At 44.5% G+C, this 72,089-nt stretch overlaps 1 protein-coding gene across 1 annotated transcript; it reads right to left on the minus strand.

The window, feature by feature from the left end:
- Nucleotides 1-19,025: 19,025 nt before the first annotated feature.
- Nucleotides 19,026-43,613, minus strand: LOC132836685 (leucine-rich repeat and fibronectin type III domain-containing protein 1-like protein). Its single transcript, XM_060856083.1, has 2 exons — nucleotides 42,226-43,613; nucleotides 19,026-19,926 (listed from the first exon to the last, which is right to left on the minus strand). Exons 1-2 carry the CDS (start codon nucleotides 43,611-43,613, stop codon nucleotides 19,026-19,028), a joined length of 2,289 nt encoding a protein of 762 aa, XP_060712066.1.
- Nucleotides 43,614-72,089: the final 28,476 nt, after the last annotated feature.

The following is a 72,089-nucleotide window of genomic DNA, read 5'->3' on the forward strand; positions in this document are numbered from 1 at the left end:
TGATGTGCAGGAGACTATCTCAAAGTTTGCAATTGACACTAAACATTATAAACTGTGGGGAAAGAAATGTCCAACTGCAAAAGGACATTTATAGGTTGGTGGAGTGGGTGGATAGATGGCAAATGAGGTTTAATGCAGGGAAATGTGAGGTGGTGTTCTTTGGTTGCGAGAATATTGAAAAGACAATATAAATTGGGGGTAAAATTCTAAAGGGGATGCTGGAACAGAGACAGCTGAGGTCTATGCGCACAGATCATTGAAGGTGGCAGGACAAGTGGAGAGAGCAGTTAATAAAGCACATAATGTCCTCAGTTTTATGACTGGGGCATAGAGTACAAGAGCAGGGAGGTGATGTTGAACTTGTACAGCGCACTTGTAAGAGTGTACTGGCAAGTACTTTACACAGAGGGTGATAGGTGCCTGGAACGTGTTTCCAGCAGGCATTTAAGATGTGACTGGACAGATGCATGAGTAGGTGGGGAGCAGACTGATATAGATGCTTAGGAATTGGGCAACAGGTTTTGACAGTGGATTTGGATCGGCTCAGGCTAGGAGGCCTGAAGGGCCTGTTCCTGGGCTGTAAATTTTCTTTGTTCTTTGCTCTTTGTATTGCGTACAATTATGAGCACCACATGATAAGGAAGATGGGGCCACCCTGTGGGAAATATTTGGGAAGTGTTGGTTGATGTCTGTGTTTCCCTGAAATTCTGCCTAATCCCTTCCTGACCTGGTTGTGTACTCTGACTGTTGACCGTGATACCAACACCCAGGTATACAGTGGAAGCGAAGCCTGTGAGATAATTGCATAGATGTTGGCATCCCACCTCCCAGGCACCCTTTACTTACACATGCACAGTACATGGGCTCTGACCAGCCAGCTAGGAGTTAGTCCCTCATCTGAGGGGGCTTTCTGAATCTCCTGTTTCTATCTGTCAGCCAGGACTCCCTGATTAGCCCAGATCAACAGCCCCTGTCAAGGATCTCATAGTCAATGAGATCCACCTGGTTCCAATGACTACATTCTGGGAGAGAAATCAAACTGTGGACATGCTAAATTTTGAGGCATCTAAACAATTTTCCCCCTGAATTCCCTTCACCTATCGTACAGGTCGGATCTGTCCTGTGCTCAAGTAAGGACTGAGACAACATGTTGAAGTTACTACCTTCTGACCTTGATTTCATTATCAAATCAAACCAGTCCTGAGGGGCAAAGCTGCAGACGTAGCTGGCATCTGTGCTTCCTCATTACAGCTTATCCATTAGGGCACAGCACGGGCTGGATGTTTCCTGCCCACTCAACAATTTAACAATAAAGGGGAAAAGGCTGTGTCTGTTTTTCATGTTGGCGTTGAGATTATTTTCCTCTCTATCGGAATCCTTGGTTCAAACTGGCAATTTTTTAATTTAATAAAAACTCATTGCAACAACGATTTTGTTTGTTTTCAAAGCTGAAGATCTTGCTGCAAATGAGCAATTAGTTCTTGACTATGCTTTCGGTAAGTTGGAAATGGATGGTTGAGTTCGGTGTCTGATGAATCTATATCAGCAATTTCATTCCGTCTTCATTACTTCCAGATGCTGAATGTGCTCCAACTGCATATATTTCAATGTCACCAGTTTAATCAAATTCATTAATTTTATGTAAAAATACCTTCTCAACGGGATATAAATCACTTCCACAAAGTAATCTAAACAGCACTTTAAAAGCGTCGACTATATTCAGCACGAAGTAGAGCCTGAAAACCTCAAGGCTTCCTTCAGTTATTGAACCTTTGCAATTCACAATTCTGCTCTAATCTGCTGTGAATTATCCGTGACCTGGAGGTAGATTTTCCTGCAATAACTGCACAGAGGTCGGACTCCTGTCACCAAGTCCCCCCTTTGTTTACTTGTGCACAATACACTACCTACGACCAGTCAGCTCGGAGTCAGTCTCCTGAATGGAGGAGGTTTCAAATGCCTTGGTTGTATTTTTTTTTTAGCCCCCATGTCATGTGTGTGTGCAGGTGAATGAACAATGAGTGTATAAACCTTTATTCATATTCCCCCACCAGGAAGAAAGGAAACACCCGAGTGTCCAGTGACCAGCCATGCCCTTCACATCAAAGGGCAATGCTGTGTGATCAAACAGTGAAGGGGAGGGCAAGGACTAACTCAAAATAGAGTTGGAGGGGGAAATAAACCACTTCACACCCCGTGCATCTTCTCCAGGGACACCCAGGCTCGAAAGTATGCCCTGTCTTTACTATTTTTTTGTCTTTTTTGCTTTTTTAAATTAAATTTTCTCCACACTCCCGCCTAACTGCAGTGGTGCTTATTTTTCCCTAGCACCCCTGGTGTGTGTGTGTGTGTGTGTGTGTGTGTGTGTGTGTCACAGTGAAGAACAACAGGTGTGTAAATCTTTATTCATATTACCCCACCAGGAAGAAAGGAAACACCCGAGTGTCCAGTGACAAGCAGTGCCCGTCACATCAAAGGGCAATGCTGTGTGATCAAACAGTGAAGGGGAGGGCAGGGACTAAATCAAAATAGAGTTGGAGGGGGAAATGATGCACTCCACTCCCTGTGGCGCCCACCTCTCCCTGAACAACTCCAGGGTGTTGGTGGACACCGCGTGCTCCTTCTCCAGGGACATCCGGGCTCAAACATATGCCCTGTTTGTATTCATCAGGGCTTTCCTGATTCGCCCACGTTAATAATCCCGATCAAGAACCTCATGATAAATAAGGTCCACCTGGTTCCAGTTGCTGCAGCTCCACCCAAGACGTGCGGGTTGTACAGAAACATGGCTGTGTGGATATTGCAGCCACTTTCTACCCTTCTTCATGGAGAACAACAACAACATTTAATTGATGTAGCACCTTTGACCTTTTTCAAGGCTCCTCAGAGCATTTAGCAAAGAGCATGTGACACCCCAGACACAGGAGCTGTCTAAACAGGTGACCAAAGGTTTGGTCAAGGTGTGAGGGTTTTAAGGAGTGTCTAAAAGGATGATAGGTGGAGGGAGAGTGCTTTCAGAAGAGCATTCAAACCTTTGAGGCCTAAAGAGTTCAAGCCACAAGTTGCACAAGGTGATTGGTTAAAATTGGAGAGGTACTAGAGTCCAGGTGGAGAAGCACAGAGATCTCAGAGGGTCATAGGCTGGTTACAAACTTGCTGATTTTTTTAAAACTTATAATCCATGGTAAGTCCTCCACTTGCTTTGTTCTGCTGTTCTCCAACCGTCCGACCATCCAGTCCTACTATTTGTCATGTCCTCACCCCACCTTCAAAGATAACTTCAAAACTAAACTCTTCCCCAGCCTCTGGGTGAGCCCCTGTATAGACTTCCATCATCGAACTTCCAACTACCCCACTCAGTCCTACTACCATCATGGAGGAGAAAGTGAGGTCTGCAGATGCTGGAGATCAGAGCTGAAAACGTATTGCTGGAAAAGCGCAGCAGGTCAGGCAGCATCCAAGGAACAGGAGATTCGACGTTTTGGGCATAAGCCCTTCTTCAGGAATGAGGAAAGTGTGTCCAGCAGTCTAAGCACACTTTCCTCATTCCTGAAGAAGGGCTCATGCCCGAAACGTCGATTCTCCTGCTCCTTGGATGCTGCCTGACCTGCTGCGCTTTTCCAGCAACACATTTTCAGCTCTTGGTGATGGGATACCAGCCTCTGTGGAGTCATTTAATCACCGGTTCTAATATTTTTGAACCTAACATTTTTCATCTTTTTTTGTTTTCTCCAACATGAGCACTGGACCCTGGTTAATACATTCAGATTATGGAAGTTTATACATTACTGTACTCTGCTTCGCTAAAGTCTTTTGGGAAGGAATCTGCCATCCTTACCTGGTCTGGCCTACATGTGACTCCAGACCCACAGCAATGAGGGTGACTTTTAACTGCCCTCTGAGTAATAAATGCTGGCCCACCCAGCGACACCCTCATCCAGTGAATGAATAACAGAAATCATCCAGCACCATTTTAAATATGTCAACTAATTTCATCTTTAAAACAATAATTTGCACGTCATTTGCAACAACAGTCTCTAATTTCCGTTTCACCATGAAAAGCTTGCCCTCCAGTTTGAGTTATGATGCTATTGAATGATGGGTGTAAGAATCTAACAATTCATGTCGGTCCTCAAAGTTTATGGATCCTAAGGGCAAACTTAATGTGGGCACAATCATCTGAAGACCCAGATATTGCCAACAAATGGAAGGTCTGGCCATGAATTTCCAGGAAGGATATTCCCAGCTCTCACTCAATTTTGCAAAGAATGTGACAGAGACAGGGCACTACAGCAAATGCTGATGTTGCTACAAATAGCTGTCGATTGACCCAGACAGACCATGCTGAAGGAGTCTCTTCAAGTTACCCTAAGGACCATCTGGTATCCCACCACAGGTACATGAAGTAATCGATAATGGAGAATCTGATGAAGAACAGATGATGCAGAGATGAGTGAATGTTTCCTTCTCACAATCAATCTCACAGAAACCATCAATGTCATCAAACTACCTGAAGTGTTACAAACTTCTCTCCACAGAAAGCTGGTGGTTATTTTTATTGGATATGGTTGACATGGGGCAAGTGTTAATCTGTTAACTCCTGTGAATTTGGAAGAACATGTTTTCATTGGAGAAAAGAAGGTTTAGGGGTGACTTGATAGAGGTGTACAAGATGATTAGGGGTTTAGATAGGGTTGACCATGAGAACCTTTTTCCACGTATGGAGTCAGATATTACGAGGGGGCATAGCTTTAAATTAAGGGGTGGTAGGTATAGGACTGATGTTAGGGGTAGATTCTTTACTCAGCGAGCCATGAGTTCATGGAATGCCCTGCCAGTAACAGTGGTGGACTCTCCCTCTTTATGGGCATTGAAACAGGCATTGGATAGGCATATGGAGGAAAGTGGGCTAGTGTAGGTTAGGTGGGCTTGGATCGGCGCAACATCGAGGGCCGAAGGGCCTGTACTGCGTTGTATTTTTCTATGCTCTATGTTCTATATATCCACAGACATGACTTATCTTACCAATGTAAAACTTTCTGTATTCAGTGGTTCCCCAGCTCTACATGCAGGAGCTAGAGTGAAAGTGAACTCTGCCCTAACATCACAAAAGTTCCACATCATAGAGACTGCTGGACCAGCTATCCCAACATGCTCTAACCTTGGCCCAGTCACAATCTATGGGTTGAGGCAGACTACAGAAGTAGAACAGAAACTGCAGTCAAGGAACACTTACAGAACTGAAAAGAAAACGAGAATGCAAGAAAATTTCCATTTGAACTTCAGCTCTCTGTTTTGGAGAGAAAATGAAAGTTTAAGAAGAAAAAAATTGAATAACCAAGTTAGGATAAATCCAAACTTGAGAGTAATACCTCAGAAATGATAAAGCCTTTAGAGGAAAAGACGCAGAAATTGCTGGAGAAACACAGCATAGAGGCTCATAGGGTCATGTAGCATGGAAACAGACCCTTCAGCCCAACCACTCCATGTCGTTCATGTTCACAAACTAAACTAGTCCCACCTGCCTGCGCTTGGCCCATATCCTTCCAAACCTTTCCTATTCATGGATCACCCAAATGTCTTTTAAACATTGTAACTGTCCCCACATCCACCACTTCCTCAGGAAGTTCATTCCACACATGAACCATTCTGTATTAGAACATAAAACATAGAACAATACAGCACAGAACAGGCCCTTCAGCCCTCGATGTTGCGCCGACCTATAAGCCCATCCCCCTACACTATCCCATCATCATCCATGTGCTTATCTAAGGATTGTTTAAATCTTCCTAATGTGGCTGAGTTAACTACATTAGCAGGTAGGGCATTCCACGCCCTTACCACTCTCTGAGTAAAGAACCTGCTTCTGACATCTGCCTTAAATCTATCACCCCTCAATTTGTAGTTATGCCCCCTCGTACAAGCAGATTAGATTAGATTAGACTTACAGTGTGGAAACAGGCCCTTCGGCCCAACAAGTCCACACCGACCCGCCGAAGCGCAACCCACCCATACCCCTACATTTACCCCTTACCTAACACTACGGGCAATTTAGCATGACCAATTCACCTGACCCGCACATCTTTGGACTGTGGGAGGAAACCGGAGCACCCGGAGGAAACCCACGCAGACACAGGGAGAACGTGCAAACTCCACACAGTCAGTCGCCTGAGGCGGGAATTGAACCCAGGTCCCTGGCGCTGTGAGGCAGCAGTGCTAACCACTGTGCCACCGTGCTGCCCTGATGTCATCATCCTCGAAAAAAAACATTCACTGTCCACCCTATCTAATCCTCTGACCATCTTGTATATCTCTATTAAATCCCCCCTTAGCCTTCTTCTCTCCAATGAGAACAGACCCAAGTCTCTCAGCCGTTCCTCATAAGACCTTCCTTCCAGACCAGGCAACATCCTGGTAAATCTCCTCTGCACCTTTTCCAATGCTCCCACATCCTTCCTGTAATGGGGCGACCAGAACTGTACACAATATTCCAAGTGTGGCTGCACCACGGTTTTGTACAGTTGCAGCATGATATTGTGGATCCACAACTCAATCCCTCTACCTCTAAAACCTCACACACCAGATGCCTTTTTAACAGCACTATCAACGTGGGTGGCAACTTTCAGGGATCTATGTACTTGGCCTCCAAGATCCCTCTGCACATCCACACTACCAAGAATCTTTCCATTGACCCAGTATTCTGCCTTCCTGTTATTCTTCCCAAAGTGCATCACCTCACATTTAGCTGCATTGAACTCCATTTGCCATCTCTCAGCCCAATTCTGCAGTTTATCCAAGTCCCCCTGCAACCTGTAACATTCTTCCACACTGTCCACTACTCCACCGACTTTAGTGTCATCTGCAAATTTACTAACCCATCCACCAATGCCTGCATCTAATCATTTCTAAAAATGGAAAACAGAAGTGGTCCCAAAACAGATCCTTGTGGCACACCACTAGTAACCGGACTCCAGGCTGAATATTTTCCATCAACCACCACTCGCTGCCTTCTTACAGAAAGCCAGTTTCTAATCCAAACTGCTAAATCACCCTCAATCCCATGCCTCTGCATTTTCTCCAACAGCCTACCATGTGGAACCTTATCAAATGCTTTACTGAAGTCCATGAATACCACATCAACTGCCCTACCCTCATCTACATGCTTGGTCACCTTCTCAAAAAACTCAATGAGGTTTGTGAGATATGACCTGCCCTTGACGAAACCATGTTGACTATCTGCAATAAAATTGTCACTTGCTAGATGATTATAAATCTTATCTCTTATTATCCTTTCCAAACCTTTTCCTCCAACAGACATAAAGCTCACTGGTCTATAATTACCTAGGTCATCTCTACTGCCCTTCTTGAACAAGGGCACAACACTTACAATCCTTCAGTCCTCTGGTACTAAACCTGTAAACAATGCCAACTCAAGATCAAGGCCAAAGGCTCCACCATCTCCTCCCTAGCTTCCCAGAGAATTCTCAGATAAATCCCATCCGGCCCAGGGGACTTGTCTACTTTCACACCTTCTAGAATTCATGACACCTCTTCCTTACTTACCTTGATCCTTCTTAGTCTAATATCTTGTATTTCCTTCTTCTCCTTTACAATATTCTCCTTTTCCTGAGAGAAAATAGATGAGAAATGTTTGTTTAGCACCTCTCGATCTCCACAGGGTCCACACACAACTTCCCACTTCTGTCTGTAACTGGCCCTATTCCTACCCTAGTCATCCTTTTATTCCTCACATACCTATAGAAAGCTGTAGCATTCTCCTTTATTCTATTTGCTAAAGACTGCTCATGTCCCTACCTCCTTGTTCTTCTTAACTCTCTCTTTAAATCCTTCTGAGCTGATCTGTAACTCTCCATCGCCTCATCTGAACCATCTCATCTCAACGTCACATAAGCCTCTTTCTTCCACTTAACAAGAGATGCAATTTCTGTAGTAAACCACGGTTCCCTTACCTTATCACTTCCTCCCTGCCTGACAGGGACATAACTATCAAGGACACGCAATATCTGTTCCTTAAACCAGCTCCACATTGCGATTGTCCCCATCCCCTGCATTTTGCTACCCCATTCTATGCATCCTAAGTCTTGCCTAATCGCATTATAATTGCCCTTGCCCATCAATAACTCTTGCCCTGTGGCATGTACCTATCCCTATCCATTGTTAAACTAACATAACTAAATTATGGTCACTCTCTCCAAAGCGCTTACCTACAACTAAATCAAACACCTGGCCTGGTTCATTACCAAGCACCAGATCCAGTGTGGCCTCCCATCTTGTCGGCCCTTCGATATACTGTGTCAGGAAACCCTCCTGTACACATTGGACAAAAACTGATCCATCTGACGTACTAGAGTTATTGCATTTCCAGCTGCAAATGTGTTGCTGGTCAAAGCACAGCAGGCCAGGCAGCATCTCAGGAATAGAGAATTCGACGTTTCGAGCATAAGCCCTATGCTGCCTGGCCTGCTGTGCTTTGACCAGCAACACATTTGCAGCTGTGATCTCCAGCATCTGCAGACCTCATTTTTTACTTATTGCATTTCCAGTCAACATTGGGGAAGTTAAAGTTCCCCATAATGACCACCCTGTTCCTTTCACTCCTACACACAATCATTTTGCCAATCCTCTCCTCCACATCCCTGGAACTTTGCAGAGACGATAAAAAACTCCCTGCAGTGTGACCTCTCCTCTTCTGTTTTTAACCTCAGCCCACACTACCTCAGTAGATGAGGCCTCATCAAAAGTTCTCTCAGCCACCGTTATACTATCCTTGACTAACAAACCACACCTCCCCCCCCCCCCTTTTACCACCTTGCCTGTTCTTAATGAAAGATCTAAACACTGGTACCTGCAACATCCATTTTTCACCCTGCTCTATCCATGTCTCAGTAATGGCCACAACATCGAAGTCCCAGGTACCTATCCATGCAGCAGGCTCACCCACCTTACTCTGGATACTCCTGACATTGAAGTAGACACACTTCAAACCACTTTGCTGTCTGCCAGCACATTCCTGTGACCCTGAAATCCTGTCCCTGTCCTCCCCACTCTCATTCTCCTGTGCACTGCAGCTACACCTCTGGTTCCCATCCCCCTGCTGAGCTAGTTTAAACCCACCCGAATAGCACCAGCAAATTTCCCACCCAGGATATTACACCCCCTTGGCTCAAGTGAAGACCAGCCTGTTTGTAGAGGTCCCACCTTCTCCAGAATGAGCCCCAATTATCCAAGTACCTGAAACCCTCCCTCCTGCACCATCCCTGCAGCCACATGTTCAGCTGATATCTCTCCCTGTTCCCCTCCTTGGTATCACGTGGCACGGGTAACAAACCAGAGATAACAACTGGGTTTGTTTTAGCTCACAGCTTCTGTGTTAAAATGTTGCCCGTCATATCCTTTTTAAAACTTTCTTCTATCACCTTAAAAATATGCCAACTCTCCCACCTTAGGTAAAAAAAAGCCTTTGCTGTTCATTTTATCTAAGCCCTGCATAATTTTATAAATCTCTCTAAGATCACCTCTCAACCTCTTACTCTCCAGTGAAAGAAGCTTTAGGTTGTCTAGCCTCTCCTCAAACCCTCCATTCCTGGCAACGTCCAGGTAAACCTTTTCTGAGTCCTCTCCAATGTATAATATCCTTTCTCTCGCAGGGTGACCAGAACTACACACAGTATTCCTGAAGGAGCGTCAATAACACCCTATACAACTTCAACATGACGTCCTAACCCCAACACTCAATGGCCTGAGCAATGAAGGACTGCATGCTAAACACACTCTTGGTCGCACGATAATTCCGCTCTCTCCACAGATGCTGCCAGACCTGCCGTATTCTTCCAATAATTTCTGTTTTTGTTTCTGATTTCCAGCATCTGCAGTTCTTTGGTTTTTTGATAAGTCTTTAAGGAATGTCTCTGCTCAGCTCACAAAGGTGAAGGGAGAGTTGCAAGAGAAACTTTCAGGACGAACTATAAACTCTGTACCAGGAAAGCAAGGAGAAGGTGGTTAGTTTGCAGCAAAATTTGGAGCGAGTCACATGTAGGTCAGATCAATCTCAGCGCGTACAGCTATTGACACATTAGCTTAAGGTAAATCAATGCTGGAAAAAATGACAGAGCTGCAAAACATCACCGTACACAACACAGCTTACACAATGAGGAGCTGCAAACCACTTACAAGACTGTGCTTGTGGAAGTGAATGTTTCAGTAATGATGATGTAATGAAAGAACTCGAAGCAACATATCCAGGAAACCAAACAACCACTGAAGGGGGAAGGGGAAGAAGTTCAGGGTTTCAAGAAAACAAAAAGAAAGAAATTAGCTTAAGAGTAATTAGTGTAGATTGTTATATAGAATCCCTACAGTGTTGACGCAAGCCATTCAGTGCACCAACCCTCCAAAGAGCATCCCCCCCTCTCCCTGCATTTCCACCTAGCCTACACATCCCTGGCCAGTTTAGCGTGGCCACTCCATCTAACTTGCACATCATTGGACTGCAGGAGGTAACTCACACAGACGTGAGGAGAATGTGTAAACTCCACACAGGCAGTCACCCAAGGGTGGAATTGAGCCAGAGTCCCCCAGCAAGGTGAGATGGCAGTGTGAACCATTGAGCCATCCTTGAGGAGATGCTGAGCTGGTCTGGCAACATCAATGGAGAGAGAAATAGAGATAATGTTTCATTGAGAACTGGAATGTTCAAACATTCAGAGTACCTTATATAAATAAGCCAGAAATGGGAAGTGCCCACCAAAACGCATTCTGATTTTCTCATTACATCACTTCAGCATGATGGTCACACAATGGGAATAGCATTCATCTTGGGTCTCTTTCCTAATGTTTGAAATCTATTGCTTGTGGTTATAGCGACGACTATGAACATTGAATTACAGATGTACCATTGGACGAGATAGCAGATGGGAGAGGTCAATAAGGTAATCGGTCTTTTCTTGTTCCATTTCAATTAGTAAATTTTTAGTTCAGTTTCTTGTTCCCTGTTCAAGCTCCAATTAGTCTTGATCGCTGAACAAAGAGTTTCTGTTGCAGCTTTGTTTTCCTTTGCCAGTTGAATTTAAGTCTGAAAGTGCAGTTGTGTCTGCTTGCTATTGTTGGCAAGTGTTCTGAGCTACAGAACCATATACTGTGGCAGTTATACACGGGCAGTCTTGTACTGTCTATTGAGAAAGAGATTCACTCTGTGCCCTGAGTGGATTGAAATTGTAAATAGATATACAATTCTGCTACATGTGGCAGGCAGGAAGACTCGTCGAGTGTAAATGGCACGGCTGATAGATCACAGCTCTGTGCATTTGGTAGAAAACATGACAGATGTTTGAAAAGCTGATTAGAAGACTGAGCTTTTACACCACACCAGCATGAATTCCCTGACATTGGACTGTCCAAATATTAGTGTGTGAATATGCAGTGCATTTATATCAAGCATCTGCTGTTTTAAAAAAGACATTCAAATCTTTTATTTTAAGAGGGTTAGTTCCACCATTACAATGGAATTCTATCCTCATTTGTTAAGAGCTTGTACATAAATGTCAGAGAAACCCAATTTCATGGCCAGCATATGGAATTATTTGCATTCAGTCACATCTTGTCTAGTATTAATAAATCCTGTTAAATAGCACATTGTTATGGGATCTTCCTGTTCACAAATAGCAAGCCATATGTAGACTACAATATGAAAGTAACCACACTTCAGATTCACCTTCTTATTCATTCACAGGATGTGGGTGTCACTGGCTGGGCCAGTATTTATTACCCATCCCCAGTTGCCCCCTTGAGAGGGTGGGGGGTGAGCTGCCTTCTTGAACCCGCTGCAGTCCATGTGCTGTGGGTTGACCCATAATACCCCTCAGGAGGGAATTCCAGGATTCTGACAGTGATGGAACAGTGATATACAGAGGAACCTCGATTATCCAAATATCAATTATCCAAATATCAGATTATCCGAAGGGGATCTCGAGCTCCTGATAGAAACGTTACATCAAAGACGTGTTTCCAACAGGGCTGGCGTCTTTTGTTGACAGTGATTAAACAGGCAGCGTCTCCAAATGTCTGACCTCCCTCCCACCTTCCCCCTCTCACCCCACACTTTCCCTGGGGTTGTACAGAGGGGTGTACCCTAAACTCCCCCACCCCTCCCTCAGATAAACTCTCTAATATTGTCCTGTACAGGGTAAAGGTGGAACCCGTCAAAAAGTTGCAGTAAAAAGTTGTGTGTGTGTCTGTGTCTGTGTCAGTGTGTGTTTGTGTGTGTCTGTGTATGTTTGTATGTGTGTGTGTATATATGGGGGGGGGCTGTGCGTGGTATTTGGAGACTTGCCCCACCCCCCCCATCCCCCCTCCCCCACCCCCCCCACCCCCTCCAGTAGTAGCAGTCTTGTGGTTGATGGCCAGTCCCGCCGCCCCGGAAAGGAGGTAGGGGCGGGTAGGTGAGGGGAGAGTGCACGGGGAAGGCGGGGTTGGTGTTGAACAGTGGGGAGGGGGTGGGCTCGCGCGTGGTGTGCTGCTGCCTCATCTCCTGAAAGAGGAGCAGACTTTAAAAACTCCGAGGAAAGGCATTTAATCGATTAACCAAATAATCAATTATCCGAACAAAGTAGGGCCCGCCCAGCTCGTTCGGATAATCGAGGTTCCTCTGTATTTCCAAGTCAGGATGGTGAGGGGCTCGGAGGGGAACTTGCAGGGGGTGGTGTTCCCATGTATCTGCTGCCCCTTGTCCTTCTAGATGGAAGTTGTTGTGGGTTTGGAAGGTGCTGCCTGAGGATCTTGGTGAGTTTCTGCAGTGCATCTTATACATGGTACACACTGCTGCTACTGAGCATCGGTGATGGAGGGAGGGGGTGTTTGTGGATGTGGGGCCAATCAAATGGGGGCTGCTTTGTCCTGGAAGGTGTCGAGCTTCTTGAGCGTTGTTGGAGCTGTCCCATCCAGGGCAAGTGGGGAGTATTCCATCACACTCCTGACTTGTGCCTTGCAGATATGCAAAACCAAAACAACTTATCAATTGTCAGGCATTTAGGGACATCATAAGGTCATGGAAGGTGCTACACAAATACAAGTCTATCTTTCCCTTCAATGTATTATTTTCATGACAGTATCTCAGGAGAAACGGTGTCTTGGACGTGGTTGTTCAAGTTGAGAATTTGGCCACTTTGGAGGTGGTTAAAGCAACTCCGTGTGAACCTGTAACTTTCTGTAGTTAAATAAGTCAAAACAGTCAGACCAACTGAATGTCTGTGATCGCTGAGGGCTGCATCTTCAGAATGCCCTCAATGATCACCGACAGAGCTCATGTGTGAAGAGTCAGTACAGCTGGGGTAGCTGGCCCAAGTTTCACATAGCAAGCTGACAAATTACCAGCACACCCACAGCAGGAGTAAACTGATGCAATTTACACATACCTGCCAGAAAACACTGAGCAGAACTGGATCGAGGGGTCGAGGAAGTTACAGGGCATAAAACAGAAATTAACCATGACATTCACACATTGATGTTGACATATGATTGATTATTAAAAGCAAAGAAAGGCAAAGTTGCATTTCTTTAGAGCTGCAATTTCAGGATGCTCCACAGAAGTTTACGAACAATAAAATGTTCTTTCTTTACAGGTAAATTGAAATAGGATTGTAATTTCTTGAGTCTCTGTAATGAATGGTATCAGAAAACAGGGTGAGGTGTGGGTTGTGATATAATTATAACTGTTTTCTATATATAATTAGCTTTCTTAAGAAAAATCTTCTTTTGTGTAATAAACCTATGTTCTATTGTTAAAGAAAATCTTCCGCCTCATGTGATTGTTTAGGTGACACACTACAACATTAACAAATTGTGAAAATTACACACACCATCTATTTTATTCTGGGATCTTCCGTATCCAGTACTATAATCAGCTGACCTCGTCAAACCACATAATCCCTTTCTCTGGGATTTTTTTGAGGAAGAAGTATTAGTTTAGCAAATGGCAGAATACTGCTAGCTTCAGAGCTTTGATTTAAAATCTCACACAACAGGTGAAGCTTCCCCTCTGTACTGTCAATCTAGAAAATTGGTTTAAATCCCAGTCCTGAAACCAAACCCCATGGCATCCCTGGCTCACAGCTTTGCATGTCTGCTGATATGGCTCAATAGTCTATAACAAATCACGCACATAAAAGAATCTTCACAGCGTTTGGAACTCAAGAAATTGAACCAATTCCAGCCCAGTCGCCCCTCACAAACACCTGGTAAATTCTGTTGTGATTCCTCGATCAATTTAAAGTTATAGAGTTGTTTAACACTGGAAAAAACCCTTTGGTCCAACCCATCCATGCCGACCAGAAATCCTAAGTTAATCTAGTCCCATCTGCCAGCACACGACCCGTATCTCTCTTAACCCTTCCTATTCATATACTCATCCTGTTAAATGTTGTAATTGTACCAGCCTCCACCACTTCCTCTGGCAGCTCATTCCATACACACACCACCCGCTGCGTGAAAAAGTTACCCCTCAGGTCCCTTTTAAATCTTCCCCCTCCCACCATAAATCTGTACCCTCTAGTTTTGGACTCCCCCACTCTGAGAAAAAGACCCTGACTGTTTATCCTATCCATGCCCTCCTTGATTTTATAGACCTCTATAAGATCACCCCTCGAACTCTGATGCTCCAGGGAAAGTAACCCCAGCCTATTCAGCCTCTCCTTCAACCCTTCAGACCCAGGAACATCCTGTAAATCGTTTCTGAACCCTTTCAAGTTTTGACAACATCTTTCCTACAGCAGGGAGACCTCAGTTGAAAACAGTACTCCAAAAGTGGCCTCACCAATGTCCTGTACAGCCACAACGTGATGTCCCAACCCTTGCACTCAATGCACTGACGAATAAAGGCAGGGCTGGATAGAACCTGTTTTCAATATTTAGCCCGAATGCTTTAAAAGGAATGCTTTGTTATTTCTCATCTCATGCAGGTCTGGAATGAATGACTCAATGTGACAGTCAGGAGGTTTATAAACTGCACTGTACAGAAACTCTAGATGAGGCTCAGAATCTTTTGGCCAACTAACTAAGAATTTATTACACTGTGGAGAGTTCCTGAATGTACCAGCCCTTATAAATGTGCCCATTTATTGTAAATTTATGTTTTAGAAATGAGTTTTATATGTTAATATAAGAATGCTAGTTAATAATGTGACTCAAGTAGCTGTTAAATTATTCGACAAGAAGTAGGAAAGGTAATAAGCGATTATACGGCCAAGGATATGTTCCATCACCACTTGATATTAACGGCTGCTCAACACTTCACTGGGTTTCTCCTGCTTTAACTTTTTCTTCATGATCTCTCCTTTCCTCTCCTAAAGATGTTTTTTTTTTGCTATTATTTCAGTGGAAACCCTTTTGTACATGCACACAGACCCAGAATTCAGCAGAATTCGATGTTTAGGCTCCTTGTAGCTTGGCATTCAACACTGCATGGAATCACACCAGACACCATCCAACACCTGATCTTCTTCACTTTCCACAGTGGTTATTGGGTAATGAACCAGAAGGGAACTGTAGAGGGCTGATGCTCGAAACGTCGAATTCTCTATTCCTCAGATGCTGCCTGGCCTGCTGTGCTTTGACCAGCAACACATTTTCAGCTGTGATCTCCAGCATCTGCAGACCTCATTTTTTTTCTCTCCCAAACCCAAAGATGTGATAACTCATTGTATGGTGATTCCTCACTGGATTCATTAGTGATACTTCACTCCAAACCAGGGATCGACCCTTGAACCCTGTTTCTCACGATAGCTCATCAGGAAGGAGTGTCAATCAGATAATATTTACCAATGTTGCCCCCAGTTCTCAATCTTATGTTTTAACATCTTTGTGGCCTCAAAAGTCTCTAACCATATAACAAAGAGAACAAGGAATAATACAGCACAGGAACAGGCCCTTTGGCCCTTCAAGCCTGTGCTGACATTTTGCTCTTCCATACTAAAACTGTCTTCACTTACAGGATCCATATCCCTCTCTTCATCCAATTTTGGGCCTTGGGACTTTAGTTTAGCATTAAACATGTGATAGAATTGCATGTTGTTGGTTGGCCCTTTTTATTAAAAATTCAGCTCCCTGCCCCAATGTAGTTATTACTTCAAGGTCAATCTGAAAGGGGCAGCTGCCTGACTCAATTTATTCTCTGACCGTCTGTCGGCACTGTGGTTGCAGTGTTGGCTTAATGTCAGCCTCTTCATAATGACCTGAGGTTCCGTTCTCACGAGGACCTCTTTCTAAATTCAACTTCCCCCACCCAGCCCTGCCAACTCTTCCTTTATAGAAATGACAGTAACAGAGAGCCACTGAAGACTACCAAGTATAGCTGGCTGTTCCATACTGACTGTGGCACACTCGGCTAAGCGACAGTCTGTAACCCCACTCTCAGGCATCTATTTATCACGATATGACTGCGACAACGAGCCATCTGGTGTGTGCAAATCAGGGGCTGAAATGCTCTTCACTGGTGTTCAGTTACTATTAATTACTTCTGTATGTGTGTAATATGCTCTCAAATTTAATATGCTTGAAATTCATGAGATAAATTTATACACACCAAACTTTAAAGAAATTAATAATGCAAACACTAATTAATAATTAAAAGGAGTTAAGAAAGAAATTATATTCGCCAAAGCAATGAGCATCTTTACTCAGAATTCCCTTCAGGGCAACATTAGCATTTTCAATGTTAAGGATACAGAACAACTGCAGAGGCTGAAATTTGAGATATCTACAAGGCAGCCACTGTCACCAATAAATGGTCTTTTCAGTAAAATTGGTTGTTGCTAATGTAGAAGATATTGTCTGGTTCTGCTTTGCTGCTGACTTGCTTGTTTTAACACGGTAGTTATAAAATGATTGCGCCAATTAGCACAGGAACATTTAGTTCTGAATATCTTTGCTGACTGAGCTTTATCTCTTTAACATCCTCCCGAATCTTCACTCTGATCTCTACTCCTATTCTCAGTCTCAACCAAGCTGCAGGGGCAGAGGTACACAGGGGCTCATAAAAAGAGGGTGAAAGGGTGAGATTATGCTGGGAAAGGGACTGGGAACAAGAGCAGAGGTTGCAATTCATGGCAAGGAGGTAGGCAGGATGACAGGAGAAAACGGGAGAATGCTGATCAGATCAGGGTTACAGTTCTGATGCTTATTCGGATAATCATGAGAATTCTGTAAAATTATTTACAAGCTAAATTCCCCCATACGCAAATGCCAGACATGAGTAAAACAACTGGGCCTTTATTTCAGTTATATTTATTTTTCTTTCTGAATTATCTCTTTGCAACTTGTGCTATGCCAACCAGGGTGAAACTGAACCACAAATTCCAAACTGACATCTTGTCAGTGATGTTTAACATTTCTGTAGAATTCAGGGACCATATTCCTCTCTTCAACACTGCATGGAATCACACCAGATACCATCCAACACCTGATCAGGGACCATACTACCAAATGCTTTGGAGAGGATACAGAAAAGGTTTACCAAGATGTTGCCTGATATGGGGGATTTTAGTGATGAGGAAAGGTTAGATAGACTGTGTTTGCTTTCACTGGAATGCAGGAGGTTGAGGGGCGACCTGATAGTGTTTGTGAAATTGTGAATGGCATAGACAGAGTGGAAAGCATGAGGCGTTTTCATGGGGTGGAGGGGTCAATTATTAAGGGACACAGGTTCAAGGTGCGGGGGGGGAGGACGTTAAAACGACGTATAAGACAAGTTTTTCATACAAAGGGCAGTGAGTGCCTGGAATGCGCGGCCAGAGGAAGTGGTGGAAGCAGACACAATAGCAGCATTCAAGAAGCACCTAGATAAATACATGAATAGGAAGGGAATAGAGGGATATGGATCCTGTAAGTGAAGAAAGTTTTAGTATGGAAGGGCAAAATGTGTCGGCACAGGCTTGGAAGGCTGAACAGCCTGTGTTCCTCGGCTGTGTTGGTCTTTGTTTTTTTTTGTTCTATGATCAGCACCTCAAGTAAAATTTGAGGTTAAATTGTTTAGTTGGGTTTTCTTTCACTGTATCAGAACAAGGGTAATACTTCCCTCAATCAGCACGCTGTCGCTAGAGGAGCGGGAACTGCACAGAATTAAAATTTGATAAGTTTCCCAACATCCAGTGGGCCGTGAGTGGAAAATCTCTTCCAATTAATTTTCTTTCCATCCATTTCTCTGACAAAGAGTTCGCTGAGAAAAGTGTTCAGCTTATAATAAAAATCACAACCACACTCAGTGTCATACAAAAAGGCTAACACAATGATGGCACAGGTTTTTAATATAAAAACATGTTCATCAACAGCATCTTTAAAAAAATCATGGGTGGTACAACTCTACTAGATATAAATGTAGAATACAGATACATATATCCATATAAATATCTGTATTTGTATATAAAGACAGATATATAGATATATAGTACATTACACTTGCACAGAAATTTATCCAGACCAGCCAGATACAACAAATATCAAACATGAAATAATTTTGAATTTGAAAGCAGTCCAACATATATCAATCATCCCCCCATCTTTCTATGAATTTCTGCTTATATACGTCTTATTTTCTGGTTTCATTAAACATCAAAGCCGTGTCTTAGTCGAAATGAGAGTGATAATGACGATAGTTTCTCCAATGGCGGATCCTGTCTAGTGTGACGTGAAGTCCTCCAAATGCACCCATTATTGAACGCAAATCCCTCTGGATTGCAAAGTGTTGCAACACTGACGGGAGAGACGAAAGAAAACAACAAGCAACTCCTTCTGTGAACATAGCGATGGTCCTGTCCTTGGGCACAGGCATTGGCAGCAATGAACCTTTCCATTCCCGGGTCCCCGTGTTGTGGTAGACTAAGGCACCGCTGCAGATGCATAGCGACACATCTGAGGTTCCCTGCCTGATCTCTCCTTTTGAAAGGTTTACCTCCAAGCTAATGATAGCCCTGCATTAATGAAGGTCTGTTGTTGCAGTCCTGTGAGTGACGTTGAGCTCACACTGTGCTTTCCAACATCCATTCTGTGCTGCTGCACGTGGTTCTCTTGTTCTCCAAGACAGTGTCATCAGAGTTCAAATTCTGCCCACTGCCAGTCAGATTTGCCTTAGTCCGTGCCCTCCTTGGGTAGCTGTGGCTCTGGAACAGAGAATAGTCTCCATCAAACGAATGTCTATGGTGGGTTCTCGAGATTTCGCAGGGCAGAACAGATACATTGCTTAGTTTAGCTTCCTTTTCCCTTCGAGGTAGCGTGACCTTGCGCGGTCTAATCAAGCAAACCGACAAGCTGGAGTCAGTTGTGCTCCCCTCTGTCTGTCCCTCTTCTGAGGACAGATGAGCTTCTTTCTGGGGGTCTACAACTGGCTTTGTCCTCCTGCATTGTGTGTGAGACAAAGTGTCTGCTGTCAGCACAGTAGCTTGAGGAAAATCACCCTTTTCCCGAGACATGTTCAATAACACAGTCACCAAACCTTTGGAGGATTCACCAAAAATCTCTTGAATGGACTCACCTGAACCTTCGGTGAGCTTGGAGCTGGACTGTGTCATTCCTCCATTCTGACCTCCATTGGTCTGTGAGCACATGTTGCTCACCACAGTCTTGTGTTCCCCAGTGTTATTGTAGACCTTGTACCTGATCATAAGGATGATGATGAAAACCAACACAGAGGCCACAATGATGCCACCAATGATGATGATCATGGTCCCACCAAGGAACTGGGTGTGTACTGAATGGCATTGGGTGTATTCTTGTTCGGTTGTGAATTGGACGCAGCCCACCACTCTAGTGCCAGTCATTGAAGTAATCCCATCATCATAGACGGCCAAAATGCACAGGTCATAGTCCCTTCCCGGAGCCAGGTCATTCACCAAGAAAGTTCTGCTTGTAGATGGAATCATTCTAAAAGATACAAAACCTGCTGTTAATAATTATCCATCACATACAGCATCACATTTCCCACACTGATGTCATCTGGACATTTCGGAATCATTTCGAGTTTAGGGTTAATCTCCCTTGGAGCTGTCAGTGGTCATGAAACGGGATTATATCTCCTTCAACGAACTGAGTGAATGAATTAGTTTTATTGTCACATGTACTCAAATGAGTACAGTGAAAAGTTTATAAGTCACCACTTACAGCACCATCTTAGGTATAAAGGTACCCGGGTATACTGCTTAGTTACAGGATGGAGGACTGAAGAAAAAATGCTAGACTACCCCTATACTCAGTAACATCACACCTATATCCAATTACATCACACCTATACCCAGTTACATCACAGATATACCCAGTAACATCACACCTATACCCAGTTACATCACAGATATACCCAGTTACATCACACCTATACCCAGTTACATCACGGCTATACCCAGTTACATCACACCTATACCCAGTTACATCACAGCTGTACCCAGTTACATCACAGCTACACCCAGTTACATCACAGCTGTACCCAGTTACATCACAGCTATACCCAGTTACATCACAGCTATACCTAGTTACATCACAGCTGTACCCAGTTACATCACAGCTGTACCCAGTTACATCACAGCTATACCCAGTTACATCACAGCTACACCCAGTTACATCACAGCTACACCCAGTTACATCACAGCTATACCCAGTTACATCACAGCTACACCCAGTTACATCACAGCTACATCCAGTTACATCACGGCTATACACAGTTACATCACGGCTATACCCAGTTACATCACGGCTACACCCAGTTACATCACACCTATACCCAGTTACATCACAGCTACACCCAGTTACATCACAGCTACACCCAGTTACATCACGGCTATACACAGTTACATCACGGCTGTACACAGTTACATCACGGCTGTACACAGTTACATCCCGGCTATACCCAGTTACATCCCGGCTATACACGGTTACATCACAGCTACACCCAGTTACATCACAGCTACACCCAGTTACATCACACCTATACACAGTTACATCACAGCTACACCCAGTTACATCACACCTATACACAGTTACATCACGGCTATATCCAGTTTAACCATTGGTCAGAGGGACTAGAAGCAAACTCAGAAAGATAAATGTCACAGTTTGTCTCCAAAGGCTCTCCGCAGCAGACTAGTACAGACCAGTGCAGGGGCCTCCATACGATGTGACTATTGGCTCCTGCTGACATTAGTGAGATTGGAAGCACAGGAATTTAGCTAGTGAGAACCTACACTCCACTAGGAAATGGAAAACACATTCAGTCACAAATCCCAACAGCTCGTCCCTATCCAACAATAAATGGATGGTACAGGGTAGGATTGGGGAAGGGAGTAAAAGTGTGGCTTCATCTTTGTTGTGACAATCTCTATTGCAAAGGCATTTGCTGGAAAAGGAGTTACCCCTGACCCTGGAATCTGTCTGGGACTCTGCAGTTAGAAATGGGTCAGTCACCTTGGGACAAAGTTGGGGCATGGAGAAAAATCTCAATGTGATGCAGCAGAGAGGTCAGAATTAGGGCAGGGAGTCTTCCCAATTCCTCCTTTGTACAGGAACAGTTCAAATTGCTGAATTCTTGAAAAACAATGATATCGTCAGAGGAATGGTTTAGGAGAGTTATGAACCTAAAGGTAAATCTTTATAGGAGACGGGAAGCATAGTGTGGTTTCTGTGTTGTATCATTTACAACAATTGGTGGTGATTTTTACATTTCTCAGTCTGGGAAATTCCAGTGTATTGTGGCACATTCTTGATATTTCTTATAGCACTGACTTAAACACTGGACATGTTGAAAATACCGATTCCCTTATAAACGATTTGGAGATGCCAATGTTGGACTGGTTAGTGGGACATTTTGGGACTCCCTATGTCACATTTATGGGGAGTATAATTACAGCATTATTAATGATTTAAAGATAACAGAGACATTGTTACGGAAAACAGGCTCATTTGAGTTCATCAGCTGAGTCTAGACAGCAAGGATTCTTAAGACACTCTATACATTGCAAACCACAACTGAACCAGAGACATAGAAATCTGACCTAACTCCTGATTGAAAAGCGACATCAAGTGCGTGGCCCATATCCCTTACATTGTGCAATCATTGCACATGGAATCAAAGAATTCCTACCGTGTAGAAAGAGGACATTCAGTCCACCAAGTCTGCATTGATCCACCAAAAACAATCACATCCCCTCCCCATAACCTTGCATGCGGTTTTTATCATAGCTAACCCAAATAACCCACACATCCCTGGACACTATTGGTTAATTTAACATGGCCAATCCACCTAACCTTTGTCATCTCACCATTGGAGCTCTGTACATGGTATTTCTCCGTTTCCCTCAACGTTTGAGGTGATTCCTGTGTTTTTTTCCCCTGAACAGGCTACTGGGCAGTTTAACCTGAAGCAGTGTCAGAGAATTCTAGCCAGTAATCTCTTGCTGAATTCGCTTCATTATTGGAATGATCTGACTGTAAAATATCTGAAGATAGATGCCTGATTTGGGTCTTCACTCCACCCTTCATTTTTTCTTCTCCCTCCTTTGTACTTCAGCCTATTAACATCCTCAGTGAATACATGACAGAAACAACAGCTCCAAATTGCAAAGTACCAACATGTCATCCATCTCCCTAAACCCCCAGAGCTTATGTATATTGTCTTGTTATTGAAGACCAGTCTGATTGATGTGTTCGAACAATGTGTAGCAGTAGTTGGTCCTTTTGAGCTAATTGATAATGTGACACTAATTCCTAGTGTCATGGGAAGATGAAGACACCAGCAGCAGCTCAGCACTTTTCCCTGATTGTGAAACAGCGGTTTTCCAATATCACCTCACAATATTCCCTTGCATTCAATCATTCCTCAGATCTAACACAAACGTTTCAGTCAATAAAACCATACGGATCGCAGATGTTAATGGTAAACATTGTTGTCAAAACAAAATGGCTGCCTGGATGTTGGTCAGTTTTATAGATTAATTGGAAAATCACATCACCTGCCTGAATCTGTGAAACAATCATAGAATCCCTACAGTGTGGAAACAGGTCAGTCAGTCCATGCTGACTGTCCAAAGACCATCCTACCTAAACTCATCCCTGTACCCTATCCCTGTAACCCTGCACTCCCCATGGCCAATCCATGTAACCTACACATCCCCAGATACTATGGGCAATTTAGCATGGCCAACCCACCCTAACCTACACACCTTCGGACTGTGGGAGGAAACCAGAGCACCCAGAGGAAACCCACGCAGACAGGAAGAGAATGTGCAAACTCCACACAGACAGTCATCCGAGTGTGGAATCGAACCTGGGTCACTGGTGCAGTGAGGCAGCAGTGCTAACTACTGAGCCATCATGCTAGTTCAAGCATGATTAACATACAATAGAAAAATCCTCTTGCTCCCAGTGGTCACATATATTTGGAATGGTTTGCTTCTCTAAGGTATTCTTTTTCCAGCTTTTCCCAATAGGGTGGTCCCACAGCGCTGATTAAATCACCCTCCTCCATCTCCAAACAGATTGAATGTTATTCTCATTTGAATTGAGCATGTGGTTTTTGTGACAATATATTTTATGATTGGTTTGAATTGCGACGGAAGTCAGTGGACAATTCTCAGGACATGTGACAACGCCTTTTAGAAACCAATCAGAAGCTGCTAATCAAATGGTTCGGAGTGATTGGAAGCAGTTGCTGTGCAAAATAAGTCAGGCAAAACTCCTTATCAAGACAGTGCCTTTAGGAATGAGACCATCAACAGGAGAAGCCCAACTGGAAATGGTTAAGGTCTAGTCAGATCAGGTCCAATCAACCTGCTCTACCTAACTGGGGAGTCACTGAATATTAACCGTATCAGTGAAATTGAATCATTTTCAACGTTTAAGTCTTTGGGAAATGAAACTGTTGATTTTGTGATGACATAATGGTCTTCCAGAACAAAGAGTTGACCTTGACTGAGTGTTACAGACTGGCACATACCAAGGTCCAGGACTACGTGCTGAGGGATGCACTAAAGCCTGGGGCAGCTGCTGTCAAGGGGCAGTGGGGAAAGACCACCGTCTGAGGTCTTCCTGTTGAAGGTAAATGGGGTTTGTTCAGTTATTGGACCTTCCTACTGTGTCAGATGCATGTAAATATAGTCCTGTAAGTGTAAGACATGTCTTTGGTTTGTTTGGATAGAGTCAAACTCCAATGTTTGTTCGTTTCCTTGATAGGCTACTGTACAGAACCAAACGGTGAATATGTATATATACAAAGATATGTTTTATGAATAAAGTATATGCTTGAAATTTAAAAGAATTCTCAGTCTCAGCTCCCACTTCCTCACTTATCCAGTTCTGGGGACTAGACCTGAGCAATAACTGTACCTCCGGACCCTGGTGCTGTTTCTGACTCTGTCTCAGACCCTTGCCCCTACCCTGCTCCACCCCAGCTCAACACTTATTGGGCCATGATTTACCCCCACACTGCACCAGGCCTTGTCTGTATCACTGGCTAAGATCCTGGTGGGATGTGACCATGGAACAATCTGGTTCAGAGGCATGGCTGCTACCACCTGAGCTACAAAGGCCCAGGACTGATATGAGCCTCTACCATCACAGTAACAAACAAGACTGGACACTCCCAAAAGTCAGAAAGGGAAAGGGGGCGTAGAGAGAGCCACAGAGAGAGCCTTCTGAGGAATGTGTTCACACATTGTCCGGTGCTGGTGCACTGTGCATGTAAACACTCAGCTAAAAAACAAAATCCAGAAATTACTGGAAAAGCTCAGCAGGTCTGGCAGCATCTGTGGAGAGAAATCAGAGTTAACGTTTTGGGTTCAGTGACCCTTCCTCAGAACATCTGAGCAAGGGTCACTCGACCCAGAATGTTCACTCTGATTTCTCTCCACAGATGCTGCCAGACCTGCTGAGCTTTTTCAGTAATTTCTGTTTTTGTTTCTGATTTACAGCATCCGCAGTTCTTTCAATTTTTATTTCAGACTCTGATAAACGTCAGCTTATATTCAAATTACAGTGGCTTCAATCAGAGTCATTTCACATCAAGTAACTTCCTAAACTGTCAGGACCAGGAGTTAGTTATAGAGTCACGGGGTGGGGGGTCTCGCGGTCCTAACACTGAACTATAAATCCAGGGACCCATGGCAGATGGTGAAATTGGAATTCAACTGATAGTCTTAGTGACAGATACATTGACTGGGAGTCTGGGGATGAAAACTAGCAGCTGTAAGGAAAAGAATCATAGAATCCATACATTGTCGAAGCTGGCCACTCAGCCCATCGAGTGCACAGTGACCCTTACTCAGTCTGACCTACACGTGACTCCTGACCCACAACAATGCATTTGATTCACAACTCCCCTCAAGGTAATTAGGGACAGGCATTCACTGCTAGGCTAGACGGGGACACCCACATTCCATGAATGAATAAATAAAAGGTATACAAAGAATTGTGGAAGGTATACCTCAGGGGAAGGCCATTCTGCCCACTCTTTTTGTGCTAATGCTATCTCTTCATTCAGAGCTGTCTGCAATGACTAACTGAGACAAAAGGGGGATGGATTTGATTGTTGCTAAGCCATGGTAACCATAGCATGTTCTTATTAACCTGACCAAGTATCTTCTCTTCTGTCAAGTGTCACCTTCAGGCTACGGCACTAAGATGTATCAGCCTGCAAATGCAAGTGGGTTGTATGGCAGCAACGGTTAGAAAATGCCAAGGGCATCATTCAGTCTTGATGAGTTGACATAAAAAGACTTACCAGGAGGATTACTGAATCTTCTGTTAGACAGAACCTGACATTTATGGCTGGCTTGTGCTGATGAAGGTGAGAAATGGTAACACTGGGAAATGGAACATTTCCCATTACAGAGGTCAAGGACTGAGGCTGTAGCAAAAGTGAAAAACTGCAAATCAGAAATAGAAACAGGAAGTGCTGGAGAAATTCATTAGGTCTGGCAGCCTCTGGGGAGACAGAGAGAGAGACAGAGACAGAGACAGAGAGAGTATTAATGAGTTGTGAGTCACACCTGATTCTGCCTGCTCACACCAGGATGAATCCGGGATTGGGAACTGGCTGTGGTGAGATACAAGGAGCGGCTGATGAAGCACTCCCCTCCTGGAGCACTGTGCTAGGCAGATTTGGGAAGCAGGAAGGATAATGTGAATGCCTAGACATCTGGGCAGTCAGCAGCACCTACTGAGTGTCGAGTAAAGCTCAGGAGGCAGGTTCCCTTGGAAGGTATTGTATACTCTAGAAAATTAGTATCTCCAGTTGCCGGGCCATCAAGGCAGAGGGAGAGGTCCCCACTTTGGATTCCTGTGAACCCAGTTACTGTCCTCCCAGCCCCATAGAGCCACACTCACTCTACTTTCCCCCAATTACACAACATCTTTTATGAAGACTGCTGCTGTTCTCTCACATGGACGGGGCTGAGGGCCAGCTGGAGGAGATCTGTTTAAATGTCAGAAAAATCAGCACATTTCAATTGGCCTCATGATGTCCCACTCAGTGGTGGGGCAGAGCACTAACACCCGAAACGTCGATTTCGCTGATCGTTGGATGCTGCCTGAGCTGCTGTGCTCTTCCAGCACCACTGATCCAGAATCTGGTTTCCAGCATCTGCAGTCATCGTTTTTACCTTCTAGAAGCTGCCTTCCTGGAGATACACCAGAGGCAGGAAAGGCTCAGCAGATCAGCACCACGGACAGTGACAAGGCATCATAGTCAATGACTGTGGTCAGTTCTGGGCACCTTATTGAAGGAAGGATATTAAAACCCTGGAGAAAGTTTTTTTTTAGATTAGATTCCCTACAATGTGGAAACAGGCCCTTCAGCCCAACCAATCCACATCAACCCTCCGAACAGCAACCCACCCAGATCCATTCCCCTACGTTTACCCCTTCACCTGACACTACGGGCAATTTAGCATGGCCAATTCACCTAACCAGCACATCTTTGGACTGTGGGTGGAAACCAGAGCAGCCAGAGGAAACCCAAGTTCAAAAGAGATTTACTACAATGATCCCAGGAATGAGGGAATTTAGATACAAGGAAAGATTAGAGAGATTGAGCTCATTCCCTTGGCCAGATGTTAGGAGGTGACCTTATTGAGGTGTTCATAATTATGGACACTTTTGACCGGATAAGGGAGGATATTCTGTTTCTACTAGTTTGTACATCAGTCACTAGAGAGTCACAGTTTCAGGATTGTCAGCAAGAGAGCTCGGAGTGAGATGAGGAGAAATATTTTTCACTCAGAGAGTTGTTGGGATTTGGAATGCGCTGCCTGGGAGACTCGTGGACGTGGATCTCCAGAGGAGGTTTCAAAAGAGAGCTGGGTATGTATTTGAAAGGGATAAAATTACAAGGTGATGGAGATAGGACTGGAGAGTGGGACTAGCTGGGTAGCTCGTTCAGGAGCTAGTACAGACACAGTGGGTTGAATGCCCTCTTTTTGTATTGTAAACTTCTATGATTCTATTCTGTAATTCCATGAATCATCAGAAACACCACCTACTGAGCCCAATCCTGCTCTGGGCAGAAAACAGCCCCCAGTATCAGCACCAAACACTTCCAGACCAGGGTCAAATATAGAGTAAAGCTCTCTCTACACTGTTCTCATCAAACACTGTCAAAACTAGAACAACGTAGGATTAGATACAGAGTCCCCATCAAATATTTCCAGGTCATGGACAGCACAGGGTTAGATACAGAGTAAAACTCCCTGTATGCTGTCCCCATCAAATACTCACAGGCCAAGGCCAGCACGGGGTTCGATACAGACATTGACTCTGGGCAGTTTTCTGTTGAGAGTCCATCACTTAGGGAACTGCTCGAAGTAACTTTGAGTTGTCAGATCTGATATGTTCTTGGGAGAGTCAGGGCAGCAGTAATAATTCTGCCTCACTGCACACCTGATAAATGTACCTTCACATTTTCACATCAAAACCAAAATTGAAAATTGGAAGTCATTACTACCTTTGTATTGGAATGACTTTTTTATTAGTTTGATTTATTCACTGCCAATGGCTTTCCCTGTCATTTGGGTTAATGAGCATTGACAGCTTCCTCGAACCTTGTCTGTATGAGTCTCCATGTCTGTATTGGCAGCTTCACCAGTCACTGGGTATTTTCATTCACTATCACTACTCTATCCTCACCCACAATCACCTTCTAACAAAGGGCTCACTTGCTGACTGTGACCAGAAGCAGAAATGCTGGCTGATTCCTGTGTTTTGATCTCTCCAAGACTTGGCAATGGCTTCACGATCATCATTAGCCCTTAAAATCTAGACTTATATTGAATTCAAATTCCACTATCTGTCATGGTGAGAACACTAACTGGATTTCCTAAGCCTCTCCAAATGAAGATGGATAATAAAAATGACAAGTGAATGGTAAATACTTTTGGTATGCAAACTCTCCAGCACAATGTACGCTCGACTCTGTTGTGCATTCTCAGTTGGTTGAGGGGTCATTGTGAGAACTTAGGAGAAAGGATCCCACCACCAGACATCCCTGCTATCCATTGCAGAGAGGACACGGATCCTCTCTGTTCACTGAGCAGCCACGCAGCACTCCCCGAGTGTGTGTAAACACGACCCACTGACAGCTTTGCCAACAAGATTTCTGTCCAACTCAGCTGGGAACTGACCTGGTTGTTTGTGGGAATGTGTTGTGAGCAGATTAGCTGTTAGATGTACTGTACAGTAACAGTGCCCCCATTCAAAAAGTACTTAATTGCCGTCATGGTGGTCAGGTGTGGTGGTTGATTTGGCAGGGGGCTGGTAGGCAAGGTGTGTGGGCGTCTGAAACGGACCGTGCTGGGAGAGCATGGCAAAGAGGAGGAGATTGAGTCCCTGGAGGAAGTTCTATTCCAGCATGGCTAAGCATTTTCAAAAGACTGTAATGTTTGACTTTTATCTTTATTTCTTTATTTTTCTACTAAATACTAAGAATTACTGTAAAGTTTAACTTTTAACTTTGTTCTTCCTTTTTACCTTGATCTTATGATTCGGTACCTCAATACTTTGTACCTAAAATGGTGCCCTGTGTGGTGACATTACACACTGTACTCCTGGACTTGAGGACATGTGGCAGTAAGAAATCTAAAATAAACTAAATCTAAATCCAAAATGTTTTGAGACACCCAGAGGATGTGAAAGGTGCTATATGACTGCAAATCCTTTATTTTAGCATCAATCACTTACAACTTTAGTTAAATATAGAAAAGGGTGGCCACTGATTAAAATGGAATGTTCATTCTGTTCTGGAGGACAGTGAAAACATTTAATTGATCAGGTCGGTCTTCTTCATGATTTAGAATTTTATTTAAAAAGCCAGCACTTTTGTTAGATTAATTTTTATTTTGATTGATGTCCCCAGTGTAGCTTACCACCATCCCGAATGATCCAATCACAGCACAGGGACAATCCATAAATCACAGCCATTTCATTATTTGGATTTCCCCAAAGCAGATTGGATTCTGAAGTTGACTATTGACATTGATCATTCTTAATGTAATCACATCAGGCCAACGATGAATCAACTGCAGAACTTTCTGACTGAAAATTAGCTCTTTCGGTATTGCTCACTTGCGCATCAACCAAATTTCGAGCCCAGCATTTGATGATAAATGCTTTGAGAGAGATGTACTATTAAGATCGCGGAGTGAATTACTGCAGATGCTGAAATCTGAAATGAAAACAACAAATGCTGGAAATCACAGTGGATCAGGCTGCATCCATGGAGAGAGAAACGCTAACATGCCGAGTCTAGAGTGCTGTTAAGATTTATGTGTTCCTGAGCCACCTTCAGATTGTTAAATCCATTGGCATTGACCTTGAGTGGTTCCAATGACATTTCAATGTGGACAAGCCTTTCTCCAATAATAGAAAGATAGAAACTAGGAGCAGGAGTAGGCCATTTAAGCCTGCTCCATTTTTCATAGCCGATCGTTGTGCTCAGTACCCCTGTTCCCTTTCTCCCCATACACTTTGATCTCTTTAGCCCTAATAATTAAATCTATTTCTTAGAATAGCCTTTCCTACAGTGTGGAAACAGGCCCTTTGGCCCCACCAAATCTCCAGAGAGTAACCCACCCAGACCCATTCCCCTACCCTATATTTATCCCTAACTAATGCACCTAACTTACACATCCCTGAACACCAAGGGCAATTTAGCATGACCAATTCATCTAACCTGCACATCTTTGGATTATGGGAGGAAACCAGAACACCCGGAGGAAACCCATGCAGACACGGGGAGAACGTGCAAACTCCACACAGACAGTTGCTTGAGGCGGGAATTGAACCCAGGTCCCACGAATCAGTAGTAATAACCACTGAGCCACCATGCTACCTACTTCTTCTTGAAAACAATCAATATTTGTCCTTTCTGTGACAGAGAACTCCACAGGCTCCCCACTCGCTGGGTGGAGACATTTCTCCTCATCTCAGTCGTAAATGGCCTCTCCCATATCTTCAGTCTGTGACCCCTGGTTCTGGATTCCCTGGTCATCAGGAGCATCCTTCCCATGTTTAACCTGTCTAGCCCTGTTGGAATTTAATAGGTTTCTCCGAGATCCTACCTCATTCTTCTAAACTCCAGTGAATATAGTCCTAACCAATCTGTTCTTCCTTCTCAGGGTGAACAGTGAATTAGCTTTAAAATCTTTTAAAACCACTTAAGCAATTTTCAGTGAGGATGCAACCTAGTGATAATTAGGTAGGTAGTTCTTTACTAAAGACAGAACAAGATAAACCCAAACCACTTTCAGTCAGTTATTTGTGGGAAGAGTAATTGGTCCCTTCACAGGGACAATCAGGAAATCTCAATCTTCACAATCAATGTTTCAACTCTTCACCTTGCTTTTTTGGGGCTTCTACAACCTGGGCAGCAATTTCCTGCCAACATTCACAAGTTTCGTCTTGATAACCTGAAGGAGTCAGTTCCGTTGTGTTTAACAGAAAGTCGGAGCTTCCACATAATGTGCAGGTGATTGAAGCCTAAGATTTTCAAACACTTTTTAGAACAAATTCTCCCATTTTAGTAATTGGCAATTGCTTTACTTAATGAGCAATGATACCACTTTCACTTTGTCTATTCTGATTATACATACATTCCAACAGAAAATATATTTATTTTTTTCTCAGCACAGATGGCATGTCATATATTTGTTGAGTCTACAACAACACTTCTTTGCAAATGCTTTGGAAATAAAATTGCAGATAAATTTAGGATTTTTTTTCTGGTTAAGACCACAGATAAAAAACATCTTTTTAGTTCATTTCTTTCAAAACTTTAAACAAATGCTAACATACGCCAGAGGAGCTGTATATCGATCTATGTTTTACAGAAAATATATTGGTCATAGGAAAAGAATTTCAACTACTTCAGGAACAATTATTGCTTCAGAACACATTCTTCATTGAATGAGATGATAGTTGACCTATCTTCGACCTCCAATTTATTGACTTGGCTTTATTATCCCTTATACCCCTGGCTAGAAAAGGATTGACTAATTACAGAGTTAACATTACGAATAGAGTTAGTATCTAGTTTGTATGGGAGTGTTGCTCATGGCTAGAAACCTCTCTTGTGAAGACTGTTCCCTAGCTTTAGATTAGATTCCAACAGTATGGAAACAGGCCATTCAGCCCAATAAGTCCACACCAACCCACCGAAGAGTAACCCACCCAGACCCATTGCCCTACCTTGTATTTACCTCTGACTAATGCACCTAACACTATGGGCAATTTAGCTTTGCCAATTTGCCTAACCTGCATATCTTTGGATTGTGGGAGGAAACCAGAGCACTCGGAGGAAACCCACGCTTCTTTCCTGTCTGATGTGACCTTGATGTTAAAGTCTTTGCTCTGGATTTCTCCACCGTTAGGAAAGTGAAGAATTTGATTATGATCTTAGCCCTACCTTGTATTCTTAGACTGCGACCCCGAACTTAGCCTCCCTGACCATCGGAAACATGCTTCGTGCCTTTATCCTGTCCAGTCTTGTTAGAATTTTATCAGTTTCTATGACATCCCTTTTCTTGTTCCTCTAAACTCCAGTGAATATGATTCCAACTGATCTAGATTCTCTTCTTACATCAGACCTGATGTCCTGAGGCTTGGTACATTGGCAAGACCCAGCAGACCCTACAACAACGGATGACTGGATACCACCAGACAGCAGTGTTCCCTCCCAATTGAGGAACACTTCAGCAGTCAGGGACATTTGGCCTCAGATCTTTGGGTGACCACCCTCCAAGAAAGACTTTGGGACAGACAACACAAAGTAGCCGAGCAGAGGCTGATAGCCAAGTTCAGTACCCATGGGGACAGCCTCAACCGGGACCTTGGGTTCATGTCACACTACAGGTGACCCCACTGCACTATATACTCTCTCATATGCACGCACACTCTTACATATATACACACACACATAGGAGACCCTCTCTTATAAACACACTCTCTCTCATGCACACACACATATACCCCCACACTCACAGCCATGCACACACACTCTCACAGGCTTATACCCCATCACACTCACTCACACACTATGCCAAGCTTACACACGTGCAGATGTAAATTCTCTCACGCACACACTCACCCTCTCTCTCTCTCTCTCTCTCTCTCTCTCTCACATGCACATGTACACACATATAAGTCGATAGGGTGAATTTGTACTTGTAGATCTATATTTGCAGATACATTCTATTTTGCTCAAAAAATGGACAACCTGCAGACAGTCAATCCATGTAATATTTTATAAATTCCACTTTGGAATTAGAACCAGTCTGACTCAAGATGCAGACAGACTCTAACCTCACAACTTTAATGCATTGTCTGAGCTGAGATGTCACCATTTTTTAATAAAACCTTAAATCATCTCGAGAATGTGACTTAAAAGTAGTTCTGCGATTTACATATTAATGAACCGAAACCTGTAACCCATTCTAAACGTTGAAAGACTTAACAACAATCTAGATTTGTTCAATGCTGTATATCATTTCAGTTGCATGACACTGTAATCTTTTGCTATAAATTCTGTGTCTTATGATTGTTTTCCACAACCACCCAATGAAAGAGCCGTGCTCCGAAAGCTAGTGCTTCCAAATAAATCTGTTGGATGATAACCTGGTGTTGTGTGATTTTTAACTTTGTACACCCCAGTGCAACACCGGCATCTCCACATTATACATCAGACCTGTCATCCCAGGACAATGGGAACAACAATTAATAATGACCTCAGCTTTAAAAACTTTCAAAAGACCCTTTAACCATCTTTCAGTGAGGATGTAATCTCATCAAGAATAATCTCATTGAATGAAGAATGAATTTGAGAGATTGCATATTCTCTCCCTGTGCCTGTGTTCTGAAGCAATAATTGTTCCTGAACTAATAGAAATTCTTTTCCTATGACCAACATATTCTCTGGAAATCAATAGCTCTTTACCAAAGACAGATGAAGACAAACCCAAATTGATTTCAGTTAGTCACTTGGGAGTAAAGAGTTTTTTTTCCTATTCACATTCTTCTCTTCCTCCCCTCTCAATTCATTCTTACGCCCTCAATCAGATCCCCCTTTAACCTTTTTTATTCCAGGGGGCACAAAGCTGGCTTAATATGTCAAGGAGAAAATGAGGACTGCAGATGCTGGAGATCAGAGCTGAAAATGTGTTGCTGGAAAAGCGCAGCAGGTCAGGCAGCATCCAAGGAACAGGAAATTCGACGTTTCGGGCATGAGCGTCATTCATTCCTGAAGAAGGGCTCATGCCCAAAACGTCGATTCTCCTGCTCCTTGGATGCTGCCTTAATATGTCAAGCACTAGTTTACAGAACTTTTCTCCATCAGCTGATATTTGGAGCCCTGTTGACATACAGATTACTCCTGCCCTGCAATTCTTGCATGTGGCCAAATTATAAGGGATATAGGAGCAGAATTAGGCCATTCGGCCAATCAAGTCTGTTCCACCACAGCGAGTGTGTTTCTCAACCCCCATTCTCCTGCATTCTCCTTGTTGTCCTTGGTCCACTTACTCATTGAGAATATCCATCTGAAAGTGGAGTGCACAGAACTATATACAGTCCTCATTTTATGCAATGATTTAATTAGTAATCTCTAATTCCACACCTAAAATTATACACGCACTAGGACTGGTAAACCCATATTTCTTAAATTCATATTAACAAAGCCCACAAACTTCTTGCATCTTGTGTTTTTAGTCCCAATTTAATCTATCACATACTTCAACACACACTATTGCTAATTCAACAAATGCTTTACCATAATACTCCTAAGTTTGTAGCACGTTTCTGATGTGCATCAGTCCAGCCTGTGATTCCTTAGTATGTTACGTAAGTCCAGTTTACAGTCCCATATGACATTGTTTGATTATGATGCCATAGCACATTTTGCAGTGAGGGATATAATGACTGTGACTGCAGTGTAAATGTGCTTGCTTCTGGGTTCAGTAAACTTTGTCTTCCTCCGAACCTGCAATTAGTCAGAAGACAGCTTCTAATGAGGCACACCAGCAGCAGGAATTAGAAATGTTATGGATTTTTGGAAGGAATTCAGAGTTTAATTCCTGGAGGTTGTCAGAGAAACAGGGAACAAATGAACCAGTAAAACTGATGAAAGGGCCAGTTGATTTTGCAGACATTAAGTTCTTGAAAGGGAACCATGGGAAAGCTGGTCTAAACCTGCAGAGCATCAAGTCCCCGAAAACAACATGATAGCAGTCAAAGCTGGGCCGAGCATTGCTTCACCCTGGTTGAGAGTACAATGTGGAATTGACCGTCTACCCATTTCGTTAAGCCATTCCTGCCCCACGCCCCAGCATGTCCACAATCCTGTGAGCAGAGCATGAATGACGATTAGCCCCACATGTGGAGGGTGTCTCATTGAGAGGGTTTGAGAGGACAACAGTCTGGAACAGATCAGGCTTTTCATTCCCTTGTATCCTGGAAAATGGGAAGCCTTCAAAAATGAGATAACAAGAGTCCAGAAATAGTATTTTCCTGTTAGGGCGAAAGGAAAGGCTGGTTAGGGCGAAAGGAAAGGCTGGTAGGTGTAGGGAATGCTGGATGATGAGAGAGTTTGAGGTTTTGGTTAAGAAAAAGAAGGAAGCATATGTCAGGTATAGACAGGATAGATCGAGTGAATCCTTAGAAGAGTATAAAGGAAGTAGGAGTATACTTAAGAGAGAAATCAGGAGGGCAAAAAGGGGACATGAGATAACTTTGGCAAATAGGTTTAAGGGGAATCGAAAGGACTTTTATAAATATATTAAGGACAAAAGGGTAACTAGAGAGAGAATAGGGCCCCTCAAAGAGCAACAAGGCGGCCTTTGTGTGGAGCCACAGTAGATGGAGGAGGTACTAACTGAGTATTTTGCATCAGTGTTTACTGTGGAGAAGGACATGGAAGATATAGAATGTAGGGAAATAAATGGTGACATCTTGAAAAATGTCTATATTACAGAGGAGGAAGCGCTGGATATCTTGAAATGCATAAAAGTGGATAAATCCCCAGGTAAAAAATGAGGTCTGCAGATGCTGGAGATCACAGCTGAAAATGTGTTGCTGGTTAAAGCACAGCAGGTTAGGCAGCATCTCAGGAATAGGGAATTCGACGTTTCGAGCATAAGCCCTTCATCAGGAATGAGAGAGAGTAGCCAAGCAGGCTAAGATAAAAGGTAGGGAGGAGGGACTTGGGGGAGGGGCGATGGAGGTGGGATAGGTGGAAGGAGGTCAAGGTGAGGGTGATAGGCCGGAGTGGGGTGGGGGCGGAGAGGTCAGTAAGGAGATTGCAGGTTAGGAGGGCGGTGCTGAGTTGAGGGAACCGACTGAGACAAGGTGGGGGGAGGGGAAATGAGGAAACTGTTTCCCCTCCCCCCACCTTGTCTCAGTTGGTTCCCTCAACTCAGCACCGCCCTCCTAACCTGCAATCTCCTTACTGACCTCACCGCCCCCACCCCACTCCGGCCTATCACCCTCACCTTGACCTCCTTCCACCTATCCCACCTCCATCGTCCCTCCCCCAAGTCCCTCCTCCCTACCTTTTATCTTAGCCTGCTTGGCTACTCTCTCTCATTCCTGATGAAGGGCTTATGCTTGAAACGTCGAATTCCCTATTCCTGAGATGCTGCCTAACCTGCTGTGCTTTAACCAGCAACACATTTTCAGCGATAAATCCCCAGGACCTGATTAGGTGTGCCTTAGAGCTCTATGGGAGGCTAGGGAAGTGATTGCTGGGCCTTTTACTGAGATATTTATATCATCGATAGACACAGGTGAGGTGCCGGAAGACTGGAGGTTGGCAAACGTGGTGCCACTGTTTAAGAAGGGCGGTAAAGACAAGCCAGGGAACTGTAGACCGGTGAGCCTGACTTTGGTGGTGGGTAAGTTGTTGGAGGGAATCCTGAGGGACAGGATGTACATGTATTTGGAAAAGCAAGGACTGATTAGGGATAGTGAACATGGCTTTGTGTGTGGGAAATCAAGTCTCATGAATTTGATTGAGTTTTTGAAGAAGTAACAAAGAGAATTGATGAGGGCAGAGCAGTGAAAGTGATCTATGTGGTCTTTAGTAAGGTTTTTGACAAGGTTCCTTCATGGGAGATTGGTTAGCAAGAATAGATCTCGTGGAATACAGGGAGAACTAGCCATTTGGATATATAACTGGCTCAAAGGTAGGAGACAGAGGGTGGTGGTGGAGGGTTGCTTTTCAGACTGGAGACCTATGACCAGTGGAGTGCCATAAGGATCGATGCTGGGTCCACTGCTTTTCGTCATTTATATAAATGATTTGGATCTGAGCTTAAGAGGTATTGATAGTAAATTGCAGATGACACCAAAATTGGAGGTGCAGTGGACAGCAAAGAAGATTACCTCAGGGTACAATGAGATCTTGATCAGATGGGCCAATGGGCTGAGGAGCAGCCGATCGAGTTTAATTTCGATAAACGTGAGGTGCTGCATTTTGGAATAGCAAATCAGATCAGGACTTATACACTTAATGGGAAGGTCCTGGGCAGTGTTGCTTAACAAAGAGACCTTGGAGTGCAGGTTCATAGCTCCTTGAAAGTGGAGTCGCAGGTAAGTAGGATAGTGAAGAAGGCTTTTGGTATGCTTTCCTTTATTGGTCAGAGTATTGAGTACAGGAGTTGGGAGGTCATGTTGCGGCTATACAGGACATTGGTTAGGCCACTGTTGGAATATTGATGCAATTCTGGTCTCCTTCCTATCGGAATAATGTTGTGAAACTTGAAAGAGTTAAGAAAAGATTTACAAGGATGTTGCCAGGGTTGGAGGGTTTGAGCTGTAGGGAGAGGCTGATGAACCTGGGGCTGTTTTCCCTGGAGCACCGGAAGCTGAGGGGTGACCATAGAGGCTTACAAAATCATGAGAAGCATGGATAGGGTAAATAGATAAGGATTTTTTTTCCCCTGGGTTGGGGGAGTCCAGAACTAGAGGACTTAGGTTTAGGATGAGAGGGGAAAGATATAAAAGTGACCTAAGGGACAACTTGTTCATGTAGAGGGTGGTGCGTGTGTGGAATGAGCTGCCAGAGGAAGTGGTGGAGGCTGGTACAATTGCAACATTTAAAAGACGTCTGGATGGGTATATGAATAGGAAGAGTTTAGAGGGATATGGGCCAAGTGCTGGCAGGTGGGAGTAGTTTAGGTTGGGATATCTGGTCAGCATGGATGAGTTGGACTGAATGGTCTGTTTCCATGCTGTACATCTCTATGACTCTGTGACTCTATGAAAAATCCACCTCACCTCCTCCAGTTTTCTTACTGAGTCAGTACCGTGCCTTTAAGAGAGATGTCTGTTCTGCACTGTTTCTCTTACAGAGAAGTGCTACATGGAAACATAGAAAGTAGGTGCAGGAGTAGGCCATTCTGCCCTTTGAGCCTGCCCCACCATTCAATAGGATCCTGGCTGATCATGCAATCTCAGAATCCCACTCCCACCCTTTCCACATAACGCTTGATCCCTTTAGCCCCAGGGGCCATATCCAGCTCTCTCTTGTATCTATCTGGTGAACTGGCCCCAACAGCTTCCTGTAGGAGAGAAGTCCACAGGTTCACCACTCACTGAGTGAAGAAATTCTTCCTCACCTCAGTCCTGAAGGGCTTCCCCCTTAGCCTTAGACTGTGATCCCTAGTTCTGGACTTCACCAACATCGGGAACATTCTTCCCACATTGAGGCTGTCCAGTCCCAGCAGAATTTGTTTCTATGAGATCCCCCTCATTCTTCTAGATTCCAGTGAGTACTAGTCTAGTCGATCTAATATACCTCATCTGTCAGTCCTGTCATCCCAGGATACTGTCTGGTGACCCTTCACTGGATTCCCTCAATAGCAAGAATGTGCTTCCTCAGACTATGAGGCCAAAACTGCACAACATGTGGCCTCACTAAGGCCCTGTATAACTGCAGCAAGACATCCTCACTCCTATATTCAAATCCTCTCCCCATTGAGATATTGGAATATATGCTTCAGAAGCTAAGGGTAAACTGCTTACAGTTCTCCATGGGTATTCTTTTTATTAAATTAGACAAAAGAAGTGTGAGTGGGCAGGGTCAGGCTCACAGAACCAAGGGACTTTAAGTTGTACTTTCAGTTGCTGTTCAGTTAGTTGAAGATTTCTGCTTGCTGCAGAGTTCCAATCTGTGAGAGTGAAGTCAGAGACAAGAGGCTTCCTCTTAAAAGAATCCAAAAGAGAAGCTTGTTTCTTTCTTCTGGACTAGAGAGAGACAGCGTGTAAGAATCGTAATAAAAGCAAATTACTGCAGATGCTGGATGCTTTGACAAAGGGTCAGTTAGACTCAAAACGTCAGCTGTTTTCTCTCCTTACAGATGCTGCCAGACCTGCTGAGATTTTCCAGCATTTTCTCCTTTGGATGTGAGAATAGTAGCTGTTTTGCTGAATTGCAGTTTTGCCAAAAAAAAAATGTGTTTAGGGGATGCTGCTTATTGGAACAATTGATGATTCGTGGTTAAATCATATATTATCTTGTTAAGTATTTCAATAGAGTTAAAGTTAGACCTACTCTTTTTTTCTGTACTTTAACTGTGTTAGGAACAAAATGTGTTGTGATTAAAGTCTCGTGGTGGACTAATGGAATCGCATCTGGAACCTTACAGTTGCCTTTAAAGAAGTGATGGTCTCGGTTATCTCCTTACAATACTTTAGAGATGGACTGATCTGGTCTGGTCTGGTTTGGTCCGGTCTGGTCCATAACATCCTATTTCGAGAATTAAACAGTGCCTGCTACTCTTCAGTCGTGTTACTGCCATTCTCCATGGGTTAGCCTGAGCAGTGAGCACTGGCAGACCCCTCGTCAGCCATCTTACCCAAGCCTGACCCCGTTCGCATCCTGAGGGTAAATATGTGCCTTTCGTTCCCGAATGTTTCCCCACGTCAGCTCATGGAACCCAAGTGGGCTCTGTTGAAGAGTCATCTAGTCTCGAAACGTTAGCTTGCTCTCTCTCCACAGATGCTACCTGATCCGCTGTGATCTCTAGCATTTTTTGTTTTCAGATGAGTCTGCAGAATAACTTCATCCCATTCCTGTGTCCCTCTGTCTTACCAAAAGTGTATGACAAGCACACAGGTACAGCAAGCCTGGGAATTTCACTCAATCAGGTGAAATATTGCTGTGCAATTTCAGTCACTTTGATGCTGTTGACTTCGAAAAAGGCAATATAGCCATACACCTTACAACCCAGACGTAGGCAATTCAGCCCATCTGTTCCCTCCTTATCTTAATGCTGCAGATAAACCTCCTCCCTGCCTACATCGCCTCATCCTATCACCACATCCTTTTTCCTTCTGTTTTGTCTGGATCCAGCCTCGAAGACTCAGTCCCCAACTGGACTCTGATACAGAGTCATACCAACGGCTGGTCTCTGATACAGAGTATACCAATGGCATGGGATCAATTCCCACATCGGCTGAAATTACTGTGAAGGACTCTCCTTGCCTGAGGCATGATGACCCTCAGGTTGAACCACTACCAGTCACCTCTGTCTAACGAGAGAACAGCCCAATAGTCTTGTGGAATTATGGTCACCTTACCTTTATCTAGCCTCTCTCTGCATGCATTCAGCTCAAGCATTCCCTGTGGGATTGCATTCCACATTCTCCCCACTCTCTGGGGAAGGAGGATCCTCCTGAACTCATTTTGGATTTATTGATGTCTCCTAATTCCATTATCTTCACAGGTGAAACACCTTCTATATACCTACTCCAACAAACCCCTACCTGTCTTTCACAGCCTTGGTCAGTTCATCTCTCAGTCTTCTCTGCTCAAGAGTAAAGAAAACTGTTCACATCTTCAGAATTTTCCAGTTAGCTAACTTTGCAGCAGCCAATATACTTACAACAAGACTCCAATATCAGAAGTATGTTCGATGACAATGAGCTGAAAATGTGTTGCTGGAAAAGCGCAGCAGGTCAGGCAGCATCCAAAGAGCAGGAGAGTCGACGTTTCGGGCATGAGCCCTTCTTCAGGAATGGCTCATGGGCTTATGCCCGAAATGTCGATTCTCCTGCTCCTTGGATGCTGCCTGACCTGCTGCAACCTTTCCAGCAACACATTTTTAGCTCTGATCTCCAGCATCTGCAGACCTCACTTTCTCCTAGATGACAATGAGACCTGGTTAGAAGCTTTAATTCAACTTTATAATTCACCACGTCAATGGCAAGAATTCATCTGTGTTTAGAATTGGGACTTTGGACTTTTTACATCAGTTTGAACAGAGAGTTGGACCTTGGTTAAACATTTTCTTTGAAAGGCAACATTTTAATTTGAATTGAATCTCAGGTGAAAGTTCTCCCTTAGTACCAAGCTGTCAGGCAGGCCAGTGTACCCTGAGTCCTGTTCTGGGAAGGGACAATTTAGATTCTGCACTCACCAATCTGAAGTGGAACTTGAGCCTTCAATTTCCTGACTCAGAGATGACATTATGGTAATAGATTTCTTTTTGCTTTCACACATTTTAGCATTTCCAAGTTCTCAGCTCAATCTTTGCAAAACGTTCTTTAATTCAAATTACTCACCCATTTGTGGATTTAGATGGTGGTCCAATTGAGGGGGCAAAGTTCATTGTGACAGAAACTGGGAACCAGAGACTGACTGGTGTTTATTAAAGAGGTGACTATACTGTTTGGAAATTGTGTGGGATTTGACCTGAAATTGACATAGCAATATGAAATAGAATCGCTGTCATGTTGCTGTTGATCATCCCGGGTGATAATTGCCAAACTGGCTGTTGAAGAATCAAAGACCTTCTGCAGAATATAGACAAACCTCAAGTACAGGAGCAAAGTGACTTGAAAGGCAGACGAGTCAGGCAGCGTCCAAGGAACAGGAGATTCGATGTTTCGGGCATAAGCCCTTCTTCAGGAATCCTGAAGAAGGGCTTATGCCCGAAACGTCGAATCTCCTGTTCCTTGGATGCTGCCTGACCTGCTGCGCTTTTTCAACAACACATTTTTAGCTCTGATCTCCAGCATCTGCAGTCTTCACTTTCTTCTGAAAGGCAGACTATCCCTGATCCAATAATGCAACTCTGAGCTGGGACATTGGGAGTTCTGATTCAAAGTACCTCCCCGAACCAACACTGACCAAAACATGTTAGCACTGTATTCCTCTCGTGCTCGCATAGAGTCAGCTTAGGTTCTTTGCTCAAGTCTTGGGAGTGAGTCTACCGACCGAGAGAAGAGAGCTTTACAGCTGGAAAAGGAAAAATACTTCCTTCCATGGGTTGTACTTAAATTACAATTTCTTTTAAAATCCTATGAGATGCTTAGAAAGGAGCTGCTCCCCTTCATTGAAGGATTAATAACAAGGGGGCATCATTCTGAAGTGAGAGCTAGGAGGTTGAGAGGAAAACTTTTCTCACCCAGAGACTGGTGCTGGTCTGCAATGCCCTGCCTGGGGGTGGGGATAATTGAGGAGGGAAACCTTCAAAAGTACTTGGATGAGTCTTTGAAGTTCGTAACATTCAAGGTTATGGTCCTAGTGAGAGAAGGTGGGACTATTACAGATTTAGTTCCGCCAAAGGGCACTGTATAATTTAATGACTTTTTAAAAAGTATTTTCCAGTTTGACGCGTGTTTGTGCAGACCTGCTGACTATTTCTCAGAAAGTGAACAAATTTAAGTTCTGACAAAGCCTTTAAGGCTACGATTTACCTGTAGACCAAAGTATCGTCAGTGGAGCTGTTGTATTGGATTTGGTACATCCGGATCCCAGGGATTGGCCGTTGGGAGGGCCACCGGATGAGGGCTGATGTTGTGCTCAGTTCCGTAACCACAACTTTCTTATCCTGCAGACTCTTGGTGTCAGTGCCGTTGGAAGGTGAGCCGGATTTGGTGGACGTGGTGATGTCGGATGATCCCGGGGCGGGCTCCTGCACCTGGTTTGTGAGGTTGACGAGGTGGGGCAGCGGGATGATCCCAATGGTGATGTTGGTGGTTGATTCTCCGGCTGCGTTGGAAGCGATGCAGGTGAACATGCCGCTGTCTTTCAGAGTCGTGATCAGGATATCCAAGGTTCCATTGTCGTATATCATCGTCCTGGACGTGTTGGAAAGCAGTTTCCCCTCTGGCGAGCTCCAGAGAATGGAAGGGTCGGGATCCCCAATCGCTTTACACTTCAACGTCACACTCTGCCCCTCCATAACAAACGTCTTGGTCGAATAAAGCCGTGTGATAAGAGGGGGTTCACAAGTGAAGTCATCTTCTGAGATTGACCAAAAATATTTCCCCATCAAGTGAGGCGGTGATGCACAGGTCTCCAGGTCATCTTTCCTTGTCAGGCGCCTCAACCAGAGTAACTCACAATTACAATGCAATGGGTTTCCACCAAAGCTGAGCACCAATGAGAAGTACTGAGTGCCTTTGGCATTAACCAGTAGCTGAGTTCTTAAGAAAAGAGGATCAGGAGGAAGTTTTTGTAGTCTGTTGGATGTCATGTCTAATCGGCCTAGCTTGTGAAGAACAGAGAATGTCCCTTCTTCGATGTGGTCGATCAGATTGTGATCCAAGGTGAGCGTGTTCAGATTGACCATTTTGGCGATGGCCACCCAAGGAAACTGCTCCAGGTTATTGTAGGACATGTCCAGATCCTCCAGGCAGGTGATGAAGTCATTAAAGGATCCTTCCGAGATGTAGCTGAGCTGATTGTTGTTCAGGATTAGGTGGCGGAGATTCACCAGGCCTTTCAGGTGGTCATTCACAAGCTTGGTCAGTCTGTTACTGTCCAGGTGTAGAGCCCGAAGACCGCGGAGATCACCAAAGGTGAGAGGCATGATCTGGCTGATTGTATTCCTCGACAACGTGAGGTGGACAAGGCTGGTCATGTTGGCAAAGTCTTTCCTCTTCACCGTGGTGATGAAGTTATCGGTGAGGCGCAGCTCCACCGTCCTCCTGTCGATAAATGGAGGCACAAAGAGTAGCCCAGTTTTGGCACAGAGGATGGAGAGGGAAGGGGAGAGGTTCTGGCAGATGCAACGCTTTGGACAAAGCTGAGCCTTGACAGTCAAACTGAGCAGGAGCAGAGAGAAGAGGAGCCTCTCCATGATCAATCAGATTGGTAATTCTGCAAAAGGAATAAAACAACAAAAGCAGGATTACAAACCTTTGAAGGAACTGATTTGTTATTACAGAGAATAGGAAGATTGCCCAGAGCAGCATCAGATACTTGATTGCTCAGCTTGGTGTCTCATTGTACTGAACAATCTGAGTCATAATTGTTTTCTTTGAGGATACATCTCATTGATCATGGGCATATTTTTCTTCCATATTAACCAACCCTCCCTCAAAACGTTTCACCCAGCCTGCACCTTTTTTTTTTGACATTCCTACAAAATGTAGGAATAAGAAAAACAAAACACTAACCACTGTTCAAAAGTTCGACTTCCTTCTCCTTCATCTCTGCTGAGATGTTGGCTCAGGATTAGCAACATTTTCGTCAATGCTGGCCGCTCATGCAGTGTGGACTCAAGTGACAAACCACACTCAGAGGTAGCAGGCTTTATACCAGAGAGGGAATTAAAACCAAGTCCCATCCTGTCCTATGCAGGAACACCCACACTGTTCAATGTGGAAGCCACTCCACAGTTATCAGGCCTGAGCCAAGAGCAATGGCTCTCCCATCCTTCCTTAAGCTAAGGACTGGAACTCAGTTGGGGTAACAGTGTTGGATGAGTTGGACATCAGAATGTCTCATCTGGGTTATCATTTGAGAAGGTCACACACTCTTAGAGAGATGGGGGTTGGTAAAATGGGAATAAACCCAAAAGCAAGATTATTTTACATGTTGCAAAAATCGGGCGAATCACCGTTAACTAACTGCGGCCTTGTACGATTATGCTTTTTTCACACCTTCCTATTCCTGTCAAAGGGAAGTGTTAACCTTAGCGAACAGACATGTGGTGTAAGAGTACAAACAGACCTTTCAGCTCATTAATGCTGCTTCACTTTCTCACCTTCAGCTTTAAGTGTCTGGTTTTAAACAGCAGACTTGAACAAATTATGGTTTCTAATTATCATCTCCTACTTGTGCGGCAGTAGATTTGGGAATCTTATCAAACTTTTCTCCATTCACCAATTCATCTCCAGAATTAACTACAGAACTGCCACCTGTACTTAGCAATGGGGAGCAATGACAGCTCCTCCCCATCCATTGCTTTCTATCCTTTGGTCTCTACATTTCCACGCTCCCAACCCCCACCCAGTTGACCCTCATGTCCTATCTTCATCGGTGTTTCCTGCATAACTCTCCCCATAACTGGGTCCAACCAAACACCCTCACCACATGCAGACAACTTCACCATAATCTCTCGCGCCACTTCCTGTATCTCTGACCTGTCTCACTGCTCATAATCATCAGGTACTGGATGAGCAGAATGATCCTAAATGTTCAGAAGATCAACCTCATTGTCTTCAGTCCTTGCCCAACCTCTGCTCATGCAATCACCATTGCTCTTCTGCCAACAGCCCAAGACGAAACATGACCTTATCTTGCGACCTTGCTTGCTCCATCTCATCACAAGATGACCTTCAGGTGACATGTCACTCTATCACTAAGACCGTATCATCGTGCCATCTGCCGTGCCTCAGCTCCATGTGTTACTGAATGAAAGCCTCACCCATGACTTTTGTCACCTTGATACACAACTCCTCCAATGGCTTGCCTTCTACATGCAGCCCTCCATCAATTTAAGGTCAACAAAAACTTCTGCTGCCGTGTGCAATTCCAACCAACTTGTGTTCCCTACCTCTGTCTGTGCTCGCAGAGATTCTGTTTGCAGATGAGCATTGGCTTCCAGGCCACCATGGCTCAGTTTTAAAATGATCTCCCCATGAGCCCCTAGCCCCTACTCCACCCCCAACCATTCATACACTCTCTTCCAAATTACCACCTTGGACATATACACATCCATGGACATATACACATCCATGTGCTTCTGGCCTCTTGAGTATCTTTGAATTCAGTCCCTGCAAAGTTGTGAAGGCGAAAGCATGATGGTCATCTCCCTGGGCTAGTCATTTAGAAAGCCCTGCACTCTTGGGGCGACAGGTTCAAATCCCAGTGCAGCAGCTGGTGGAACTGACTCTGTTCATGAAATCCCTGATTACCATTAGAGAACCATCCACCCCACCAATGCACTTTCGGGGAGCAAATCTGCCATCCTTACCAGGTCTGACTCTAGAACCACAGCAACGTGCCTGACTCTTAATTGCCCTCTGAAATTACCCACCAAGACTCAGTTCAAGGCTAATCAGGGCGGAGCCTGTCAATGACACCCATATCCCATGGAAAAGTAAATAAGAAGTATTGGTGTCTCTGCATTCAGTTGTCTTCTCTCGAGATATTTTTTCTGTCCTTCTTCTTCAAGGGCTCCTTAAAACCTTCGATCAAATTGTAAATATGGATTCAAAGTCTTTGATCCAGCTTTCACTCATCTATTGTCATAGCTCACTTTCATTCTCCCTTTGTATAGCTCTGTCAATGCCTTGGAGGGTCTTGCTACTTTAATACAAGGCACCATTATTGATAAAAACGAGGAGAAACTGCAGTCACTGTAAATCAGAAACAAAAACTGAAACTGCTGGGAAAACTCAGCAGGTCTGGCAGCATCTGTGCAGAGAAATCAGTTTATGTGTCAGGCTGAATCACCCTCCCTCAGGATTGGGGGTCACGATCCAGACGGAGATAAGGAGGAGGTGGCTGAGAGCTCTGTAACGTCAAGGTCAGTTCACCAGACCACCACGGCACCGCCCACATCAGCTGTTCTGAGAAGGAGCCATTCAAACCGAAATATTAATTCTGACTTCTCTCCACAGATGTTGTCATACCTGATGAACTTTTCCAGCAATTTCTGTTTCTGTTTCACTGTTATTGATACCTCAGTCCATGCAAGTTGTGAGACACTGAGCTTGGATGAGATGTGCCCACGTTGGCATCATGGTGTCAGCTGCAGTTTCAGTCAGTGCCGCTGCATAACAATCTCAAACAGGACCCCAGCTGAATAATCTACTGGACAGAGGTACATAGAGACCTACTGCATCCACCAACTGCTGAGGGACCTGAGCACAGCCCCCATTGTCCGGACGTGTACACCTCACTGCATTGATTCTAATGAGGTCAGCCAGCTGGACAGTATAGAACCGGAGTTCCCTGATTGGGGCTGTTAGCATCCATCAATCAGGGAGCCCTGGCTGACAGATAAAAAAGGGGTGTGACAGAGATTCTGTCACTCTGTGTGCTGGCTCTGAGGAGGCTCTACGAGAGTTTTTTGGGATGATTTGTAGCTCAGGTTGATGACATGGATGTGAGTTTGCTCGCTGAGCTGGAAGGTTTGTTTTCAGACGTTTCGTCACCATGACTAGGTAACATCATCAGTGAGAGTCTGCAGTGGAGCGCTGGTGGTATGTCCCGCCTCTCTATTTACAGGTCTGGGTTGCTTTTCTATATTCATGAGAAATCTTAGAGGCATGTCATTCTAATCAGAATTCCACCAATAAACACATCAATTTAGATCCTATCTATGTTCCCTTGATAAAAGAACTGGAATGACATCACCCACCTTAAAAAACCAAGACCTCTAAATAGAGAGGTGGGACATACCACCAGCACTTCACCAGAGGCTCACTGATGATGTTACCTTGTCATGGTGATAAAACATCTGAAAAAAAAACCTTCCAGCTCAGTAAGCTAACTTACATACTGAGGCTATACCAGAGTCAGGGGCTGTATATGTGTAAATAGAGGGTGACTTGGTGATGGGATTATGTCACTCACCACCAGATCACCCAGCTCAGTGTTTGTTAAACACAACACAAGGACAGTTCCTGGTCTACATCAGGGTTCAATCCCAGCGGAACCCACAGTGAATTTAGGAGACTGAGTAGGTCATTCACCTCCTCAACACTGTCCCTGGTTGATGCAGGTGAGTAACTCTCGTGTTAAATTTGGAGTGATTAATTCTCAGATGATTAACACAGCTACGAACACTGAACATTAATTATTCATCAGGCACATAAACCTAATCATTGACGTATTAAACATGATGTTTTTCAAACTGTGCTAGTACAGGGGAGTAAAAATATATTAGTGTTTGCTGACAGTTCAGACTCTGTGGAAACCTTATTGCAGACTTCCCCCCCTCACCGCTCTCCCTGATAGATCTGCTGTGTATGAAAATACATCATAAAAAGAGTCAAAGAGACGGCGATGAGGAATTCAGAAACAGTTACGAGCAGTTGTTACATCGGAATACATCTTTTATGTGGATGTTCACTGACACGAGGCAATCATATAGGCGCGCTCAATAGATTTAAAGAGGGCTGTTTGTCCTAGTAAAGAGACAGTTTCTGTTCAAACGCCTGTTAAATTGAGAGTAGAATTCAGAGCACTTTCTAAAGAGCAGATTGAGCTTGATAATTCAGTTGTAAGAAAGTTATCTTGCAATCGGGAGCCTTTAAAAAGAAATAATATCATCACAGAGGCTGTTTAAAATTTCCTACTACTGAACAGGAGCGGTGGTGCATGTCCCTGTTTGGAAAAGCACATTGCAGCCTTGTAAGCAGACTTCATATCCACACAATATCCGAGTGGGGTTTGAAGAATGAAGAATCTTTCCGAAAGTATGGGAAGGTGGGGGAAAGTTCAGCAGGTGAGCCGGTAGCCTTTCTGAGCTCAGCCTCGCCTCTGTTTGCTGTCTAGCCTACAGGTAAAGAAAGGGCTTCCCCATGTGCATTGTGTGAGGCACAGGTCAAGGGATCGAAAGCACCAATTGTGTTTCATTTCCTTTTGAATCAGGACCTTGCTGTGGGAATGGAAGATTACTTTCTCACCTCTGGAAATGCAACATTTTCCTGCAAATGAAATTCGGGTTCAGAGTCATCTGCAGTTTAGGTAGAAGATGTCACTTGAGAGGTAACATTTCTGTTGGAATACTAAACATAGCAAAGCCTTTTCTGAAATGGGGCTTCATCTGCTGATGACTGCACTTGGTGCAGTCAAGCGTGAACTGATTGGTGAAGGCAGCATTTCCTTATCCAGGCACTGTCCCATATTATCTCCGATCTTAGCCAGAACTATACCCAGCGTCTGTGTGTGTGAGGACAAAGTCAGAAGTTACATGATGTCAGGTTATAGTCCAACAGGTTTATTTAAAATCACTAGCTTTCAGAGCGCTGCTCCTTTAGGCTGGGAGATTTCAGGATGTTCATGATCGAAGCTCAGATAGAACATAGAACATAGAAAAATACAGCGCAGTACAGGCCCTTCGGCCCTTGATGTTGCGCCGATCCAAGCCCACCTAACCTACACTAGCCCACTAGCCTCCATATGCCTATCCAATGCCCATTTAAATGCCCATAAAGAGGGAGAGTCCACCACTGCTACTGGCAGGGCATTCCATGAACTCACGACTCGCTGAGTAAAGAATCTACCCCTAATATCTGTCCTATACCTACCACCCCTTAATTTAAAGCTATGCCCCCTCATAATAGCTGACTCCATACGTGGCTTTTCATCAGTTTCATCAGATGTGAAACTGATGAAAAGCCAAAGGCTGAGTGATGTTTTTCCATTGAACTGCACCTTTAGAATAAAACAGAAAATCAAGACTCACATCTATATAGCACCTGTGTTGACCACCACTGCCTCAAAGTGTTTCACAGCCAATGAAAGCCATTGCCATAACCAGACCAGCAGAGTAATTGGTAAAAGGTGGTGTAAACGGTAGAGAAGCTTAAAGCAAATTTCAGATTTGGTTTTTACAAGATGGCAATCAGCTGAGCTCAGAATTTCAGAGACCATTTAATCTGCACATGCAAACACCAGGCATCATGGTTCAGCTGACAAAACAGTGACGGCCTAACAGGACTTTCCTAATTTATTGATGGATCCGGTGTGTTCTGCAACCCTGTAATTTTTATCTAATTATTTCATAGCTCACTGTTCTAACCTCCACAGCTCAAGTCACAGCTGACAATCTGTCGTTTTCCATCTCCTTTTTGTCAAACTCTTAAATCTGCCAGCAAGAAATAATAGGTTCTATTTATCGGAGGCAGCTTCCCTCTGGAATTAGTGGAAATTTTTAGATTCCTGTCTGGGAGTGACGGGCGCTGTGGGGAAGGCTGGGTGACAGTGACAGCAATACACATTGTCTCTGCAGCCCTATATCACTCTAATCCCTATGCAGATGAGACTGAAACCAATCACATCTCTTTGATCCCCTCTTGTGATGGACTCTGGAGTTTGGATTATTTGAGTCAAGGGACAATCTCACTTCACAGAGGCCACAAGGGGCTGAGAAGAGAAATGAAAGTTCCTCATATAATTGTTGAGAATCTTCTTTGAAAGAAAGAGCAGAAAGTGTTCTATTATAATTTTATGAAGTTCACAGTCCCTTTAGTTTTGCATAAGTCAAGCCTTGCAATGGAACCTAGAATGTGGAACAGTACAGCACAGGAAAAGACCCTTCAGCCCACCATGTCTGTGCCAATCAAGCTGTCATTCTAAACTAATCCCATTTGCCTGCCCATGGTCATAGGAGCTAGGAGCAGGAATAGGCCGTCTGACCCCTTGAGTCAGCTCTGCCATTCAATAGGATCATGGCTGATCTTTTCATGGATTCAATTCAACTTACCCACCTCTCGCCATAACCCTAATTCCGTTACTGTTCAAAAATCTGCCTTTGCCTCAGCTGCGTTCCTAGGCAGGGAATTCCACAGATTCACATCCCTCTGGGTGAAGAAGTTCCTTCTCAATTCAGTCCGAAATCTGCTCCCCCTTATTTTGAGTCTCTATCACCCCCCAGTTCTAGTTCTGATGGTCTGTATCCCTCTAGTCTGCCTGTTTGTGTGTCTGTCTTAATGGCTCTTAAGCATTGTTATCCTATCCACTTCTACCTTCTACACTATGAGCAGGTTCCAGGCACCTATCACCCTCTGTGTAAAAAAACACTTGCCTTGCACATCTCATTTAGACTTGCCCCTCTCATCTTCAATCCTATGACCACCAGTATTTTGCATTTCCACCCTGGGAAAAAGACTCTGACTATCCATCCTATCCATGTCTCTCCTAATGTCATATACTTTAATCAGGTTGTCCCCCAGCCTCCGCCAGTACAAACAATCCACGTTTGTCCAACATCTCCTGATAACCAATACGCTCCAATCCAGGCAGCATCCTGGTGAACCTCTTCTGCAACTTCTCCAAAGATTCTGTGTCCTTCCTGTAATTGACAATCATAACTGCACACAATACTCCAAATGTGGACTAACAAATGATTTATACACTGCAACATGGCTTTCAAAAGTTATACTCAGTGCCCCAACTAATGAAGGTAAGCACGCCATATATCTTCTTTACCACTTTCAAGGAGCTACAGACTTGCACCCCAAGATTCCTCTGTATATCAATATACCTACGGGTCCTACCATTTACTTTCCTTTGAATTTGACCTCCCAAAATGCAACACCTCACGCTGGCCTGGATTCAACTCCATCTGCTATTTCTTTGCTCAACTTTCCGACTACTCTATCTCCTGCTGTACCTTTGACAATCTTCTTCACTATCCGCAATTCCACCAATTTTCATACCATCTATAAACTTACTAATCAGACTGCCTACATTTTCATCCAGATCATTTGCATATATGACAAACAACAGCAGTCCCAGCACCTGTCCTTGTGGAACACCACTAGTCACAAACCTTCAGTCAAGAAAACACCCCTCCTCACCTGCCCTCTGTCTTTTATGACCAGGCCAATTTGGTAACCATCTTACCCACTCACTTTGAATTCCATGTGATTTAACCTTTTGGACCAACCTACCTCTGTCAAGGTCCCAGCAAGCACCACACATGCATGCGCGCGCGCACACACACACACACACACGCACACACACACGAGCGCACATGAACACACATGCACATGCACACACACGTGCGTGCACATACACACACATGAGCATACACATGAGCACACATGCACGTGCACACACACATACACACACACACACATGAGCATACACACGAGCACACATGAGCACACATGCACGTGCACACACACATGCATGCACATACACACACGCGAGCTCATGCGCACACTCACATATACACAGATGTGCGCACACACACAAGCACAAATGCAAGCGCGTGCGTACACGCACGTGCACACTCACACACTTGCACATGCACACACTTGCTCACACACACACACACACACACACACACACACACACACACACACACACACACACGCACACAGAGGTTATATTCACACAGCAAGCTCCCACAGGCAGCAGTGTATTGTGACCAGTTGATATAGTTTTGTTCTCTGATGTAGACTGAGGGAGACATTTTGGCCAAGTCTCCCAGGGGGACTTCCCTGTTCTTCTTGGAAGAAGTTCAATACCTTGAAATCTTTTATTTCTACCTGAGCAGGAGATGGGTCCTCTGTTTAATGTCTGTGATGAAGAAACATACTAGACTCAAACTGTTCACTCTGCATCTTTCTCCACAGTTGATGCCTAACCGTTTCTGGTTTTGTTTCTGATTTCCAGGATTTGAGCTACAGGGAGATGCTGAACAGGCTGGGGCTATTTTCCCTGAGGTGTCGGAGGCTGAGGGGTGACCTTATAGAGGTTTACAAAATTATGAGGGGCATGGTTAGGGTAAATAGACAAAGTCTTTTCCTTGGGATCAGGGAGTCCAGAACTAGAGGTTTAAGGAGAGAGGGGAAAGATATAAAAGAGACCTAAGGGACAACGTTTTCACACAGAGGGTGGTACGTGTATGGAATGAGCTGCCAGAGGATGTGGTGGAGGCTGGTACAATTGCAACATTTAAGAGGCATCTGGATGGGTATATGAATAGGAAGGGTTTGGAGGGATATGGGCCGGGTGCTGGCAGGTGGGACTAGATTGGGTTGGGATATCTGGTCGGCATGGACGGGTTGGACCGAAGGGTCTGTTTCCATGCTGTACATCTCTGTGACTCTATGACTCTATCTACAGTATTTAGCTTTGGGTCCCTGTGTATCAATTACAAAACACTAGCGTCCAAGTTCAGGTGGTAATGGGAAGGCAAATGGAATGTTGGCCTTTATTTCAAAGGTGATGGAGTATAAAAATAGGGAGGTTTTAGCAAAACTATACAAGGCATAGTCAGGCCAGAACGGGAATACTGAGAGCAGTTTTGGTTCCATTATCTCAGGAAAAAGAGACTGGCATTACAGGCAGGTCAGAGAAGGTTCACTCGGCTGATCCCAGGTACGGAAGGATTGTTTTATGAGGAGAGGGTGAGTAGGTTGGGCCTGTACTCGTTGGAATATACAACATTGTAAGGTGATTTCTGAAACTGGCAAGATCCTTAGAGGACTTGACAGGATAGATGTGGAAAGGTTGTTTCCCCATGTGGGAGAGTCTAGGATCAGGGAGCATGATGTCAGAGCGAGGGGTCACCCACTGAAGGCAGAGATGAGGAATTTCTTCTCTCAAAGGGGAGTGAATCTGTGGCATTCTTTACCACAGAGGACTGTCGAGGCTGGGTCATTAAGTATATTCAAGGCTGACAGATTTTTGTTCTGGAAGGGAATCAAGGATTATGGGGAAAAGGCAAGAAGGTGGAGTTGAGGATTATTAGATTAGCCATGATCCAATTAAATGTTGGAGCAGATTTGATGGGCTGAATGGCCTACATCTGCTCCTACAACTTATGGTCTTATTTATCTCCATGCTTTGTTTACACCAGAAATAGTTCATTTATCCCTATGGACCCCTGAACAATTTAAGAGGATTTGCAATGTGCAGATCCTGCCTGGAGATTTGGCTTTTGCTGGTTACTATGGTAAATTGCTGAGCCATTTCAGTGGTATATTCCTCTTCACCTAGTTAACTTAACTGAGTTATTGGAGCAGTGACAGTAACTAGCAGCTACATATCACAGTGACCTATTACACAGAGGGTGCCATTTTCAGATTGAGGTCAGTGTGATTTGCTATCGATTAATTCCACAAACAGGTACCATCCTCTGTGCTAAAGTGAATTATATTTTCTCAAGACAATGACAAAATGAGATGAAAGATCAGCATTACCAGTAAATCTTGACCGTAAAAATATTCAATTAAATTCATTTTTTAAAATTGGTCATTTATTATGAGTTGCAATAGTGGAATTGTATGAATGGTTGAGACAAAACCCATACAGACACGGGGAGAATGTGCAACCTCCACACAGACTCACCAAGAGTGGAATGGAACCCAGGTCCTGGTGCTGTGAGGCAGCGGTGCTAACCACTGAGCTGATGATGGTGAGATGCCTTCTTGAACCACCGCAGTCCATGTGCTGTGTGTTTAACCACAATGCCCTTAGGGAGGGAATTCCAGGATTTTGACCCAACAATAGTGAAGGATCGGTGATATATTTCCAATCAGGATGGTGAGTTACTTGGAGGGGAACTAGCAGGAGCTGGTGTTCCCACGTACCTGCTGCCCATGTCCATCTAGATGGAGGGAGTATGGGTTTGCAAGATTCGATCTGAGGGGTTTTGGTGAATTTCTGCAGTGCGTCTTGTAGATGGTACACACTGCTGCTACTGAGCGTCAGTGGGGGAGGGAGTGGGTGTTTGTGAATATGGAGCCAATCAAGTGGGGGCTGCTTTGTCCTGGATGGTGTTGAGTTTCTTGAGTGTTTGTTGGAGCTGCCCCCATCCAGGGCAAGTGGGGAGTATTCCCTCACACTCCTGGCTTGTGTCTTGTTGATTTTTTTATGGACCAGATCAGATCCCCTCAAAACATATTAAGAAGGTAGCCTAGACCCCGAATGTTCTTATTTTAAAGGTAAATGTCAAGTGCTGTGTCACAGATGCAATTTGATTTGTCAATCCACTCAACATCAAGCAAAACATAATTTATGCAAGTACTATAGTTAAAATGCCACATAAGAAAGAGGAATTCAGAATTATTAACTCAATTGGAAAACTTAACAAAATAATAGATATTTTACTCCTAAACAGTAACTGTTCCAATATAGTTACATCCCATAAACATGCCCTTGGCAAAAGGCAACTTCAGAAAATAGACGTCTCCCAGGTCACCCAGCAGCTGGAAGACAGTCCCCAGCTTCCAGCTGGAACTCAAAGGGAGAAAAAGTTGCTTCCACTGCTTCAAGATTCCAACAGCAACTGCGGCTGAAAGCTAGAGCTAAAGGTTCTGGTTCTGTGAAAGTTTGACCCCACCCATTCAGGCTGCTTTTATTGTTCCAATTTCAAAAAAAAACCCAAGGGTTCACCAGCTGTTTATTCTAGTAGCTCTTGTAGACTTCTCAGTACCTCTGCCTTAAAACCTTCCTTTAAAAACAACAGGACAATATAACCTCTTAAAGCCACAGTCTCACCACACTGTGGACGGGCTTTGGGGAGTCAGGAGGTGAGTTAGTCACTGCAGTATTCTCAACCCCCGACCTGTTTCTTGCAACCTCTGCATTTAAATAGCTGGTCCAGTTCAGTTTCTGGTTGTTAGAGATTGTGATCCAGCATGAGGAGGAAGTGAGAGAAATGCAGACAGGCAGCAATAACATTCCTGACCTACTCCCACTCCATCGACTGATGGTTGGGGAAGATAATGAAGCTTCTGAAGTGTCAGTTCAGACACACAATAACAGCAAAACACAGTTACTGCTCTGTAATGAGTGGAGTACACTCAGACTTCAATTAGGTAATAACTTCATCTCAGGCAGAGGAGATATAATTTATGCAACTAAAATCAGTTCTGTATTACACACTGAGCAAATCTATATTTATACATATTTCAGAACATTAATCTCTTTTTGGTCTTATGAACAACTTAATTAATTTGAAAATGGAATGACAATCTTCAGAGTCCATTGGCAGGGTTCACATATCTCTTCTTCAAAGAAAGAACTTCATCAGAGAGAGATGGTATTAAACTGGAAATAAACATCCGTTCCTCAGTGAGCTGCTCCCACTCAGACAGATTCCACTGGGTAGCAACTTTTCATGGTAGCCTGGCCCACATCACTGACCCCTCACTTTAAATTCAAATGACATCTCCCTACATCTCACATCTGCTGGGCAGTTCTGTGTTGTCAGACAGACATAAGCGGTCTTCTCATTAATTTTAAATACCAGCATGGAGAGTGAATACTAGATGGTCGAATAAGTGTCAGGGTCCAGTGTGGACCTGATCTACAATCTTAAAGGTCGATTCTGGGAATGTTTGACATTCTCAAAGAGGAGGAAGTGGGATATCTGACTGGCTGTTGGTTTGTGCTGAAAATGTGTTGCTGGAAAAACGCAGCAGGTCAGGCAGCATCCAAGGAACAGGAGATTCGACGTTTCGGGCATAAGCCCTTCTTCAGGAATCTGTTGGTTTGTGCCAGTTATGATCCTTAAGGTGCTCATCAAATGGTCTGTCTGGTGGAGAATGGAATTTTAACAGTTTTTTCCATTGAACACAAATACTTTTGTGTGTTACTGTACATGCCATGGGGTTGACTCTGAGCCAAACAAAGCTGAACTGTTATCGAGTCAAGGAACTCGACAGATCAGAAACAGACTCATCATCCTCCATGTCTGACTGATACAAAAGTGTTGGACCGAAGGGTCTGTTTCCATGCTGTATGATTCCATGACTCAATGGTTCCACAGAGATGACGTTGTTGATCTTAAGGGTACCCCATTCTCTCCCTAGTTTTTTTTTCAAGGGAAGGTAGATGGGATCTAAGTGGTCGTATTTATTGATGAGTTCTGGTTAGAATGCCATGCCTCTAAGAATTCTCATGTGTGTCTTTGTTTTGCCTGTCCCAGGATGTGTGTGATGTCCCAGTCAAAGTGATGTCCTTCTTTGTCTGTATGTACGGCTAGTGAGAGTGGGTCATGTCTTTTGGTGGCCAGTTGGTGTTCACGTATCCTGCGGCAAGTTTCCTTCTAGTTTGTCTGATGTAGTGGTTTTTTACAGTTCTTGAATGGTATCTTGTAAATGACGTTAGTTTTGCTGGTATTATCTAATGGATCCTTTAGGTGACTTTACACAGAGGGTGGTAGGTGCCTGGAACATATTGCCAGCAGAGGTAGTAGAGGCAGGCACTGTAGATTCATTTAAGGTGCATAGACAGATGCATGAGTAGGTGGGGAGCAGAGGGATACAGATGCTTAGGAATTGGATCGGCTCAGGCTTGGAGGGCCGAAGGGCCTGTTCCTTGGCTGTAAGTTTTCTTTATTCTTTATTCATTGGTCACTGTTTAAGTGTGTTGGTATGTTTGTGGGCTCCCATGATGCCAAGGGGTCTGAGTAGTTGGAAGCCATTTCTGATATGTCTTTGATGTAAGGTAATGTGGCTATTTGGTTTGGTTGCGTTGTGTCTGTTCGTTTGGGTTTGTTTCTGAGGAATTGGCGGATTGGGTTTATTGGGTACCTGTTTTTCTTGAAAACCTTGTATGGACATTTTTCTTCTGCTTTTTGTAGTTCTTGGGTGCTGCAGCGTGATGTAGCTCCTTGAAATAATATCCTAATGCAGCTCCGTTTGTGGGTGTTGGGATGATTGCTTCTGACATTAAGTATTTGGTGTGTGTTTATTGTTTTTCTGTAGACACTGGTTTGAAGGTCTCTGTTAACTATGGTCAACTGTCACATCTAGGAATGGCAGTGTTGTCGTTCTCCCCCTCTTTTGTGAATGTGATGCCTGTCAGGATATTGTTGATGGTGTTATATGTTTCCTCTATTTGTTCCGTTTTGTGATGACAAAGGTGTCATCTATGGAGCGGACCCAAAGTTTGGGTTGGATAGATGGGAGGGCAGCTTGTTCAAGTCTCGACATTACTGCTTCCGCAATGAGCCTGATATTGGGGATCCCATCGGTGTTCCACTGATTTGTTTGTAGGTTTTGTTATGGAATGTTGTGAGTCTTTGGAATGCTGAACTGCAGAGAGCTGTGGATCATTGAGAATCTTCAAGGCTGAGGTTGGAAAATGTTTGGACACAGAGAGAATCATGGACAGAATAAAAATTATCAGCTGTGACCTTGTGACCTTATTGAATGCTGGAGCAGGTTCAATGGGCTGAATGGTCCCTTCCTATTGGCCAGCCAAAACTTCATTCACAATATTGCACTCCAGATATTCTGCCTGTTTCCTGGATTTCAATATGGATTTCCCAATTCACACATGACTCCTAAAGTTCAGCTATCCCTTAGAACTGTACTTCATAATGGCAACTAGTTAGTGTCTGTGACCAAGAAAGAGATTCACATGTGACCCATTTTTAATGATGAGATGTTTAGTTTGACTTAGTATGGTAACATTCACACCACACAAAGGCCAGACTATGATCATCACCAATGAGAGACCATTTAACCATCACCCCTTGATATTCAATGGTATTACCATCAATGAATTCCCCATTATCAGCAACCTGGAGTTACCATTTACCAGGAACTCAACTGGACTAGCTATATAAATACATAGTGGCTACAAGAGCAGGTCAGAGGCTGGGAATACTGCAGAGGCTAACTCCCTTCCTCACCCTCCAAAACCTGTCCACCATCTCTAAGGCACAGGTCAGGAGTGTGAGGGAATACTCCCCACTTGCCCTGGATGGGGGCAGCTCCAACAACAGTCAAGAAGCTCAACACCATCCAGGATAAAGCAGCCACCTACTTGATTGGCTCCACATCCAATAACACCCACTCCCTCCACCACTGATGCTCAGTAGCAACAGTGTGTACCATCTACAAGATGCACTGCAGAAATTCACCAAAGATCCTCCAACTGCACCTTCCAAACCCACGACCATTTCCATCTAGAAGGACAAGGGCAGCAGATACATGGGAACCCCACCCCCTGCAAGTTCCCCTCCACTCCCCATCCTGACTTGGAAATATATCACCATTCCTTCAGTGTCGCTGGGTCAGAATCCTGGAATTCCCTCCCTAAGGGCATTGTGGGTCATCCCACAGCACCTGGACTGCAGTGGTTCAAGAAGGCAGCTCACCCCCACCTTCTCAAGGGGCAACTAGGGGCAGGCAACATATCCTGAGCCCAGCCAGCAACACCCACATCCTATGAAAAACTGAATGAAAGAAAAATGCAAGCAGAGAAGAAGCTTTATTTCCAGCTCAGTTCAGTCTTTCTTAATTGGGCAGTAACTCCTGTGAGTGTGCACTTGTAAAACTAGCAGGCTTCATTACAGTGTGTGAGTGATTGACAATCTTCTGAAATGTCTCTCATTGATTAACTCAGGTTGATAGCTGGGTCCTCATTAAACAAACAGTGATGGGCCAGGGCATCAGCGCTTTTTTCTCATTATGTTAAGTAGTTCTGCAGCTTGAACGTCTGAATAAATGGTATTGTTCTTGAGGACTCTTCTAAAGAACATCAGTCAGAATATATGCAGCTGGTCAAGTTTATTGTACAATCTCCCAACTCAGTGTGAACAGATTTTATATTAGACAATACATTCATCAATTTATAAGGGAGTATTGTGGTCTCATTGAACCAGAGACCCAGGTTCAATCCCATCCTTGGATAGCTGTCTGTGTGGAGTTTGCATGTTCTCCCTCTGTTTATAAGATACTGGAGTGGAAGTAGGCCATTTGGCCCATCGAGTCTGCTCCACCATTCGATCATGGCTGATATGCTCCTCATTCCCTTGTCTCCTTATCTTTTCAACACATTACCAATTAAACATCTGTCTAACTCCTCCGTAAATTCACTCACCATCCCCGCATCCACCGCACTTTGGGGGAGTGAATTCCACAGATTCACAACCCTTTGGGAGAATTGTTTCTCCTCAACCCTGTTCGAAATTTGCTTTCCCTTATCCTAAAACTATGGTTTCCTCACACAGTCCAAAGATGATTCCTGATGAAGGGCTTATGCCCGAAATGTCGATTTTCCTGCTCCTCGGATGCTGCCTGACCTGCTGTGCTTTTCCAGCACCACACTTTAAAGACTTTAAAGTCTGGTTGAAGATTTGTAGCTCGGGTGTCCGTTGTTGTGGTTCTGTTCGCCGAGCTGGAAGTTTTTGCTGCAAACGTTATCACCAGATGCCTAAGAGATAGACCACGGAACGAGAACATGCCACAACCAAAAGGACTAGCCACACTACCATACGTCAGGAGCGTCTCAGAACTGACAGCCAGACTACTGCGACCCTTAGGACTCATAACAGCACACAAGCCAACATCCACACTCAGACAACAACTCACTAGAACAAAGGACCCAATAGCCAGCACGAGCCAAACTAACGTAGTTTACAAAATACCATGCAAGGACTGCACAAAACACTATATAGGACAAACAGGAAGACAGCTAACAATCCGCATCCATGAACGTCAGCTAGCCACAAAACGACACGACCAGCTATCCCTAGTAGCCATACACTCAGACAACCAGGAACATGAATTTGACTGGGAAAACACTACTATCATAGGACAAGCCAGACAGAGAACAGCCAGGGAATTCCTAGAGGCATGGCATTCATCCACAAACTCCATTAACAGACACATGGACCTGGATCCCACATACAAACCACTACAGCTGAAACTGACACCTGGAAACGGCAAGAACATCCATCAACAGACACATCGACCTGGACCCCACATACAAACTACTACAGCTGAAACTGACACCCGGAAGCGGCAAGAACAAACCACTATAAATACCGGAAGAAACATCAAAGCAGCGCTTCACAGGAGGCTCCAATAGCTCTGATGATGTTCCCTAGCCAGGGAACGAAACGTTTGCAGCAAAAACTTCCAGCTCGGCGAACAGAACCACAACAACTTTAAAGACTCTACCAATACTGACGAGCCAAACACCCCAATGAATGTCAAAATGCAGGGCTAGGCAGGACACTCGGAATAATGGGGAAATTCCAAACAGCATCAAGTAGTTCAGGATTGGCTGCACCTAGAGCCTGAATGGAAGCAGGATGTGGCAGAGGGAGCCAATCTGATGTGAGGAGATGGGGTGCTCTCTGATGTATGTTCTGCAGGCTGTCAGTCCAAGATTAAAGCTAGCAGAGTTTACAACGGTTGCTTAGACTTCAAGGGAACCTGGCAGCTGAAAGGACTCAGTTAGTTTCAGGAAGATCCCTTTGTAGCACCTGTTTGTGGGCTACGATGAAGCGAGAGTCCTTCCTTAGCCCCCATCACATCCCCTTTGTCAACCATAGCCTTTTCATACAAGGAACTCCCCTCCCCCACTTTAACTTTTACAGAATGAGGGAGTAATCCGTCTGCTGCTGTGGGCCTTTCGGGAGATGGGGAGAGGATTGTGAAATATTCAGACCATTCGCCACAGGTATATACAGCCCTGCTCCTGCTCTGGCTCCTCACGGGCGGCACAGTGGCTCAGTGGTTAGCACTGCTGCCTCACAGCGGCAGGGACCCAGGTTTGATTCCACCCTCAGGCGACTGTGCAAACTCCACACAGATATTCTCCCCGTGTCTGCGTGGGACTCCTCCAGGTGCTCCAGTTTCCACCCAATCCAAAGGTGTGCAGGTTAGGGTGGATTGGTCATGGGAAATTGCTCATAGTCTTCAGGGATGTTCAGGCTAGGTGCATTAGTTAGGGGTAAATGAAGAGCCATAGGGTAGGGGAATGGGTGTGGGTGGGTTACCCTTTGGAGGGTCAGTGTAGACGTGTTGAGCTGAATGGCCTGCTTCCACACTGTAGGGATTTGAAGTTCCAAGATAAGTGCACTGCTGTGACTGGACGCTGAGCTGGCCAATCAGGCTGTGCTACCTTCCCCGCCACCCCACCTCGTACAAGACGCTGCCTAGACTGACTGCTGCATCCTTCCCTTCTCCGTCTTGTCTGACTGGTCCTTGCTAATAACATGACCCGTCCACTCAAAACTGCTGCCCTATTTAAACCGAGAGTTCCATTCTTGAGTGTTAAGACTCTTGACCGTCACAGCTGTGAGAGAGCAAGGGCACCTTGACCTTGCAAGAGTAGGAGCTATAGATAAGCTGATCCTTCTGATAGATATCTGCATCTCTGAGAAATTAAACCTGAGCTTGTTCCCATCCCTGTAACAGGTCACAGGGTACCCCAGAACTCAACACCAACTGCTCCACTAAGAGGAGGTTTTAGACAGGGGGTGGGGGTGAGGGGTTGACAGTTTAAGATGTTTGCTGTCTCATCCAGCTGAGGTATCACAAGTTAGGAAGGGAACTGACTCACCTTCCATCACAGTAAGATAAAAAGAGGACAAAGGAACATGACCTAACCTTAACTCTGACCTGAAACTTAATCTTTCTCACAACCTTAACTTCAACCTCCAACCCCAAACCCTAACCCTAACACTAACCCTAATTTTAACTTAATGTCAACCCCTGACCCCAACCCCCAACCTTAGCCTTATTCTTAACCTTAATCCCAACCCCTAACCCCAACTCCCAACCCTAGCCCTAATCTTAACTTTAACTTCAACAACCTAACCCCAACCCCAACCCCTAACCTTAACCTTAACTCCAACCCTAACCCAATCTTAACCTTAACCACAATACCTAACTCCAACACCTAACCCCAATCCCGAACCCTAATCTTAACCTTAACCCCAACCACTAACCCCAACTCCCAACCCTAACCCTAATCTTAACCTAACCCCAACCCCAACCCTAACCCTAACTCCAACCCTAACCTCAATCTTAACACCCAACCCCAACCCTAACCCTAATCATAACCTTAACCACAACTCCTAACTCTAACCCCCAACCCCAATCCCTAACCCTAATCTTAACCTTAACCCCAACCCCTAACCCTAACAACCTAACGCCAACACTAACCCTAATCTTAACCTTAACCTCAACCCCTAACTCCAACCCCTAACCTCAATCCCTAACTCTAATCTTAACCTTAACCCCAACCCCTAACCCCAACAACCTAACCCCAACCCCCAACCCCAACTCTTAACCCTAACCCCAATCTTAACCCCTAAACATAACCCAACCCCAATCCCTGACCCTAACTTCTAACCCTAACCCCTAAACTAAAATCCTGACCATTGGTGACACAGTTTAATAAAAGCAGGAAGAGCCTTTGCAAATTTAACAGAGGGGTTCAGGGCATAGATCCATCAATGATTGGTCCTAACCGATGGTACTAAGAGATGGAATGCAGACAAGCATTTTTAATGGATTTCCATTTAATGAAATTCAAGTTATGGATTTTATTATTTTCCTCCTCTTCTAAGCTTTCCTGTTTGATGATAAACTGCATTTGTATGGAAATACAGATTAGATTAGATTACTTACAGTGTGGAAACAGGCCCTTCGGCCCAACAAGTCCACACCGACCCGCCGAAGCGCAACCCACCCATACCCCTACATTTACCCCTTACCTAATACTACAGTCAATTTAGCATGGCCAATTCACCTGACCCGCACATCTTTGGACTGTGGGAGGAAACCAGAGCACCCGGAGGAAACCCACGCAGACACGGGGAGAATGTCGCCTGAGTCGGGAATTGAACCCGGGTCTCAGGCGCTGTGAGACAGCAGTGCTAACCACTGTGCCACCATGTACACCAACATCCAGTAATGGGGAGACATATAAACGGAACAATCATAATTTTTCTTTCTGTCCATTTGTTGGAGAGCAATTGATGATGTTACAGCCATGCAGATTGAAAGTTCTGTTGTTCTGCTCTGACATTTCATTGCTTTCAAAGGTAAAACTAACACAGTCCATCAAATATTCCACTAAATATCTTGTCAGCATTGTGAAATATTTATGTATCAGATTTGAGGGAACTGGAACTTGTGGATTTAATAGTACAACATGGATTAGCATTTTGAATCTCAAACAAATGGACTGGAAAGTCCATACTTTTTAACACAGAACAGGGGAGAGGCGCTATTTGCTTAGATCATGTCAAGACGGTGGAAAATGGGAAGAGTTTGTTGTTGTACACATTCCAACAAATACGGCAGGTATATCAACTTAAATGCTTCTTCACCGGCCGGTTTTTGCATATCATCCAGAGATGGTAAAGAGTTAGAGTTCAGGAATTCTTGGTGCTCAGGTATTTTAAGGTGTTTTTACTCCAGGATACATGTCGATAAACTCAGGTAAGAAACATAGGGACAAGAGAAGTCCATTTCAGCTCCCCACCCATGGTCTGTTCAATCATTCAGCTCGATCAGAAGACCATAAAGCCCAGGAGCGAAGTAGACCATTTAACCCATCAAGTCTGAGCAAGGCTGACCTGGTAATCCTCAACCGCGCTCTTCCTGACTTTTCTGTGGCTGATCATTGACGTCAACGCCATTATTCCCACATTATCTCCATATCCCTTGTTGTCATTAGCATCTACAGATCTATTGATCTCTATTTTGAACTTACTCAATGACAGCTCTCTGGACCAAGGAATTCCAAAGATTCACCACTCCCTGAGTGAGGAAGTCTGTCTTCATTCCAGTTGTAAATGGTTTGCCTTTTCCTGTGAGACAGTGACCCTGGTTCTGTTTGAGTCCTTGGCTCTTCTAGTAGAGCAGTCAGTATTTCTTTGACCAGATTGATGCGAACAGAGCTATAACGTCAAAGGACCCAATATTTCATCCTCTTCTATCTTGGTGTATTTGAGGATGTCCAAAAATTCCTGGGTGGAGTGGATGGAGTGGTATGAGTCTCCTACTAGGTATTTCAGTTTGCAGTGGAGTTCCTTTGGCTAGGGGAACCAAGGACACAAACACCAGACAGCATCAACTTCATCAGCAAGGACAGCATCCTCAAGCTATTGGACCTGTGCCTCACTACCCACTTCACCTTCAATAACAAGTCTTACAAACAAATTAATGGGACAATCATTGGGATCACCAATATCAGTGTACCTAGAGGAAGCAGTAATTCACGGACTATAGCAAGCTACCCTCCCATCTATCCAACCCAAACTCTGGGTCCGTCACGTGGGTGACACCTTTGTCATCTCAAAACAGAACAAATTAGAGGAAACAGACAGCACCAATGTCCTTACTGGCACAAAATTCATAAAAGAAGAGGAGGATGACAACCGACTCCCCTTCCTAGATATCACAGCAAAGTGAACAGTTAATGACGAACTTCAAACCTGCGTCTACAGGAAAGCAACACCCACTGACCAGATACTTAGCTACATCCCAACAGCCACAAATGGACCTGCATCAGCACATTATCTAAACAGGCCACAATACACTGCAGCACCCAGGAACTATGAGCAGCAGAAGAAAAATACCTATACAGCGTATTCAGGAGGAACGGGTAACCAATAAACACAGTCCACTGATTTCTCAATAACAAATCCAAACAAGTAGACACAATGCTTCCAGAAACTACCAACAGTACCATATATCAAAGACAGCTCTGAAATGACTTCCAGACTGCTCATACCTTTTAGTATCATGGTAGCCCACAAACCTACCAACACACCTAAACAGCTACTGATGAACCTAAAGGATCCAATACAAGCAACCAGCAAAACAAATGTAATTTACAAAATACCTTGCAAGGACAGAAACAAACACTACATTGGACAAACAGGCAGAAAACTAGCCACCAGGATACACAAACGCCAACTCGCCACAAAAAGACATGACCCATTATCACCAGTATCCTCACATACAGACAACGAAGGACACCACTTTGAATGGGACAACACATCCACCCTAGGACAAGCCAAACAGAGACATGCACAGGAATTCCTTAAGGCCTGGCATTCTAACCAGAGTTCCAACAATAAACACATTGATTTGGATTCCATCTACCATCCTCTGAGAAAAAGAACCAGAAATGATATCACTCACCTTAAAAAACCAAGACACATAATAGAAAGCGGGACATAACACCAACGCTTCACTGGAGCCTCACTGATGATGTTACCCAGTACCGTGACAAAACATCTAAAAATAAACCTTCCAACTCAGCGAGCAAACTTACAACCAGGACTTTTCTTTTTTAATATTCATGTACAGGATGAGTAATTCTTGGCTAGGCCAGCATTAATTACCTAGAGGGCAGTTAAGAGTTAACCACATTGCTGTGGGTCTGGAGTCACATGTAGACCAGACCAGGTAAGGATGGCAGCTTCCTTCCCTGAAGGACATTAGTGACCCAGATGGATTTTCTTGATAATGGATTCATGGTCATCATTAGACTCTTCATTCCAGATCTATACTGAATTCAAACTCCAACATCAGCTGTGGCAGGATTCAAACACAAGATCTCATGACATCAGCTGGTCTTGCTGCATCAGCAGTGCAGCAATAATGCTGCTAGGCCAAAATGTCCCCCTGAGGATTTACCTCAGAGCATCAGATGCTCAGGGGGTAAATACCTTGGGCCATGAGGATGTCCAATGGGGACAGATTAAATAATATGGGCTTGTTATCTCTGAGTCAGGAAGGTGATCAAAATATATATTGATTTTCTTGACTGGATGGATGTTGAAAGTTTGTAACGATGGGTTACAACTTCATGATGGGGACCAGCAGTGAGACAAAGAGAAACTTCTTTCTTTGACTCAATGGGTTAAGAATTTCTGGAAGTTTCTTCCCTCTGACAAGTTGCACGTAAGTGGAGGAAGAAAACCAGAAAAGGACATTTCAGGTTGTCCCATCCTGACATCAGTCTGTATTTATGAACAAAACAGGGAGACCTTTGAACTTATACCATTGAGTAACGCTCATCCCATTCAGTGATATTAAATATTTGAACATTGCATTAAATTCTCATGAAATATTCTTTTTGGGAGTTGCAATTTCTGCCAGGTTCTTAATGATCTTTCACACTCCTGTTCCTACGCTAAAATGTGAAAATATTGCTTGGAATAATTTTAATCCATTTGCACCTTTTTTTCATGAACTATTTGTTGAAATTTTGCAAATCTACCTGAATGAAAAATGTGCCTTCATTTCGATAGCTAAATCAGAATTACGTTCGCAAAAAATGTTAAAAAGTGCTTGTCTCTGCCAGTACTGAACCACAAAATTAGAAAATGATACTGCAGAAAAAACAGGCCATTCAACCCATTATGAATTGCTGGCTTATTAAAAGAACTGCCTAAAGTTTCCCAAAGCTGATTGAAGATTTGTAGCTCGGGTATCCGTTGTTGTGGTTCTGCTCGCCGAGCTGGAAGTTTTTGCTGCAAACGTTTCGTTCCCTGGCTAGGGAACATCATCAGTGCTGTTGGAGCCTCGTGTGAAGCGCTGCGCTTCACACGAGGCTCCAACAGCACTGATGATGTTCCCTAGCCAGGGAACGAAACGTTTGCAGCAAAAACTTCCAGCTCGGCGAGCAGAACCACAACAGTTTCCCAAAGCCCTGAAACATAGCCCTTTAATGACGTATCCAATTCCCTTTCTGAAATGCGCTATTGCATCTGCTTCCACTGTCCTATCAGGCAGCACATTCCGGATCACAGCAAATTGCTCCATTCTCCTCAACTCCCTTCAGGTTAATAGACAAAACAGCAGCACAAATAGACCATTCTCAGTCAGCTCCACCATCCAATAGGATCACGGCTGACCACCCAACTCAGTCCTGTGCTCCTGCCTTCACCCCAGGCTCCTTGGTCCTTTTAGCACTAAGAACGATATCTAACAAGGGGAGGTGATGACCTCGCGGTGTTATTATCGGACTGTTAATCCAGGGACCCAGGTTTGAATCCTGCCATGGCAGATGGCGGAATTTGAATTCAATAAAGATTTGGAATTACGAGTCTAATGATGACCACAAATCCATTGCCAATTGTCTGAACAATCTTTAATGGTCACTAATGTCCATCAGGGAAGGAAACTGCCATCCTTACCTGGTCTGGCCTACATGTGACTCCAGACCCACAGCAATGGGGTTGACTGTTAACTGCCGTCTGGGCAATTAGGGATGGGCAGTAAATGCTGAGCCAATAAACGATGTCCTCATCCTGTGAATGAATTTGAAAACGTTCTTTCTTGGAGACATTTTAATGTCAGTGGATGCTATGAGGAGCAGAACAGCCTCTGTAAGACAGTCATTAATGGTAGGCTGGGTCAGGCCTGTTCTCCCTGATGGAGTCACTCAAGGACGCTGATGTCTGACTCCTGGCTTGTTGTATTCTCTTCCTCAACACTCTCCTCCATTCCATCTCCCTGCAGACATTCCAATACAGAAACCTGTGCTTTCAGCGATAGACTCTTGTTAGTATTCCCCTTTCTGAGTCAGGAGCTTGTAAATTCATGCCCTAATCTACAGGATTTTAGACATAGGCAAAAGTGAGGACTGCAGATGCTGGAAACCAGAGTTTAGATCAGAGTGGTGCTGGAAAAGCACAGCAGGTCAGGCAGCATCCGAGGAGCAGGAAAATCAACTTTCAGGCAAAAGCTCTTCTTCAGGAATAGAGTTTTTTAGGAATAGAGGAATTTAGACATCTCCACCAGTGCAGCACTGAGAGAGTGCTGCAGCGTCAGAGATACCTTCGGTAGAATTAGACGTAAGCTGAACTCTGTCAGCAATCCCTCTCTCATGGACAGAGAATATCAGATGCCACAATAGTGAGGGTGAGCAGCTGAGTTCTTCCCTCATGCTCTGAGCAGAAATTCTCTCTCCACCATCGAATCAGCACCCTCACTATTTGTTCCACTCGTTTCTCCTCCCCTCTTTGTCGACCATCAGTTGCCATTATAGCATCACAGAATCCCTCCAGTGTGGTAGCAGGTCATTCGGCCCATCGAGTCCACACCAATCTTCTGAAGAGCATCCCCCCAGACCCAGCCCCTACCCTATCCCTGTAACCCTACATTTCCCATGGCTAACCCACCTTGCCTGCACCAACCCCCTGCAGTTCTGAGAAGCATCACAACCGACGTGAAACATTAACTCTGGTCCTCTCACCCTCGCCGGCTGACAGAGCCTCTGAGCTTCTCCACTCTTTGCTGGTTTTGTTTCAGATTATCAGCTCTCCAGCTTTCATTAAAATATTATTCCGTGGCTGGTCTATGGTATCTTGCTGTGTAGTGGTTCACCACCGAGCTTCCTCTATTAAACCAGCTCAAACACACAAGGTCTTCATCAGCTGTAAGTGTTTACAGGGTGTCCTGAGGTTGAGAAAGGGCACAACTTAAAAAGCATATTTTCTTCTTCAGATGCAGCCCAGTGATAGAACCTGCAGCATCTTTTTGGGTACAAACGTGTAACTCATTAGCTATCCTTTCCCTACCTTGCTCGATATACCTGCTGGGAAAACCGAGGAAACAGTGTGGAAGGGGAAGGATATCTGACAGAGAGGCCGAAACCCTCAGGTAGATTTGTACCGTCAATACTATTATTTCAAAGACATCAATAGACTACAGATTGTCAGCAGACTATGGCACAAGAGGGAATAGCAAGTCTTAACTAATTCCAGCTTTTTTTGTCCTTCTTCACTGCTACAAGCCAGCCAGTGGGGAGGTTGCCACAAAAAAATATAATTAATCTGTGATATCATAAATATTTCTTCTGTATTTCAAAGCGAGTTCAGGACGAACACAGCCACAGCCTGGAAGGTCACACTGAAATCAATGTTTCCCATTTGCTTTCCTGAGACCACCTCCTGTATGAGTCCATTCGGATTGTCTGAGAGTCCCATGAAGCTTTCCTCTGGGAATGGGCACTGAGAAACCAGTGAACTGCAGCCCAATGTCATTGACTACACAATAATGACCAGTTCACACTGGTTTCACATTGACAGTGACTGTCATGTCTGCCTTTGCTTCTGATATTAACGCCTCCTATTGATTTTCCACAACAAGTGGAGGCCAAGCAGAGACCGTTCAACCACACCGCCCTTTGGCCCAACATTTCAACTCCCCCTCCCACTTTGCCGAGGACATGGAGGTCCTGGGCCTCCTTCACCGCCGCTCCCTCACCACCAGACGCCTGGAGGAAGAACGCCTCATCGTCCGCCTCGGAACACTTCAACCCCAGGGCATCAATGTGGACTTCAACAGTTTCCTCATTTCCCCTTCCCTCACCTCACCCTAGTTCCAAACTTCCAGCTCAGCACTGTCCCCATGACTTGTCTGGACTTGTCCTACCTGCCTATCTCCTTTTCCACCTATCCACTCCACCCTCCTCCCTGACCTATCACCTTCATCCCCTCCCCCACTCACCTATTGTACTCTATGCTACTCTCTCCCCACCCCCACCCTCCTCTAGCTTATCTCTCCACCCTTCAGGCTCTCTGCCTTTATTCCTGATGAAGGACTTTTGCCCGAAACGTCGATTTCGCTGCTCCTTGGATGCTGCCTGACCTGCTGTGCTCTTCCAGCACCACTAATCCAGAATCTGGTTTCCAGCATCTGCAGTCATTGTTTTTACCTACGTTAGCATTAGACCTGGTATTGGCTGAGCTGCTAGTGCCATACTCTCCCTGGCATTGCCCACATTTGTGTTTTTTTGAAGGAAGCAGGTCATGCCAAGGAACAATAGGAGAAAGTGAGAACTGCAGATGCTGGAGATCAGAGCCGAGAGAGTGGTCCTGGAAAAACACAGCAGGTCAGGCAGCATCCGAGGGGCAGGGGAATCGACATTTTGGGTATAAGCCCTTCATCAGGAATGAATCCTGCTCCTCAAATGCTGCCTGATCGGCTGTGCTTTTCCAGCATCACACATGCCAAGGAACACAACAATGTTGGTTTACAGAAACTGACTGAACGTAACCTACACCTTAAGCACAGCCCAGTACTAGTGCATTAGCTACTTATATCTACAGAGCATGGGTCAGCAAGAGGCCATTCAGCCTTTTAAACCCCCACTCTGCTATTCAGTAAGATCATGACTGCAACTTTAAATCCACATTCTCACTGACCTTTTTTCATCCTTTCACCACCTCTCCCTCCGCCTTGCTCAACAAGAATCAACGTATCTCTATCTCATAAATATTCTAGGATCGAGTGTTGGAGAGATTGAGACAGAGAGAAATGTAGGGCCCAGGAACCAACAGAACTGTATTCAACTCCAATCCAGAGCCCGACATATCCCCCATTCTACTGTTACCGTCCAGCCAGGGGTCAACCCTGGTTCAATGGAGAGTACAGGAGGGCATGCCAGGAGCAGCACCAGGCATACCTGAAGATGAGGTGCCCACCCGGTGAAGCTGCCAAACAGGACTACTTGTGTACCAAACAATGAAGGCAGCAAGTGATAGACAGTGCAAAGACAGGCTGCCTACTTGCAATCTGCTGCACCCGATGTGGCCTCCTCTATATTGGGGAGTCAGGCCGCCTACTTGCGGAACATTTCAGGGAACACCTCTGGGACACCCGGACCAACCAACCCAACCACCCCGTGGCTCAACACTTCAACTCCCCCTCCCAGTCCACCAAGGACATGCAGGTCCTTGGACTCCTCCATCGCCAGAACATAGCAACACGACAGCTGGAGGAAGAGCGCCTCGTCTTCCACCTAGGAACCTTCCAACCACAAGGGATGAACTCAGATTTCTCCAGTTTCCTCATTTCCCCTCCCCCCACCTTATCTCAGTCCCAACCCTCGGACTCCGCACCGCCTTCCTAATCTGCAATCTTCTTCCTGACCTCTCCGCCCCCACCCCACTCCGGCCTATCACCCTCACCTTGACCTCCTTCCACCTATCGCATTCCCAACGCCCCTTCCCCAAGTCCCTCCTCCCTACCTTTTATCTTAGCCTGCTTGGCACACTTTCCTCATTCCTGAAGAAGGGCTTATGCCCGAAATGTCGAATTTCCTGCTCCTTGGATGCTGCCTGACCTGCTGCGCTTTTCCAGCAACACATTTTCAGCTCCAATCTCCAGCATCTGCAGTCCTCACTTTCTCCTAGCTGACTCCATAACCCACCAATCAGATCTGAGCTCTGCATCCTGCCAGATCCAGTCAGGAATGATGGCGCAACATTCAACACCTCACCTGGAGGAGGTAGCTCCACAGATAGGAATCTTTGGGATTCTCTCCCTGACAACAGGCTGGAATCAGAGTTTAAGGCAGAGATGGGGAGATTCTTGTTCAGCCAGGAGAGAGGATTTGGTGAAAGATTATTGGCGGTAGGTGAGAGCATGGATTTGCGGTTACAAAATGAACTGTGATCTCATTGAAGAGTGCAGCAGACTCAAAGGGGAAGAATGGCCTCCAGCTGCTCCAAAGGTATAAGTTTGGAGCAAATGGCAGAGTAATGAAGGATGGTCCCGAAAGAAGAACAGGGGAAATGCAGGTTACCTTTGGAGGGTTAGACTGGAGAAAGTGACTGTGAAAGGGAGAAGGATTTTGGATAATCTCTAGTGTAAGCCTTCATCAGGGAGGCAACGCCTCATGGTATTATCGCTGGACTATTAACCCAGTGACCCAAGTAATGTTCTGGGGAACCCAGGTTTGAATCCTGTCACAGAATTTGAATTCATTCAAGGTCTGAAAGGAAGAGTCTAATGATGACGGTGAATCCATTGTCATTTGTTGGAAAAGCCCACCTGGGTCACTAATGTCCTTTAGGGAAGGAAACTGCCATCCTTACCCTGGTCTGGATCACATGTGACTCCAGACCCACAGCAAT

Source organism: Hemiscyllium ocellatum, chromosome 47 (assembly GCF_020745735.1).
Source record: "Hemiscyllium ocellatum isolate sHemOce1 chromosome 47, sHemOce1.pat.X.cur, whole genome shotgun sequence".
Taxonomy (NCBI): Eukaryota; Metazoa; Chordata; class Chondrichthyes; order Orectolobiformes; family Hemiscylliidae; genus Hemiscyllium; species Hemiscyllium ocellatum.

Bases quoted from the DNA above. Each gene is read 5' to 3' on its own strand.
- LOC132836685 (XM_060856083.1), bottom strand. From the start codon at position 43,613: ATGGAGAGGCTCCTCTTCTCTCTGCTCCTGCTCAGTTTGACTGTCAAG. The intron at 19,927-42,225 runs GTAAATCGTAGC...TGTATCTTTTAG, and splicing joins GACGATACTTTGGTCTACAG to AATGATTCCATCTACAAGCA.